This window comes from Perissodus microlepis, chromosome 2 (assembly GCF_051167445.1).
Source record: "Perissodus microlepis isolate ML-2025 ecotype Zambia chromosome 2, ASM5116744v1, whole genome shotgun sequence".
Classification (NCBI taxonomy): Eukaryota; Metazoa; Chordata; class Actinopteri; order Cichliformes; family Cichlidae; genus Perissodus; species Perissodus microlepis.
The window spans coordinates 27,284,490-27,356,578 of record NC_140462.1 but is presented as its reverse complement, the minus strand read 5'-3'; the positions used below and the strand labels follow the sequence as shown (position 1 = coordinate 27,356,578).

Genomic DNA, 72,089 nt, shown 5'->3' with positions numbered 1-72,089 from the left:
TCCTCAAGGCAAATAGGTCCTGGATGCAGGGGCAGACTAAGAACAATTCTGGACACTGCTATAAAGATTACAAAAGCAAGGGGGCCCCACCCTGGAGCCAAAACTGAGAGAGAGGCTCAAGGGCGAGCACCTGGTGGCTGAGCCTTAGCCCATTTAGGCCATGGAGACATGGACTACCACCCACAGGAGGGACAGTGTCCTTCCCCACCAGAGAGGTGAGGGAGGAGCAATCTCTCTAATGCATGAAGTTGAGAGGTACTAGTTAAATATAGTCAGGCTCACCTCAAAGCACAGCTCAGGTTCTGCAACCAGACTCTACTCCACTCTGGAGTTGCCTTCAGTCAGAGGCAGCAGGCAGGGTTGGTTTACTTTTGTCTCCCTGGCCCACTGCCTGTATCTTGGGGTTTTCCCCAGTGGATGAAAAGTTGGTATCTGAGTACCTTTAGTTCAGGAAGCAATCCTGACCATCACTTGTACTTATGCACTGAACGTCAATCTAGAGTACCTGGCCTTGCTGGAGTCCCCAGAGTCTCAACCGGAGTTGTGTTCTATTATTGGACTTCTGTGCCCACTACAGTTTGCCCATGGACATTTATGTGTTCAAAAGTGCACTTGGTACCGCCTAGGTGGCAGTTTGACGATCAAATTTGCAAAGGTGTCATCAGATAATGATGTTGCTAAGAAATGGTGAACAGATGTTTAACAGATATTACTAACAATTAAAATCTTACTTATAGTTCTCACCAAAAAATAGACAGTGGATGTCAACTGCTTTTGTTTTTGCAGGTATCGCTAACATTAAGGAAATTTGTTTCACTGCACTTTTAATTTTAAACATCTTCACCTCTATGATAATATGCAAGGAGGTGCTTTTCTCCATCTGTGATGATGACCTTGATGATAATATTTAGTGTGTATGTTTTTTAAGCTTTTACTATATGCATGTTTGAGATCTGCAAGAAAAATGGAGAATTCTCCTCAGTGTGTGATGCAACCCAATTACAAAAACGGTTAGTATTTTAAGACTCATGAAGCACTTTAAAGATAAGGTGAGAAGCTCAGGACTCATTTGGAAGGTGTCACTGCTCCTTCATAACAAAATAGCCAGTTGAGGCGGTTCAGTTATCTGTCTATGGTGATTCCTGGATGCCTCCTAGGTGAGAGAATTCAGGCATTTCAAATTGGGAGAAGATGCCAGGGGCAGACTTAGGATACGCTGGAGAGATTATGTCTCTCAGCTGATTTGGAAATGTCTCAGTAGCTCTCTGGGAGAGCTAGAGGTGGCAGCTGCCCCTGCAAGCAGGATCCTGATAAACGTGGACGGATGGATAGTTTTGGTTTTGTTGTTGTGTTAAAGGTTATTTTGAGGTTATTTCACCAGTTTTTATTTAATTTTTGGGCTGATTCTTTATCCTTTTGTCATTTTACGTTACTCCCATGTCATTAATTAACTTGTTAACTTTTGTCTGTTTTCGTTTTATACCTTGTGAAGCACTTTGTGATTTTTTTTATCTAGAAATGTGCTATATAAATAAAACTTTACTTTACTTTTACTATTAGTCTGCAGTAATTTCTGATTTGTTAATCACTCGTGAAGAACTTTGAATTCCATTTTGCAAAACAAGCTAAAGGCAAGTAAACAAAATGAAATTAAACAACTAAAGCTCCTCTAATAAATTGTGCACAACTAATTCAGTTAGCATTTAAGTGAGTGTATTTCTCCTTTTTTTTAAAAAAACATTCGAACACAAGAAAAACAACAGTAGCACACACAAGTCACGTTGTATGATCGCATGATGCTCCTACACTGAGGACAGGGGTGTCCAGTAAAGACTTCCTGTGGTATCACAAGGCCTGCTGGATGTCTTTGGTGTCTCAAAGGATGTAGTATAACCTACTCATCTCTGTGTACATTGTGACCCATATTCTCTCGCACAGGCTACTGCCGAGTTCCCTCATGGCAGGAGGACATTCGGCGGTAAAGGTGCAATGAATCACACAAGGACACATTGTGTGGCAGACATGAAGCTCCTGCACAGTTCCCTGGGTTGAATAAATGAGATGAGTGAATGAGCAATCCCGGTCCAGTGGGTTTTCTGTGGACAGCTAAAAGTTTCTTACATGCTTCATGCAGATGCAGATGAACTGCTTTTTTTGTACCATTTTTCTGTTTTTGAAGTACACTTGTTTAGCAGTTGAAATACTAGATAATTTATCTATCTGTCATTTCTTTAGGTGCCAGAGTGTCGTTATAGTATTACCAATAAGACAAAAGTTTTCTTTTTTTTGTTGTCATTTCAAGTTCACAATTTCCCTTTGAAGTTGTAAAGCCTGAATTTTTGGTTGCATTCTAAAGCATTTTCTCAGTGCTTTGTCCAGTTCTGACATTTCATTGACCCATGTCTCATTAAAAATCCTCGTCTTTCACCATTTTTCACCCTCAGTGCAGGCCAAGCAGTAAATTTCTGCAGGGGTGTTAATGTGCAAGAAGAGCTGGCTGTCTTAATGGGTGATATGAGTGGGTGGTCTGCGCTCTGAGGGCCTTCTGCAGCCCCTTACCTTGCTGTAATGAGTCATTCAGTTCAGTCATTCTGCTCTTTGCTTGATTTGCATGGCATTGAAACATGCTGTACAATTCCAAAATGGGCTTTCAGTGTCCTTTCTGTACCGATTATCATGACCTGAAAAGTCCTCATTAACCAGCCAGGATTGCTTTTATCCATAAATGGTCTTGTACTGTTTTGGAGAAGCATTATACCTGATTTTTAAATCTGTAAGACGTGGTTTTCTTAGTGGTTATCGGCATTTAATATAAGCGCACTTCACTAGAAGGCCGGGAGGGTGAAGGTGTTTTATTTACTCACCGTCTGTTGTAGCCAGTGTGTCTATAACTACAACTGTAAAAATAAAAGTATTATCTGTCAGCTGTACTTGTGTTGCTGGTGCCTTTTGGAACACTTTATCGAATCCATCAAACAAATAGCATAGCTTACTGCATGGTTAATTGCATTAATAGTTTGTTTAACAAGTCTGTGCCCCAGTTTTAATGAGCGAATTTCTAATATTTTTATGTTTCTTGGGACTGATTAACAGATATCTGTGTACATATAATACACCGATAGTTTTCAGTGTTGTGAAAAAGTCTTTGCCCCCTTCCACACATCAAATGTTAATATTGGACAAACATAACATGAGTAAATAATTTTATCATTTTAATTATTGTGTGTGTGTGTGTGTGTGTGTGTGTGTGTGTGTGTGTGTGTGTGTGTGTGTGTGTGTGTGGGAGGGCTACCATTAATTAACAAACTGCATTTTGTATTTACTCAGGTTACCTGTCTAGTATTAAACTTTGATTGATTATCTGAAATGTGCAAATCAGTAAAAAAGACTTTTTTCACAGCTCCGTATCAGTGCAACTTGTAAGTTAAGTTGGTACTCACTCCTTCAATTCAAATATTGTGACTTCTGGGCTACAAAAGTTAAGATTACGATGGCCATCATACTAAACTTGAGGCTATAACAGGACCAAATCATGGATTTGCGGAAGGTGAAGTAAATTGTGTTAGTATTCCTGAGGCTGTCCTTCACCACAAAACAATACAAATAAATGCACATAAAATGTTTGCTGGTGTTGTCACCTTCAGACTGGGGTGAACTTGGCAAGCTGGGAACCAAGAAAATTAAGCTTTATAACCTATGGTTAACTTTATAAAAGGGTCCATTTTAACAGTAATCAAGTGGTTTTGGTGCCTAAACCTAACCAACCACTGAGTGAAAAGGGAAGAAAAAAATCTAGTAAAAATGTAAAAATACTTCCAGACAAGACTCTTTGTCCAAAGGCAGGTGTCTTTGTGCCACAGGCAAATTTGAAATGCTTACATGGTTCAAGTCACATGACCATTTGGTATTTCCACATTTGTGTTTGTGGGAGGTAAGACGAATCTAAGCCAACACTTTTGGTTTTAAAAAAGCATGGCACTTAGTGAAGCACTTAGTGAGTTACATGAATATGGTTAGTGAAGTGCAATAGTCATGGGTAGAATCAAGAAACCTTCGTGGTTAGAAAAAAAAAATCCACGCTGACTGTTGATAGAAGACAGGACACAAAATGTGGTCTTCAGTATCAAAAATGACACATTTATCCAGTCACCTCAACCTCCTCTCAAACTCAAACTATGTGACAATCCTCGTGCTGTTTCCAAATCCAGAGTGCTGTCATTATTCACATGGCCACAAGAGGTTTCTTGTCAGGAGGCATAAACACAGCCCATACCACCGCTCCAAACGGCTGCTTCGGCGCTTACTTATCAACTGACTTTTCGTCTTGTTTCAGCACTTGTGTAAACTGACATTTCAACAGTCAACAAGGTTTTAACAAAACATCACAGTTGTTTTCAGTGATTATACGTCACTGCTTTCTCCTAGTCTGGATTTAGAACTATATGTTTTGGACCTTTCCTGGCTGCTCAGTTTAACTGATGGTGTAACTACCTTAAAAGGCACGTTCCTGTGATTTAAGTTGTAACGGATTAACAGACACACACCTCGTTGTGAAGTCATATTCAAGCTGCTTTAAGCACTTAATTTGCAGCCCAATAGAAACTCTCTTATGTGCACAAATTTGACGTTTTAAGACATTTTAAGTAGCTTAAGCTGTCTGCACTTGCAACTTTGTGCATACTTGCTAGAATGCACATTTTATATTACATTGTCTGTCTTGTGTGTTTCATTGTCCTGCCTTTATGTGAGGTCACACTGTCCTTCAACTCAGTTGAGTGCTTTTTCTGTCACCATCACTTATGCTGATCAGTGTCTGCAGCAAGGCAAACAAGACCGACAAGTGTGTATTTATTACATTTTGTAAATAATGTGATCCTGATTGTGGATTAGAATAGAATCAGCTGAATACCCCGTATTTTACTTAACACATAACACAACACTGTTGCACTGTGCAGATCTGCTAAACACTGTTTACTTACACAAGTATACTGATGAAAATAGCAACAGCTCTTTTAGTGTAACATGCAATTATACAGAGATTTTGTTGGATATGCTGGTTGTTTACTGCACTGCATGTTTGAAGGCTACAACAAACAGAGGGCTTGGCAAGGCTTTGCAGCAAACCAGTTAAAGATTCGCTTTTTGTAGAAGAATAAAGGTTTATTAGTCTGAAAGCTGCTATGGAGGAAAACACATCAGGGTTGATTTGCATTGTTAAGTGTCAGTCCCTTATTTAATCTAAACGTTGTTGAAAATGTTTTTTAAAATGAGCAATATACCAATCATCCATTTTTTTTCTGTCTATTTCTGGGCACTGAGAAAATCAATTTGGAAAGAAGACATTTTTTCCATAAAGAGGAGATATAGATTTTAATATTTAATAACTTATTAAATAACTTTGTGGATGGGACACTTTTTTGAGACAGTGCAAATTTATCTCCTTGTCTTGCGTAATATCTCGAATGCCAAAACTGAATTTAATAAAGTAAATACCGCCAACAGTGTCAGCTTGTAGAGTATATTGAGAAATTATTCCTCAAGCTATTTGGGGAAGCCATGCACAGTATTAATTCTAGGTATTTTTCTCTCTCAAGAAAAGCTCAGAGGTACTGTTTAATAATTTGGCAAAAGCAGCGAAAGAGATTGTTCTTCTTCTTCTTCTGGACTTAGAGAAAAAACAAGAAATAATGAGTGAGGAACAGAATTATTTGTGTAACTGATGTGCTTTGCAATTTCAACTATCATGAGTTTACAAGTGGAAACATTTCAGGCCATCTATTTAGCGGATTCCCTGGTTTTAGGGCAATGTTTTCTACTATTAATGATACAGAGGTTTGACATCCACCTGACTTGTCTGCTCCAAGACTCTTTTGCTGCACATCATTCCCATAAACAGATAGGAAATGAAGGGCAGGATCTTGCCTGTAGTTTCATTTATATGTTAATCTATCTGTGGACCTTGGTTGGGATTTGAGTGATTCCAGCATAACGTTTGGTAATGTATTCAGCTGGACATATTCTGACAGCAGTGGAAAGCCTATACATCCTTGTAGTGCAGAAGCAATCTATCATTTGTGAGGTTTGGCTGCATGTCCGCCTTCCACTCTCCATAACTGTTCCACTAGCAATAAATTGCTAGTTGACTATTGAATAGTAAGGGAAGCTGAGGTTACCTTGTGTCATAAATCCAAAAGAAAAAGTAAGAGTTTGACTATGTATAATTCACAACACTTTCTTTCCATTCATTCCCATTGAAAACCATAAGTGCCAACTGTAGGCAGGAACGGAGGAACAATTTTTCATAGCCACTAATGCAAACACATGCCTGTTGAAAGTCATGGAAGTAGTCATATGATGGATGGACGCTATTGTCTGATGGGAAAAATAAAGGCTTTGGATTGAGCTGGTCACTCTTTGAAAAGGTTGCATATAAAAAAAATAAATAAAAAAGAAAGTCTCATCTGAAACACAAGGTAGAATCTGTCTGACGTGTGACATAATTTATGGTGGAGACTGTAGCATTATGATTTTAACGTGTTAGGATTTTGCAGTATTGCTTTACATCAAAGGTAATGCTTGATAAACCTACATAACAGTCCTTCTAGGTAACAATCCAGTTGATTAGTGCTGGGAGAAGTATATTTATTGTTATAAATATGAATACTTTGAATGGCTAAATTAATTGAAATATGGTTTTACTTTTTAGTCGCTGAACTCTTTGATGCATTGCATTGATACATACAGTTAGATCCATAACTTTGAGTAAGTTCAGACTTTTATCTTTAAGCCATTAGCCATTTTTATAAATCGAAGCTCAAAATTAACAATGAATTAACAAAAAAGAAAATCGACAGATTAGCAGTTAGGCCAGGTGAGGCCTGTTCCCTTGTGATTTCTTGACAAATGAGGCAAACCCAAAGTCTAAAGTAATTTTAAAGTTTTAAATTTGTATTTTGTAGTTTTTCACTGTAATTTAAATATGAGACACACAGAAGGGTTCATGCAATTAAAGAAGACCATTATTTTGGCTAAAAAAACTAACTTTAGGGGTGGCCAAATAAACAGTCTGATAAGAATGAATTGAATGGCTAATTCAGCAACACCAAAGTCCTAACGTGCATGATCGCAGAATTATTTTCATGGTTAAGAAAAACAACTTCACAACTTCTAACAAAGTCAGTATCACTTTTTGGGAGATGTATTATTGTCAAAAGCCTAGAGACACATTGTTAAAGGAAATAGAGAAGATTTCCAACAAAGTGCAAACCACTGGCTACACTCAAGTGAAAGGTGAACATGTACTAAAATGATCAGAAGAGAAAAGTACACATTTACACATGACACATCTGTCATCTGGAGACAGTGTTGTGGTGCAGGCAATAGTACAAAAATCACTGATGTTTTGTGATTTTGTGACTGCTGCTAGAAGTAGCAGGACAAAATGTACAGTGCTGTACTCTACTTAGATTCAACCAAATGCTGCAAAACTTACTGGACTGCACATCACAGTGCAAATGATCCAAAATATACTGCAAAAGCAACCCAAGAGCTTCCCATGTCAGAGAAATGGGATATTCTTCAATGGCGATGGCAGTCATATGATCTCAATCCAACAGAAGGCTTTTAAGTTATTAAATATAAATCTGAATGTTGAGACCCACAACCAAGAAGCAAGTGAAGGTGACTGCAGTAAAGCCCTAGCAGAGCATCTTGAGAGAGAAAACATAGCATATCATGATGTCCATGGGTTTTAGACTTCGGGCAGTCAATGACTGCAAAGGATTTTTATTCAGGTGTTTAAAATTATGGTAGTTTTTCCAGTTATACCTGAGCCTATAAAAATTACGTTTTTTTAGTATAATTATCTTACCATCTGATGGAAGTCATTGGCTGACTTAAATTTAATCATCTATAGTAGATGATGAAATTTCACAAGACAAACAGAAATTTTGACATACTTGATAAAAAGTCAGTGACTCTTGAATGCCTTTTTAAAAACTCTTCTAGGAACATTTGCACTAAACTGATCCTTTAGCTGAGATGTTTTACTGGATCATGCATTTCATCACTTTAACATGCATCACATCATCAGCTTTTGGTAAATTGCATATGTTTTAAGGAATACATAAATGGCATATGTGCAGTACAAATGAAAAAGGGAAGGGAAAGAATTCTTAGAAATATGGGATTATCATTAGCTTTACTGGAGAAACTCTTAGATCTCTTCCTGTTGCTCTATAAATGAGTCCATCCTGCACTCACACCAGTTCTTCTTGGTCATTCATCGACAGACTCTCTCTTGGCGAACCGCCATGGTTCCTAATGAGGTCAGACTCCTGCCTGCTCATCTGCCCTGATCTGCAATATGTGTGCCATTATGTGAGGGTGTATGGGAGAGAAAGCAAGTAGAAAGCCTTTTGTGTGTGTTTTTGTTTTGTGGCAGAGAAACCCTGGGATAAAGAATTTATGTAACTATGTATATCTGACACGGTGTGCTTTCTGTGCCATAGGTAATGACCTTGAATAGGGTTCGTGCTAATGAGGAGAGGGAGAGAGCGTCAGAGAAATGTGAGGGGAAGTTCAGGGTTGCCAGGTCAGTCCTGATTTGAAATGTCATGCACTGGTTGTGCTGAATAGAAGTTGCTTTCAAGGTCTGGTGTCACACACAAAAGCTTGGCCAGTGATTTGAAGGCGGTAAGTGAATGTCTAAGGGGAAGAACCCTAGCAGCTACCACAACTAAAGCTTGGACTGTAATGCACACACAGGCTGCTGTGAACACCAAGAAGAAGTAGTTTTTATTATATTATGTTCAAGTCTGATTGGAGGAAACAGCTGGTGCTCTTGTAGTGCAGGTATTACAGTAATAATAATAATAATGGATTGGATTTATATAGTGCTTTTCAAGACACCCAAAGTGCTTTACAATGCCACTATTCATTCACTCTCGCATTCACACACTGGTGGAGGCAAGCTACAGCTGCCCTGGGGCAGACTGACAGAAGCGAGGCTGCCATATCGCGCCATCAGCCCCTCTGGTCAACACCAGTAGGTGGGAGGGTAAAGTGTCTTGCCCAAGGACACAACAACCAGGACAGAGAGCCCGGGGATCGCGACCTTCCGGTTACAGATGCGCTTCCCAACCCCCTGAGCCACGGTCGCACCCCAGTGTCTCTCTAGAAGAATCTACACAGATACAACAAAATGCAGCATTTGTGTGTGCATCTTGACAACATGTTGCTATTACTGGATCCTTTTCACCAGGGATGCGTATTGTGTCAGTACTGATACTGCTTATTGATGCAAGACGTACTTTCCTATAATACTCTAACTGTTGGATGACATTTTTAATCTCACTGTCACAGTAAACAGCTGGTAACTTGAGCTAGCCACAAAACATTAGGCAAGTTTAGACGGTAGTGTCAGTGCTAACATAGCCAGTTTAAATATTGCATTAAAGGAGACTTGCAATAATCTTTCTTTTGGTACTTATTTTTTAAAAAAATCTATGGAGATTTTTGTGAAGAATGTTTAGGCAGTGGACAACAGCTTTGGTACCCAAAGCTTTCTGGTTTCCATTTTGAATCTGTTCAAAGTCGCAGTGCTATCGACTAATAAGCCTTTAGAAACACACATAAACAATGTGTTTGGAGTGTAAACAAAAATGATGTTTAAAATGCATTGGAAACCAACACTTCTCATATGAACACTGGGTCCATTAAGTCTAATGAACCTTCTTCTTCTTCTTACCTCTATTTTGACCCCTATCAAGTCTGAGGGGAGATTGCATAGGTGGATCATTAGTAACAAAATCCTTGACATTCATTGTTCACTACTTTACTCCAACATATTTCATCTAAATGCATCCCTAGACATTGAGGTACTTCCATCATAATTTGGGGAAAACGATAAATTGGCTCTCATTACTGTCCCAAGAGAAACAGATCTGGTATAGCTAATCACTGGTGTTACCATTTGGAACCGAAGAACAATAGCCATTCTAGAAACAGATATCCCCACTACAGAGTGACTTCTATTCATTTTGTTGCATTATTGCCATGACAGAAACACACCATTGACGTGTTTGTCCCAAAGATGCCAACAAGAAAATCACTTTCCTAATTTTTCACCTTTGTTTTGCTGTGTACACCGCAAAAAACACTATCCATCAAAGTCTTGAGACAGCTGATTAACATCTGCAGCAAAAGTCAAATCAGGTCAAATCTCCCTAGCACTCTTCACAAAACACATGTAAATCCTGGCAAAAGCGAGAGGGAGCAAACTGATCGTAAAATTGAAGCCATGAGTCCACGGCTGTGCCAGTTTTTTTTCATGTGTTCATGTGCAAAACATTGTTGAGCAGGAACCATTTTTGAAATCATGTGGCATTAGTGTCTTAGCCCATGTTGTCATTTCAATATTTCTCTCCTATACGCCAGTGAAACCCAGAGAATGTCTTTGTTTTACCGTCACTGTTCTCCATCTGTCCCCGGGCCCCGTTACACCCAAGACTTTGATTCAGTCGACAAACGGTGTGTATGTGCAGCAGCAGCAGAGCGGGGTTTTTTGTCCTGAGTTGAACTCTGCAGCAGCCGTGGTGAGGGCTGCTGCTGCTGACGGAGGGAAGAAACAGAGAGAGGGAGGGACGGAGGGAAGAGACAGAGGGAGGGAGAGCAAAAGACAGGGGAGGGTAAAAATCTGCCTGAAAGAAAAGAAGAGCGACACAGAAGGCGGACATGACAAATAAGAGAGAGAAGAAACGTCTACGAGAGCCAAAGACAGAAAAACCAAAAACAGAATAAACAGCACGTGAGTGAGTGACACGAGGGGAGAGAATGAGCCACGGAAAAGAAGAACAATGGAAAAATTGTATGTAGGCACAAAAACAAGACAGGAAAATGAGAAAAAGCAATGGGGCAAAGACAGGAGGAAGAAGAAAATACAGATAGGGACAGGCAAGAGAAAGGGGATGTTGCAAGCAAAGACATGAAAAATCTCAAAGGAGAATGGCCAAGACTAAGAAAGATAAAGCTAAACAAAAGGATGGGGATAGGGGAAATACAGTGGTCTGGGAGAGAATGGCAGAAGAAAATTCAAACCGAAAGCAAGTGAGCAAGGCATCAAAAACAGCAACAAAATAAATAAAAAAAATTAATAAAATAAAGGAAACAGAGCCAAAGAAGAGAGAGCCAGGTACCCAGAGGGAGAGAAAGAGAGAACCCTTGCCAACTGTGAAATTTCCTCAACTCCTGGCGATAATAGCTCTGCATAATAAGCCGATTTAGCAGCTCAGTACCAATAAAACACCCAGGTGGTGCTCACTTTTCTCAGCTTGACGGACAAATGCTGTGTTTCAAGCAAATCTGCTTCTCATTGTTCTATTCGTGCAATGCTCGTAATGTTCAGCTGCTGTAAAACTGAAGAAAAAGGCGCTTTAGTTTAGGGTCACATGGTGTCAGTGATTTTTGTAGAGTAGATAAAGATTACATTGTCGTGCTGCGTTTATTGGCCTGCGTGCTTGAAATAGGTAGGACACTGAGATGCTGGTTAGAATGGACTTTTAACATAAATTTATGTGGTACTTTTTAATGTCAGCAACTCTAAATCTCCTACTTTTATTCCATTAGCATTATCATTCATGGATGCTCATTTTTGTTTTTTCATGTATGGAAATCTTTCTGTATATGAACTGGATAAAACACCTTTTTGAGATTCTTAAAGATTTCACTTCTGTTGTAAGGAGAGGGGATAGCTAGACATGCATACAGTGACATGCTAATGTTTGGCAAGTATAATAGTTTTCATGTTAGTTTAGCATGCTAGCAAGCTAACATAATTGGGAAACAAACCATAGCTATTAGCTAATGATGGAGTCCGATGAAATGATAGTAATCATTTTTGAGATCAGCATGGACGTGTACTAATTTTCAGTGTTTTCCCATAATTGTTGAGACATTAAAATCTATAAATAGTTTTACTTTGTGGTTAGCCTAAATGAGGCAGACGATCACCAGTAACATTAAGACAGCAGTGAACTGATTGGAAAGCACTGATGTATGTGCACAGTATTGTGACACTGCACCTAGTTCATGCTTAATGGAAATAGAAATTTTGACTTACTGGTGGCAGGAGATAAAAAGTTATCAAGACATCAAGTTTTTTCTGAACAATTCATCCAACAGCTGCAGGCTCAGTAGAGGGTTAGAGTAAAAGTAGAACCGGATCCTGCTTGTAACTGGAAAAAATCCGAGTTTGCTTGGTGACGGCACTGAATTTATTTGGAGTCAGTGGTTGTAGGGACTACGTGGTTGCACAGAGGTTCAGTGTGCAATGCTCTCAACTTCTGGTGGGAGGCATCATATCTCCAAACAATCACAGTCTGACTGGGAATGACTGCAAATACTTTCAGATAGATCGTCAAAGGTCTACAAAGAATTGTCACCTAATTTTTAAACTTTATATAAATTTATAAGCAGACAGATTGTCGACACATTCAATCCGAGTCAGTCTGCGCTGATGAGCTCCGTTCTTCTCTTTGCAATAGCGGACTCAAGTCAATTAGTCGCCAAAGGCTTGTACTCTGGTTACATTTTTACAGATGAATTTCTATCCTGTAGCATCTACCTCACTATTTGGAGAGAATTTATTTTCTAATGTATGAGGTTCTGGAGTGAATGCAAGTAGTCATCACCATCAGGACTGGACTGGGACAACAAAACAACCCTGGCCAATATCATGCATACATGCATTATGTATATGTTTAATTTTGTTTGATTATTGATATTGAAACAGTTTTTCTTTTTAATCAGGTTGGTACAGTTGTTGTTAGGTTAGTTCTTAGTTGCACTGCACTACAGCGTGTGACAAATTACACTTTAGCTGTTAGGAGTGACCCGTGATCAAAGCAGCCATTTATTTTAATTTAATCATTGACTCTCTCGCTTCCTAATTATGTCCCTGTTTTTTCTTACCATGGTAATTTCACCTTCCGGTGTCTCTTCCCCGCTCTCTTGTTGGGACTGCGGTCCTTCCTCCTGCGCTTCTCCATGGCTGGCGCTACCAGCAGCCTCCTGTGACTCAGAGGGCTTGTTACTAGTTGTTGCTGATACTGCAGGTGACGGTGCAGCAGCAGCCCCAACAGCTAACATGTCAGTTAATTTGACACATCTGCTGCATTTATTTCTAGCTTCTTTTTCTGTCTCAGCTTTGCAGCTCCACCTTTTCACCACTTCTTCCACACTAAACTCTGTTCTACGAGGTGCATGAGTGCGCAGCAAACATAGGGGAAGACCCGTTGTGTTAAAGAGATTTGATTGGGCAATAGTAGATGTAATGAAAATGGGCCGGTGCACAGCGGCCCTTCTATTGACCCATCAGCCCAAAAGTGTGTCAGCCCACCTGGGAAATGCCCAGTATGCCAGATTAATAGTCCAGCCCTGATTACCATCATCACATTATAATCAGATTGCATGTAAATGTCAACTTGACCCCATTCAAATGCAAACTGATAGCAGACTGAATCCCATTTTATTGCCATCTTGAAATACCAAAGTTGCATTGAAGACAGCAACTGACAGACACAACAAGAAGAGGGTTGCAAAAAGTTCTCCAAACCCTGTTTTCTCTAGAGTAACTAACGTAACAGCAAAAATGTTCATTTTCTAAAGAAATAGGGAAAAAAAGTAAGAGGATCACCAGAGTTGTTAGGGTTCATCAAATGGGTACTATAAACTGTGGAAAATTTGAAACAATTGTAGACAACGATGATGCATCAGCTCATTGGCGCTGCCTTTTATAGAAAATCTTACTGTTAACATATGTAAAAAAAAAAAAAAATCATATTTCTTGCTGCAATCTTTATAAATATTCCTAAGAAAAACCTATTTACTGTACCTTGTTATAAAAATCAAATGTAATTCTGCTTAGCACTGCACACTCTGCCCTCGGAAAATAAGCCTTTAGTTACTTTGTCCCTTAGAAATGGAATAACAATCTGCAAACTGTTGAACTTGGCAAACTTGGTTTCTCACAGTTTGTCTCGACTAATGATAATAACTAATAATCTTCAGCCTCAAGCTAAATATGGCTGAATACATGTTTAAATCCCTGCTTTAGTTTCAACTTTTCCTTTTGATTGTTTAACATTTATACTGTATTCACTATTTACTTTGTAAATTTTTTTGTAGCTCTCATAACGACGCCTTGTTTTATTAAATATTGTTTCATATATTGTTTCACTGTGTCACAGGGTAGATATTTTGGTCTTACAATTCCCAGCTGTTTCTTACAGATTCCACATTCCCACATATCACCACTTCCTGATGCAAACCTCTTAACTCCAATAGGGATGAATTGTAACATTACATGCCCCGCGTGGCCTGGGAAAGTTCACCGACCTCCTGGGTTTATGAAACCCTCACAAAAGCACCAACTGTTCTCAAAAATGTCTCGTCTTCATGATGTAAACAATGTCATTTTTCCTACTTCCTCAAAAGCTGACATTTTGGAGATACACGGTTTGCGTCTGAAAGTGACTATGATGGAAAGAGACCACAGAGCTGTGAAATCCTGAGTTCTCTGCTTAACAGACAGCTGCTTTTGTCTCATACCTGAGTATCTCAGTCTGTGAAGCTATAGTCTTTTTATTATGTAGAGCTTGGGTCCATTTATTGTCCTTGGCTTCAACCATAATGATTAATGATGCTTAGTATGGTGGTGCACTATTGTAAACTCACCCAAGCTCAAAAGACAGGTTCTTTAGGGTTTTTGTGTCCTCACAGCCAGACATTTCAATTTTAGATTGTACCATCAGGTGTGTTACTTATCCTGTTCAGAGTTTAGTGAAAGTGGAACACCTGTGTTCACGCTGGACCAGTGGGTTGAGTTTCAAAGAAGAAAACAGGTTTTCCGGCGAGAGTTGATGAAAGCTTTTCATCCACGATCCTTGATGAGAGACTGTGGGGATTATGTAAACAGGCAACAAAGAGGAATACAGTATGTCAGTAATCTCTCATTCTGCAGCTTTGTTGGCCATGAGTTGGTGCATTGTTGTTGAGCGGAGGCTGCTTTGAAAGCTGCCTGTTTTTAAGCACAGGCTTTTATCTAAAATATGAATTCGACTTTTCGGTTGATACTGCGCTGTGACACATAAAGGAGCACACTTATTTTTTTCAAATAAACCCATTTTGAAATTGTACCTTGTATAAGACGTGCATTCATAAAAAATGCATTTAGTGCTTTGCTGGATCTGAGAGCTGTATACTGTATGCATGTTTTAAATGCCTCAGTTGTGAAAGCTTGATGAATGTATCCGTTGCCCACCTGCTGCTGGACTGTGCTGACACAAATCCAAACTGGAATGGTCTTTTTTTAACTGAAACTCTTCATGAATGAACTGTTGCCAGTAAACAGTATGAAATTCAGCAGGCTTCCTTGTCACAACAGCGTCCGAAACCGGCTTTGCGATTACTGTTTGTTAGCTTTGTGGGAGTATGAGTGAGATATTATACTAACATAGTAGTGCACAGTATGATCATAATGTACGTGCAGGGGGATGATGGGATTTTAGATCCATATCTCTGGCTCAAATACTACTTTCAGGGGTTTAGAGATGTCTGTCTTTCAAACCCACTTGTGGGGTTGTTGGAGCAAAAAATCTTGCAAATTTAAGTGTGCTTCTATGAATTATGGCTGATCACGTGATGTTTGTAGGAAAGAGGAGTGTGAAATGGGCTTACACAGCCTGTTGTTGAGTTTCCATTGCATACATGGCTGCCAGCAACTAGCCATTAAAGGATGGGTTCGGATGTGTTTTAGGTGTTTGTAGCACAGTAGTAATATGGCATTTTTATAATATGCAATGTATACAAGTTGAGTATTGGGATAATTTCACCTCTGCAGACTGGCTCTGACCTACAAAGAAGTATTAAGCTTGTTTGAGTTCAAATATTAAATCAAGAAGAATCTGCTTTCCAAAGTTATGGTCTATTTATCATGACATTCTCTATATTTGTTTCCATAGCCACTGCTGGCAATAACATGTAGGATTATTCATGTGATAAATTGTGGGATTAGAGCTAATGTTTCCCTGCCAAAAAAAAAGATACCCATTTGATCTGTCTAACGCAGCTCCCTTTGGGACTGAAATGACACATATAAACTAACGCTCACGTTTGCACAAGGATTTCATTATCTACTGCCCATCTGTGTGTTGCTATTCTTTGGTCTGCAACTGACCGAAAGGAAACTTTTTTTTGTAAATTAAATTTCATGCACTGTTGCTATGTCACATGATTATAATGTAGGTACAATAATGCAGTCATGACGTTTCTTGCAAAATTGGTCATTTGTTTATTTTATTAGCAAATCCTGTTGATTGCAGCCTGTTTGCCAATATAAGTAAGAATATTACACATAATATTAAAACAAAATTCACATAGAAACATCTGCAATCACTTTTTGGCACAAAACCTGCAATAAAATAGTTGGTGACAGGAAGTGGGCAGGTCCTGAGATGAACTCACTTTTGAGGCGAGCAATTGAAGTGATAACCAATGAGAGCGCAGGATAACAAGTGATACCGGTGACTAACATATGACAGGAAAGTAAATCTATTAGGGGTTATTTAGACTAGCGATCAGAGGTCAACTTCAAAGCAATTCATAGAGCAAATTACTTCCTGTGTGTATGCAGCTTAAAAAAAATTAGTTTACAATAGAACACTGAGTGTAAGATTTTATTGATGAGTCAATTATAACACATTTTTTCTTTGTATAGTGTCACTTTCAGGGCAAAGTTTTTTTTAAACAAACAAACAAAAAATCGTTTTAAAGCAGGATTTTGTAAAAATAAATAATAATAATTATTATTATTATTAATCAGTTAATTATTAATTAATAATTAATAAAAATCTTTCCCAGATAATCTAAAAATTAAACATACTATATGTAAAGAACAAGATCTACACAAACTTCTTCAGAACAACATAACACATAAATGTAGCAGTTAATGGATTTAAAGTCTCTCTCTCCAAACAAATTGCAGCCATTTCCTCTTCGCTGTGAGTTTGGAGAAATTCACCTTTATTTCAGGTCACAGTTTTAACAAAGCTCGCAGGCTAGTAGTTCCAGTCAATCTAATTTGAACGCCACTGAGATGAAGGGCTCTGCATGGCTGCACTCGTGTCATTATAAAACTGGACGGACATATTTAAATACCCCATTGTAAAATTTCTCCACAAGTCTGCCACTTGGCTGCTTCTTCACCAAATCATTTCTGGCACTCATCCCAAGATGCTGACTATTTATACTTGTACAGATGCCAGTTTCCCAGAACAACACTTAACATTTGGAGAATAAAACTGGTCTGACATGATGTAGAGTCATGCTTGAAGTCTGATTTAAATTGTTCAAATATAGGTTTGAACTTACACATTCTGTCCAAGAGTCAACGCAAATTCTTCGATGTGTTTACTCAAGGTAATTGATTAGTAAGAATGACTGTTTGGTGATGTTTACAAATTGTAATTTAGCATGTAATTAGTAATGTAATCCACGAAGCAAAATCTGGCACATACTCATTCATCTCTGCACAAAAAGAGGATTTGTTGAATGCATACAGTATTTTCTTTTCCAACAAAGCTTTGCTCTGGCTAAAGTCTCATAATCGAGAATACATCTGAAAATGCAGCCTTTATTTGTTTTATCTCACTAAGCTTCGATCAACTGAAAAGGCTTTATCTCGAAAACCCTCTTCAAAGTGTATATTTTTGAAAATTGTATGCAGAAGTTGGAAAATACAGAGATTAAAGCTCAACATATGTGATCACAGAGAAACTTGGAAGTAAGACACCAGCCACACACACACACACACCTGCCAAAAATAAATCTTTTCAGTGTTTGCATTCTTGTGAGGATTGCTGATCTCAAGACAAGCTGGGAAATATGTTCCCCACAAGGACACGAAAATTAACAGCATTTTGTGATTCGACAGTCACCTTGAGCCAGCTTAGATCGAAGTACACGCAGGTTTCTGTGAAGCCAAACAAGAAAGCTTGTAGCTAAAGTGCTAAACAGAGATCACATTTGCTTAAATGTGAATTCAGCACACACGTGGCTCTCAAAGGCATGCACTAGTTGAAGGCCATTGGGTTTAAAATACCTCTGGAACAAGCCAGCCACAACTGTCTCCATGTTGTGTATATTGTGAGGGAACTTGTTAGCGCTGTATCCAAAACAAGGGCATGGGTGGAGAGCAACCAGATGTGGCCACTGGCAGACGGTTCATGAGGAGATCCTCCAAGCTTGGACAGTGCACACTGCATGACATCAGTACCAGATGGTTTATTCATTAACACCCACCCTCTCAAAACATACAGAGAAGCCTGTGCTGAAGGTCCAAAAGTCTAAATGGCACTTGAACGGCTATTTGGTGCATTTTTTCATGACATTTTGGGTGGTGGCAGTTAAACCTAATTAGTCAATAGAACCACTTTGTTCAGATTTAACTCTTTGGTTCGAAGTTAAATCTTTTTGAAACACAGCTGAATGTTTTCACTGTATACTTTGCATCGATTCGGAATTTGAATAGGAGATAATTCATAATCACAGCCAAAATCCAGTAAAAGCACCCAGTTTCTTTATTGTGCAACTGCGTAAGATTAAATAAAAATGCTATTAAATCAAATATTTCAGCTACTTCTGTTAGAGCTCTCTTTCAGTTTGCTTTTAACTCAAATGAACGGAGTGAAATGCAGGAGAGGGGGAGGCCGCGATAGCACTTGGCACACTTGTCTGCTCCACTTCAGCGTGATCCATGTGTTGCGATGCCTGCAGTGTCCTGGTTTGGCCCTCTATATCAAATGACCAACAGTGAAGTAGGTATTAACAGCACATGCTGTAGTTTCACAGCTCCAATACAAGAGAGAGAGAGAAAGGGAGAGAGGAAAAAGCTGTCAAAAGAATACAAGTACAAAAATATAAGCATGGTGCAGATTTTTCAGTTTTTGGTACATCCCCATAAATCAAATCTTTCCTTTGGTGGCTTTTTTATTATCCATCTTGTTTTGGACCATTAACGGCCAACACAATCATTTCTGTCAGCATACTGGCCTCAACTATCTGGCACTTTTACTATAAAAGGATGTGAAATGAAATAAGCAAGCAAAAATGTCTGTTTCAGCAGTAAAGCAAATATGTTTATTAAGCACTTTAATATACATCAGAAAATTCCACTTCATAGAATACAGGAATTCTTTTTAAATGAAAGTTGAATGTACATGGTAAGCTATTTACAATCCAATCACTGACAGTCAAATCAAAGATGGCAGACAAAACACAGTCAAGACAAACAAGATAACTGCTTAATAAGACTATACAGTATGTTTTTCCAACACTGTTTCTAAACCCGGTCCTGCTTAGAATCCTTCTACCACCCCTTCATGGCATACGTTTGAGCTACTGTAGTACTGAAGAGCTGAGAGCTTTCACTAGGGCTTATAAGTGTTCGTGCATGCGATAGGCTTCTACTCCTCGATCCCAGTTCTTGGCAATATATATCTCACCGTTAACATTATGAAAAGCCTGCAAAAAAATATGACACAGCCTGTAAACACTAACGCAGCTCCACAGAATTCATAAGAAACAGATGTTTCAGTTCCCTCAGTGTCACAGCTGAGCACCTCCTCCCCTCAGTCTCCCACAGGGGTAAGTCGTGTCCAACTGATCCTCAGTGTCTCACAGGGAGGAGGCGGGTTAGAATATACCCATTCAACTTTGGCTTTACAACTTTGCATTACAGACAATGTCACTAACAGCTAGTAGTTGTCTTAATGGCTGAAGCCTTTCTGAGTCTGTGTCATGCTCCTGAAAAATCCAGCCAGGAATTAACTGAAAATGAACCACATGACGATACGGAAACAAAGCTTGGATTTTGTTTCTTGCGATGCAGTAGGTTATACATGTAACTGTGCTGACAAATGTATTTTTAATCACTTGACATTGCTGCTTTTAGCACCAAAATGGATTATTTAAATATTTTTTAATGCACACAAAACAGGACTCACAACAACAACAACAAAAAAAAAGAAAAAAAAAAAAAAAATCCCATAGGGACAAAATTATTATTTTTTTGTTTACATTTTCGATGAACCTCCCTCTTTCTTAGATATTTTAATAATGCACAAACTTACATAGCCAACAAATTGGGAGTTCAAAATGACTGCAGGCAACGTCTGAAAACACAGCACCATGATAGAATGTAATGCAAAACCAAAAAGTGGCTTTTTTTCCCCCAAAAATAAATACACTTTTATATACTTGTGATGAAAATAGCTATTGACATATCACACACAAAGTAAGTTTAACACGCTGCTCAAAGTTAACACAGATTATTTGGGGTCTCTAGAAAGGCAGACTATCAATGCGCTTACTTCATACCATGGCATCAGTTACTGTTATGTCCTCTGGTTTGTTACATTGACAACAATGTACTGCGAGTACAGTGTTTAAAAAGTAGAACAAACATTAATATAAAATAACAGGAAAAAGCATTGGTACGTTTTCTCAAACAGTTACTTAGATAAAACATGGATGGGATACGAGTGACTAGAACAAATGCATGTCTGTCATTTTACTCTTAAAAGTGCATACACTGTTTATTAAATAGCATTACATTAAATTAAGATGATAGTTTGCATGGATACATGGAGAAGGCTGTAACAGATGTAGGCACATTGAAGTATCAGTTCACATAAGCCTTAGGCAGAAAACAATCTTCCCTAGGTAACATTTTGAGGTCTCCCACTGATGAAAAGTTAAAAAAAAAGTGTTTTTTTTTTTTTTTTAAATGCAGATGAAAACAGTTGCTTTGGCACATTCCCTCCGCCGTCTGCATGACGAATGGCATTCAAGACATCTGAAATGGCACAGGAATGATTTGGGTTAATGTTTGGCTTGGGAGGCTTTCTTCATGCAAGTCTGATTACATCCAACTAATGGTGGTTCTATTCAGTGCATTCCAGTATCATCTATGTGCCCATTTTTTGCTCCTTTATTAGTCCTTAGACAAGCCAAAAGCATGTGTTGTTTGCTATGTGCCCTCGCCTTTTCTTGATTTCAACATATAAACACATGGTTGCTGTATTACATTAAAATCACATGCTGGAATATTTAAAAAAAAACAAACAAACAAACTCTCTCTTACCAGCTATAATGGAGTCTCCTTTTTGTAGTTAAACCCATGGTCTGATCCTTCAATCTGCAGTTTCAGGGCTTGTTTAAGGCTTAGCTCCGTTTCCGCTATGGGATAGTTCTCTAGAACATCCTGGTGGCCCCTGTTTTGAACAGTCCGTGGAACTGATACCCTACCCAAGAAAACCTGATTACCCTGTAGATGATAGTTTGGGTTTGTCATTATCCCATTCCTCTTCTTCTCAGAACAGCTTTGCTGCTGTATGAAAAACTGATCCTGGCACTGTCCCCTTTCCTGCTGAACTGAACCACCAATCATGATCTTACAATGAGGATCTTTCACTGCAATGTTAGCTACCGATTTATTAATGGCAATTCTCTTGTCAAACTGGGTCATCTCATACTCCAGAACCTGACCTTGGGTTGAGCCACTGTTCTTGATTTTCTTCTTGTCTCCCAGTGTTGTTTTGCTGTTTGCTGTGCTATTTCCAGTTTTAGTTCCCTTTGTTGATTTAAGACCGGATTTCAGCTGAGACCAGTCAAAGTCACTGGATGGAGATGATGGCTGCTGACTAATGGACTTTGTCGTAGAGGACGGAGATACAATAGACTGTCTGCTCCGGCTGCGGGGCAGTGAGTGCTGCTGAATCTGTTCTGTAAATGTCAGTCCGTGAAAACTGTCAATGGGCACTGTCTGTGCTGTGGCTGTAGATGATGTGGTTCTCAAAGAGGAGTTTTTTGAACTCTTGAGAGAATTATTTGACAGGGAGGATTTCTGTCTATCTACAGTGGAATCAGGAGACTCTGACGGTGAACTGAAGGCATGAACAGGCCCGTTCTGTAGACCTCGTCCAGATGACTGCACGTCTCCTGCCCCAGTGCTGCCAGAACTACTTGATTTGATGGTGAGGGACTGCATTTTACCAGTCACTGCCAATGGTGTTTTTTCTTCCATGGTATGCACTGGGGAGGGGTTGCAGCCATTTAGAGTTGTAGCTCCATATTTTTCTAGAAGTTTTATAATCATTGAATGGCCACCTTTTGCTGCTACTCTCATTGCCGTTCTTCCAAACTGATCAGCGTGGTTGGGGTCAGCACCGTTTTCAAGAAGTATTTGTACAACATCGATGTGACCCTCCTGGGCAGCTATGCCTAGTGCCGTTGCTCCCTGATTGCATGTGTGATCTACATGTGTGCCATTCTCTATCAAAAACTGCACGACTTTTGTATGGCCTTGCCATGCAGCAGACTGGAGGGCAGATCTTTTTTCATTGTCACAGGCATTCACATCAGCATGGTAGTTAATCAGCAGCCTCACCATTTCAATATGCCCTTGCCAGCAGGATACATGCAGGGCCGTTCTGCCCTCAGTGTCACAAGCTTCCACATTTGCGCCATTTTCAAGGAAATATTCTGTCATGGCCAGCTGATTTTCAAGTGCTAGTATGTAAAGCGTCGGGCGTCCGTCTGCATCTTTGTAATCTATATCAGCACCGTGGCTCAGCAGCAGTTCAACAATCTCCCTGTGACCTTCTAATGCAGCTACCCTGAGAGCATTCCTCCCATCATATCCCCTCTGGTCACTGCATGACTTGTGTTCCAGAAGAATTTGCACACAGTCATAATGTCCCTCTTGTGCAGCTAATATCAGCGGTATTCGACCATCATTATCTACCTCTGTGCAACGAGCACCTTGTTCAATAAGGGCATCGCAAACTTGCCGGTGGCCCTCAAATGAAGCCATGTGTAGCGGGGTCCAGCCTGCATCATCCCTGTGATTCTCATCAAGACCTCTGTCCAGCAGAGTTCTGACCACCTCCACATTACCCTGAGCAGATGCAATGCTCAGCACAGTCCTTCCCTCACTGTCAATACTATCAACAGCAGCCCCCCAAAAAAGTAGTGTGTTGACTACAGATGCATGGCCCATTGATGCAGCAGCCAGAAGAGGGGTGCGACCATTGTTGTCTGTATGATCCACATCAGCCCCGCCTTCTAAAAGCAAGTCAACTACATCTACATGTCCTTCATAGCCAGCCACGAGGAGAGGAGTCATGCAGTCTTTGTCACAGTGGTCGACCTCTGCACCCCTGTCGATCAAAAGGCTCACAACAGATGCATGGCCTTTACTTGCAGGAACACAGAGAGCAGCGACTGAAAGGGCAGTCCTTCCATCAACGTCTTCATGATTAACTTCGGCTCCATGGTCCAACAGGTGTTCGACAATTTCTCTGTGTCCCATATAGGCTGCAGCAATAAGAGCCGTTCTTCCTTCATTGTCTGCTTTGTTGACCTCAGCGCCATGTTGAAGAAGGTTCAACACAATGTCTTCATGACCTCCCCAAGCAGCAGCTCTTAAAGCAGTTCTGCCATCGGCATCAGCACAGTCCACTTTGGCACCAGCATAAAGCAGAGCAGACACAACTTCTGAATGTCCACCCCATGCTGCTGAACGGAGAGCAGTCCACCCATCGTGATCTGTATGGTTTATGTTGGCCTCACAGCCAATAAGGCAGTTGACCACTTTAGTATGGCCCTGCCTTGCAGCAAGGGTAAGTGCCGTCTGTCCATTGTTATCTTCTAGCTCCATGTTTGCCCCTCTAGATATAAGCAAGTTGACAACATCAAGGTTTCCACTGTATGCAGCATTACTCAGCAGAGTTTTTCCACCGGAGTCACACTGGTTTACAGATGCCCCATTGTCAAGTAGTGTCCTTATCGAATCCTCTCTTTCTAGGGCCTGTTGTACAATACATGAAGCATGATCATCCTCATTGTTTACGTGTGCACCAGCTTTGACCAGTAGCTGCAGAACCTCCTGTTCCCTTGGTATGGAGGTGCTCAAAGAGTCTTTAGCAGGAGTTCCATTCCAAACCATCCAAAGAGCCAGATTAAATGCTTCAATCTGCAGATTGGAGTTCACAAGATGCAATGCAAATTCCTGCACCTCAAGCGGTTTGAGCTGCTTTGCCCGGCAAGTATAACTCATTGCCAACATCCTATGTCCCTCTGCTGCATTGCACAAGTACTTTTGGGTGCAGTGCTTAACATCTAGTAGCCACTCTGCAAAACTGTAGTGAAAGAGGATTTTAGTGCTCCCAAGGCCATCGACCAATAATTTGGAGAGAATGTCCATCTTTTTCTGAAACTCTTCCATGGTCAGTGTCATGTTTTTGGTCCAGACTGCATGGTACAGTTCTTTGACTGTGAGTGGCCTACAAGTTGCAAGGATTACATTAAGAATTGGTTGTACTTTGGCAAACTGTTTTCTGACAAACAGTCTCTGGCAGAGCCACAGGTAGAGGCCATTAAGAGTGCCCGGGATGTCGCGGATCTCACGAAGCATGATAAAGTTTTCCACCACACCATCCAGGACACGTTCCAGGTAAAGGAAACAACCACTGCTCTTGATGTGAAGTTGGTTAAGCATCTCAGCTGTCTCCTTGGTTAGATGCTGCCTCAGGGCCTCCTCCTGATCCAGCCTGTGAAGGATGTACTGTTGCACGTCCTTGACGATGTAGGCCTTACGCAGATCATCAAGGCTGATTTTGCGGAATCCTGAAACAGAAGGGAAGGACATAAGATGAGACTGATGGCAAATTGAGCTAATAACTTACTCAGTATATTAAAAGATCCAAAAGATTAATTCAAGAATGACCGTTGCTGCATTATTTGCTAATGATGAGTAGAGTTACTCTCCCCACACTGGTCATGTCTGACCTTGAGATCCTGCCCTGTACTTATTCACTGATCATGTACCTTTGGATAATTAGGTTAAGTCAATCTTATTTCCCAAGGTTCTTAAGATAATTAATAGTAAAGCCAGGTTGTTAAAGAAAATCCTTTCAGAGGAATTGAGAGCATAACCCCTCTAACTGCTGGAAACGGAGACAATCAGTGAGTGTCCACTCTCAGCTTAGCCCATGAAATACCAACAAAAACAAAATCATGTCAATTAGTGGCTTTAGTGTATTGGCTAAAACAGCTATTTCAGCTTAGATAGAGAGTGCCAGCATTAGGGAAAAATGTATAATAATTTAAGTATAAACATGGCTGAAACAATGAATACAGCGTAATAATAATAATAAAAAAAAACAAGCTAGAAAGCCTTGAAGTAACAATGCAGATAACCATTTAAGAAACAAATCTCACACCCTGAGAGAAAACATCATTTATTTCAACACTGGAATCCACTACATTGGTGATTCAGCCCATTCATTAATTGCAGAGACTAATCAGCTAAAGCATATCTGCTGTAAAATGGAAGAGAGCAAGGGACACGTTATTTGCATGACTGTAACACATCAATGGTCTGTAAAACATTTCTCCAATGCCTTACTTATCATGCAACATGCTCCCACATTGACCTTTAGAAATCCTACTGGGGGGAAAAATAATCACAATCACTTAATGAATGATCTTTAATGGGAAATCCTCTCTGAGACGTGGAAAAATGGCTCCATAATGGTCTCTGCTAATGGGCATAAAGTGAACTTTCCTTCACGCTTAAACAATCTGTTCATGGTCTGTGTAGTCTGCAGCCTTGAGGGCAGTAGGAGCATTTTTGCATACTTTTATTTACAGTTCCCATGCTTCTCAGGGTTACTAGGACAGGAAAAAAAGTCACCAGAGTCTCACTCAGTGTTGTTGACATACTGTTTTTTCCCCAACATCTAACAAGCCTCCTACTAGGGGAACAACTATCTGGCACTTTTGCTCCCTAAACTGATGTGCTTCTTTGCCAGCCTGAGCATCAATTCATTAAAATAAAGATATTTTATCTTCAGACAAAACAGCTTAAAAGAAGAGAGCATTTAGAAAGGTTTACTAACAAGTTCAAAACTTTTATTCTCCATAGTGAAATGTGATTGCTTTGGTTATACAACATCTCTCCCCAGTATGAATCAGATTCTGTCACCAGGCCTGGAGCAGTCCTCTCTTCATCCGACTGCTATTGTGTGGGTAGAAAAGACAGTGAAATCTTATTCCACATAGGCCCAACGGTAACCACACACTTCCAGGCCAAATAGCAAACCTAATGACTTTAACAAGAATTCCCAAGCAGGCACTGACAGTTTGGACAACAGATCCTGGTAAACAGAAGGAGCAACAGGTTCCCTTTATCGCTGGCTTCTGTGTTTGTTTAAGATAAGCAGGTTCCTTCAATTAGTATCTCACAATAATTCCCTTTTACTCTGTCCTTGAGGACACATTTCAGCCTGTGAAAAACTGGTTACTTGGTGAGATTAAAGCACTCACGCTTCGGATAATGGTTACACTTTATTGTAAGGTCTTTACTGTACAACCTAAAGCCCACTGAGAAGAATGTTTTAATCAGTACTGTATAAATAAAACTGAATGAAAGAATTTAATCTGTGATACAAGACAAATATTTACTTTGTATTTACTTTTTAAAAGGCACTACTTAAGTGTCATGAAACATCTTATGACTGAGATGCTAAGGAGTGAACAGTTACTGGGATTAAGACAGGACAGGATGAAAGAGGATTCATGTAAGATTTCACCCAGAGATCTATTATACAAAATCACGTTCCATTGTTCTTTACATTTGTCTGTATCGTTTTATTTCTTTAGTGATGTGGTGGCCTGTGGTAGATCTAAATGAAAAAGAGGAGACTAAGAATGCTTCTTAACTACAACAAAAAAATATATACATCTAAGAGACTCAAGAGCCAATCACAGTCCGTGCACTCCCCACATCTGTCTGCATACAGCATTGTGTAGTATTAAGTCTACAATCTGGGACAGAATGAAAACCTGAGTAGGGAAAAAACCAAACTCCCATATAAAAAAATAATAAATATTATGAAAATATTAAATATGAACATGTAAACACAGGTTTATGTATGGGGCGGTTATGGGAATTCTTTACACTTTAACAAGCTTTAAAGTAATATTCCCCATCATTATAGCCACTGAAAGGCCCTAACCCACTTCTAGTATGCCACTGTTTTCAGTTACTGTGCACATTTTCCACACTCCCTTCAGCCTCTTCTCTCCAGCTCCATGACCTCCCGTATCAACTCCCACTACTTCAGTCCTGGAGGAGTCACTGACATTACAAGAGCCAAATTCATGGCAAGCATGTTATGTAGCCATGTAAAAATCACTTCTGTTTCTGAGTACTTAGAGCAGTTGTGATGTCTTTATTTCATTCTTTGTTTACAAACCTTGGCTAAGTACTCATTTAAAAAGCATCCAGCAAAAAGCCCTTTGTTATCATGACTCTGGGGTTACTTCAGGGTTTATATCAAAAAGATACAGACTTGACTGAAGGCACCACACGATCCTAATTCGCATTCCTGGTCTCTCTGTATGCTCACAACTCCCCTGGCTGAAACTTCAAGCAGTAAAGATCAAATTTCAGCCCATCATGTTATCATCAGAGGATCTCTCACTCATCCTTATATCTCATTTTGTCTAGCCTCTTGTTTCATGTCAGGTGTCCAGTGTGTGGGGGGTTTGTTTTCTTTTTCCTTTTTCCCTCAGCTTGAAAGCTAATCTAACTGGTGTACATGCTTCCTTTCTCTTCTACTGTTCTGCTTTGCAGGCCAGTGCACAATCACAAGTGCTCCACTTGACACAAGCACACAGTTTCAAATTTACATTTACAGTCTCTCTCGCTAACGACAGAGAGCTTATGTCTGGTGCGACTTTCTGATGCTCAGATGTCAGTGATGGGTCCTCCTACTTCTTCTGGACCAAATCCTTCTTTGGGCATTCTGGGTTTGCTCCAGCTGGAACAGGAAACCCACTAGCTTGGAAGGGGGAAAGAGGCCATGAAAGGGAAAAATCCGGACAAAAAAGGCTTCGCGCTTTAAGAGACCATAAAATGCATTTGGGGTTTTTTTTTTTATATTATATATATATATATATATATATATATATATATATATATATATATAATTTTTTTTCCTCCCCTCCACCCAGCCACTGATGTTAGCAAAGTATGACAACTAATATTTTGTCATGTGATGATTTCTTCTATTCACAGTGGGACTAAGAAAAACATTCCGTATGCATTACAGCCCAATTCTGGAGATGCTGCTCTATCATGAATATTTTCTCTGGGGAACAGAAGAAAAATGCTTCTGTGCCGTAGTTTATGATAAACTGTTTCTTCTACATTCCACGGTCGCTGACACACCAATTATGAAGATACAGTGAATAGGAAAGCTGGAGGAGGGAAGAGATCGACTGCAGCCACCATGAAAATAAAGCACTTGCTCAGATAAGACAAAAAAACCTACAACAAGAAATAAAACAATAGACCTACTCAAGTGCCTTTGCTCACCAAAATTACATCTCCCTTCAGTCACATACTGAAAGATAGCCTACAGTTTCTACTTAAGTCATCAGCAGACATCACTTCACTGGATATCAACTGTGAAGTCATGGCAATATTATTGCCCTACTCCTGCCGATAAAGCAATAAAACAACCGCAGGGGGAATGTCCAACCTGCATTTGATGACTGCGGTGTAACAGGAACTACTATTAAGTACTACACAAGAATGCATGAACTCTCATTGGCTACAAATACCCAGACGCCTTCCAAGAACCATTTTCTTTCTTTCCAAAACCCAGCAGTCATGAAGGCCTAGATTTTGCACCATTTTAAGTAGGTTACACAAACTGTAGCTGAGCATTGTGTGTGTGTGGATGGTTCAGACCCAGAACAAAAGCGACTGCTAAACAAGCAACAAATGACACATTCATCAGGGTGAGGGATGCAGCTCCTGAGTGCAGGCCTCTGAGCCAGCTGCTGCTCGTTACAGAGCTGGATACCAGCCACAAGAGACAGGGTCTTGCGTACAAAAGGGTGACTGTTTGCTTTCTAGATTAATTTTTCAAATGACGAATGAGCCAGCGTGTGTGCGCGCATGTCTGTCAAAAAAAACTTGAGGTCTAAGCTCGTCAACTGGGACTGTGGAATGGCAGCTTCTCAGATTCAGCACGATCTTTCGCGAGAGACCATCTTAAGTCACTGGATCCATAAAGAAAACAGAAATCCAAGCCTCACTGCCCTCTCCTCAGGCTCTCCAGTAAACTCGCGCTCAACCAAACGTCTGTTCGACAGCTGCAGCGTTCCCAGCTCCAAAAAACACGAGAGAGCCAACCTCCTAAACACAAGTATGTGGAAGAGAGTGAGCTCCAACGGTCTGCAAACTCAAGTCCTGTGCAAGTGTGCTACTCTTCAATCTTTGAAAAATACTGCTGAATTCTTTGTTTGATTGTTTACAGACTCCAATATGGAGTTTAACAGTCAAAAGGCAACAACTCTTTCTGTTTTATTTTGGATAAATGTGGCTTATTCACAAGTGAGAACAGACTGAGGAGCTGAGATCTGAGAGGTTTCGGCTCAAATCTGGAGCTGATTTAACAGCGCAAAGATGCAAACAGTTGCCATGCTACGCGACCACCAGGCGAGACGCAGAAATGATTACACTTAACAATTAATTTAGGTTTGCTTGAGGCGAGGCACATGAAAACACTGCCGCCCAAACATGCCTCTGCTGACTTTCAAACGGGATGTGAAAGAGTTCCAGTCAAACCTGTTGTAGGGCAGCTGAAGAGAGCTGATGTGTTGGGGGTTGGGTTAACAGGAACATATTCACAACAAGGCCACCTGTGCAAAGGATACTACATCAATCATATAAAAACCTATGCAAAACACAGTAGAAATACTAGGTTTTTTTTCCACTAACCCACAAAGAGCTTAGTTATTATTTTGAATGGCAGAAGCTCATTAAGATGGTGACAAGAGGCTGACTCAAAGCAGAGCACCTGTCTACCCCATATGAGATATCTACTCTAAGAGACTTGTCACTGCTATTACAGCTAGCTTCTTGCAGCTGCACAGATGGCTGCAAATTTCATTCATGCCAAAGATTCTAACAGAAACCCCAAACAACAGACATAAATCATAAAAAGTAGCATGACATTTGTTCCAAGTGCACATTTATCCATTACTCCATTAAATGTTCAGACTGTCACAGTGTCCACTGTGAGTCAAATGCTAGTGTTTTCGAGTTTTAGGGAATAGGGTGATGACATCAGACAATATGAGCGAGGTGTAAACTAACTGTGGGAATTCTTTACTAGTTTACCAGTTTTGGATGTCATACAATTCTCTCAAATATTTAAAAATGTTAAAATAAGTTGCCAAGTATACATTGGCGGTTATGAATATACCTTGGCCCCCAACCTAAATAAGGGCTGTTTGGAAGTGGATATGGAATTCCCATGGAATCTGTTCCAGACTAACTGTCACTGAATCATCAAATAGAACTGATTCTTTCTGAAGATGCAACGTTGTAGCTTTGCAATAGTGGTAAGCTTCTGCAACACACCTTCTGACCATGTTTTTGTTCATCATTACACGGGTTGACCTATGAGTAACCTCATTTGGCTCTACCGCCACATGTTTCCATTCACCTGCATAAAAAAACCACTGCTCAGACTAGCTTGACAGCAATCAAGTCAAATAATCCATTATCTACGATCAACAAGTGTTGCCAGGTAGGCCTGGAAGCATTTTGGGAAGACTTCGCATGTACAGATTACAAATTCAGCATGAGGGAAGCTTTGACGGCTTGCTGCGGAATCAGGCACTTGCAAAGTCATTCTTGGCAGACAAGTGAAGAGACAGTGTGGTATATTTAAAAGATAAAATATGTCTTTAGTTGCAGCAACCAACTGAAAACCATCCCAGGAATTCTTGAAGGGTATTTTAATTAAGGCTTAATGTAAAAACCCTTCAATTAAATCAAAAACCAACAAGTCTTGCTCTGTGCCACCAAAAGAAATGTGAAAAAATAAAATAAAATCACAGGTTCATTAAAATCTGGCAGAGGCATGCCACATACCAAAGGGCATCACCTCAGGTAGGAAGAGGCCAGGTAGTTTTGTTCGCCGTGCTCACAGTCATGTGACTGCACTGCAGCACCCAAGGTGTTATAGATACAGACATGGTAGACCTGTAATTTGCCCGGCTGTCAGACGGCATGGTGGTAAAATTACAGTATTCAACAGGGATTATGGTCTCCAGCTCATCCAAAGTGAGGCTCAACATGCAGCCTCACAGACGACAACTTATACATGAATATGGACATAAATCAGTTTGTCCGTGTAAGCCAACTGAAGAAGAAGAAGAAGAAAGAAAAAAAAAAAAAAGAGGGGTAAGCTTATTAATAGCATCTTGCTTGCTTTTGTTAGCCATGGTGACACAGAATCTATAACGAAAACTAAAAAGAGAACAGAGTGAACTTTGTGTTTTAATAGCAGGAGGCATTTGTTGAACGTGATTTTGGTTTAGTGTTGAGCAATTTAGTCTCTTTGGTGAAGGCCGCAGCATGACCAAAATATGTTGGAATCAATTATTAAATTCTTTTGACTATTAACTGTGGAAGTGCTTCTTCTTTCACTGCTGAAAAATCTTGGCATTGTTAAGCTCCAAATTCATCAGTTGTTTGTGCAACCATATATCCAGTTGTCCAAACTGTGCCACAAAATGGCATTTTACTGTGGAGTCAGTAAGCAAAGCAGTTTTTGCCTCTCTTCGGGGGGCATTCCACAGCAGAAAAGAAATAAACTGTCCTTGCTACTTTATGACTGTGCTTGTCTTGTCAGTTGGCCAGTAAGATCTTGCGGTCCCTCCAGAGAGGTCTTACATTTGACCAAAAAGAAACCTTACCAAAAAACACATCTAGTGCGATGTTAAGAGTTTTGCTGACCTTTCTGTGAAGGGATTCAACCATAGGCCTCCAGACAAAGGGCTTGTTGAAGAAGTGCATGCACTTTAAAACAGAGCTGCTCTTTTCTTTTGTGGTCACTAGTGGTAAATTAGTTCAGCTTCTTGGCATGTTGGGTTAAGAAAGCTCCATTCATGGTGGACAGAACGAAGGTGGAAGATGTGGTTCAAGCCCTTGCTAGGGTGGTCTACCCTCACCCGAAAAAGACACAAATACAGGAAACAGAAACACAGTCCCACCCCAGAGTAGCACAATTTCCTGAAACTGTAGCTTTTACTACACAATAGCTGTGAAATCTAATGACTTATCTATATGCAAGCAGTCCTGCAAATTACTCTTGGTTTTTTTAAAGCAAAAATCCTCACGAGCATGAGCAAATATGTCACGTTGGGAAGGAAATGAGTAAACCCGCCATCAAAATGTCTCAAAGGATGAGTGTCTTTTTAAAGCAGCCACACACTCCTGTAACATTCCTAAGACTAAGCTGGGGTATAACCGTATTAATTAAAGCTGTGATTCATAACCAAGACAAGCTTTTATGTGAGGTTTTGTGGTGGCTACTTTCCAAGTTTTGACTGGTAGGCCCCCCTTAACGCTGGCAACGTTGCTCCTTTTCACCCACTTGAAGAAGTAAAATCGGGAAAGGAGTTAAAATAATTATGTATTTTATTACAGTGGAAATCAATCTAATTGAAGTTGCTGTAACACTCCTGAGCAGGAATGTGCTTCTTTAAGGGGAGTCATTATGTTTCACAGCTTCAGGAGCACACTGATACTATTATTATAACTACTGGCACTCCATGCCTTCTCCATCCTTCCTCATCCCTCGCTCATGTTGGCTTTTCACTCAAAATCCTAAATACAGCTTGCACGAGGTTTTGTTTTGCGTTTCCTTTAAAACAGGCTCTATCACGGTTACCTTCCTCCTCCTGTACTCGAGGATTAGTCAGAAGATGCTTGCAGACAGAAGAAAAGATTTCGGTAGCAATTCTCTCCTCACTCTGATTATCTCAGATCTTAAAAACACATGCCTTGAGCTCTCCATAAGGTTGGCTGTTAGCCGGTAATACTTGAATTAAATAAAAAAAATAAGCTAAAATATGGACATTAGGTAGGAGTTATGATTTTTGAGTGCAGATGCTTCAGCAGTAATCATCAGCAAATGAAATATTCAGCGTACAGCTCGAACATTGCACAGCGCTTTCTGGATGCTAACTGGTGGAGAGGTTTGCCTCACTGTTCCAGTGGAAGTCTTGCAGGACAGCAAGACTTCCATCCACAAGTACTGCCCATATATGTTTGTGCCAAGGTTGGCAAAAGAAAGGTAAACAGAGTGAATTTAAGTGACAGTATACAGGACCCAGATACACATGTATCTGAGACGCTGTGGCCTGTTAATCTTAAAATTTTATGGTTGGTTCTTAACCAAAAATGTTTTATCTACATTTTTTAAAGTTATTAGCAAAAAGTTAATGATGCAGTTCATTTCTGATAAATTATAAAACATAATTTTAAGCACTTTGTACCTAGAGAACAAACCAAGACTTTAGATTATCAGACTGAGGCAAAGTGTCTGCTAAAAATACCCTCGATATCGTTTACAAGTAAGAGATGGCAGTGATTATTACCTTAGTCCAGTTGTATATATTTTTTCTATTTATAGCACCAGACTGGATTTACACTTTGATCTGATGAGTCAACCCTGTCTGCATTTTTGTGTCACTGTCAGTAATGTCGTCACCGTGCTACAACTGTGACCTTAAATGACTTGTTGGCTGGATGTCACACTTTCTGACTGGGAAGAAGAAGGCCATTTTTACTTAAAGAAATGAAAAATGAAGCCTTGCTTTTCCAGAAGTAAATGTCAATATGAGCCATCCCCTTATAAAAAAATATTCATCAGCTGATCAGACACCTTCATGTAGTCCGTGCAGTACTCTCTCAAGCCCCCACACATACATGCCTGTTGAGAAACAGTGACTTTAACAAGTATGAATCAAACAGTATTGTTCAGATAGGAGCCCTTACAGTCCAGTGATGCTTTCATGTGACAGATGGAAAAATCACATGAGTCTGATTCAAATGCTATGTTGGAACTATGATTTAAAAATGGGCTGTAAGTATTTCGATGAGACCAATAGCAAAGTAGGAAGAAAAAAGAAAAAAAGATGGCAAGAGATTGAGGTTTGAGCTGAAAAAAATAAATATACACACACACACTCTCTCTCTCACACACACACACACACACACACACACACACGGGGCTGTTTTTATTTAAACACCCAACCCCCACCTTGCACCTTCATACAGCCCTCTTTTCTCTGTCCCTGCTCCACCTTCTGCTGGAGGCCTTGATAAATTGGCACAGATTCTACCCGGCTCCCAACCAAAATCGCTGCCTAAGTGTTTCCACTGCGCTACCACTACAATGCCCTTACAGTAGCACAGCTCAAAGAAAAGGTAAAGTCAGAAAAAGCAGGATTTTTTTTCGCTACAATTTGCATCTCAAGAGTGAAATTTTAGTCCAAGTCAAAGGTAAAAAGTCCGAAGCTTATTCGAATCTGAATGATCACATAACACGGGTCTGCCAGAGGGATACTGTGCAAAATTCTTGTACTCCTCACAAACTGACCACTCTTTGTTTGTGAGGCATTAGCCAAGCGGATGTGAGTGAGGCATTCTGCAGCAGAAGTCAGTATGCCTCCTTCCTGTTCGGTCTCTGAGGTGCTGAAAACTTCCCAAAGCACATTCCACTCAGAGATAGACACAAGGAATAACAGTTGAGCAAGAGACAAGGAACTCTGAGTTTTGCTCCTGGGGAATAAAGTCATCTCCTTAAAAAAAATTAAATGAGAAATTCCAGCTGAATGCACTTGCTGTGAGTCAGACTGAAGCAAATTTTGCAAAAATCAAAGGTAACAGAAAGCTTTGAGTTACTCACATAAAAGGAGTCTGAATTCTTTTAGTCATTTTAGAAGTACAGGACCAAAATTCAGGTCCAGTGAGCTCCCTTCAAAACCTTGTGGTTAAAGGTCATTCCTCAAACTTTATCAGCACTGTATTTACAAAACCACAAAGTTCGCATTACCACAAACCAGAGTATACTGGGAAACTGACAACCTCCACTGCGACTAAAACGGACGCTCATATAAAATAGTAGTTTGCTTTGCAGCGAGCATGAAAGTGAACGCTTTTGGCAGGTCACTGCCATCTCTAAATTGTAAACAATATGCAAGATATTTTTAGGGGACACTTGGCCTCAGTCTGATACTCTGAAGTTCTTTGGTCTATTTTCAGTCCACTGCTGCATGAATAAGGAGCATTCATAGTGCCATATTAATAATAAGGTACAAAAGGCAATAGAATACACTGTGAGTGAGTGAGGGAGTGTGTGTGTGCGCAAGTCCACATCCGCCTATGTGTGATGGGAAAAAAAAGAAAAAGTAAGTCTTGTAGAAGAATTTCCAGCACTGGACTAAAAGCAGAAGACTGGATCCAGACAAAACAAAGACACTGCTAAAAGCATTAGATCAAGGCTTACTGTAGTTCTGCAGGAGGATTTCAGTGCATAGACTAGATAAAGAACTGAAATAAAAGGTATTAACTGTGGAATATGTTCATAGAAATAAAAAGACATCAGCAAGTCTAAACGGAAAGGAAAAACAAAACCAAATATGTCCTTCACTCCCTTCAAGTAGGGACATCACATCTCATATGTGAGGCTGGCACTCTTTTCAAAAGTAGATTAATCTTTTTGAACCAATTGCTTGGCAATTGGAGTAAGAGCTCAACAAAAGCTTGGCCATCATCAAAGAGGCAGTAAAGAGAGAATGAGCTTCAAAAACGGAGAAAAAGAAGATAACTGCCACTTATCAGATTGTTCCACGATGAAACTCACCTCAAACCATATATAAAAAAAAAAAAAACTAAAAACAAAAAACAACAGACAAGTACAAACAAAAGAGGCGCAACAAGCAGAAACAGAACTAACATGTTCAAAAAAAAAAACAAAAAACATTTTCGTCTTTGGTATATGTCCCCCTGCTGAGTCCGCTCTGAACATGAAGTGCACACCAGATAAAATCTCACTATTGAAATTAATGATTTGGGCCAGACACAAACTGCTGCCGAAAGAAAATCAAATATAAAACTTCTTCCATCTGTGTTGTCTGTGGACACAAAGTTTTGGAAAACGCTTTAAACTAAACTGATACCAATCCACACGGGTTCCTACACAGAACCTTTTAAGTTAGAGGAAAGCGTGGGTGGGCGTGTCTTTGAAATTATGAAGTGGGCAGCCTGCATCACGGTTGGTTTGTTGGATTACACGCACGATGCCCACGAACGACTCAAAGTGAGACTCTAGTGTCCTGAATTCCTGTTTCCACTCTTATACAAACAATGACTAAGAAACAAACTCACAATGGAGAAACTAGACCCACGGAGTGGCTGGAACTTTTGCACAGAAATAATGATCAAAATAGCTGACAATTCATTTTCTTGCAGGAGACCTACAGCGGGTTAAATAAGTACTAAATGTGTTACCAGTTTTCTAAGTTAATACAAAATGTGCTATTGAGATGAAATTCTCACCAGATGTCCCATCCAATCCACACAAGCAAAGAAATCAAACCATAGATGTCCATAAAATTAAGTGTAATAATGAGAAATGACACAGTATTGAACACACTTACTGAAATGTATTTAATACTTTGTACAGAAGCCTTTGGTGATGCCTCCTGTATAGAGAAATTCTTCTCATGCATTGCTCAGGGGTGATTTTGGCCCATTCTTACACACATACCTGAAGGTTTCCTTGACCCCTTCTATGAACTTTTGTTCTTTCCATAGATTTTCAATTGGATTGAGAGCAGGTGATTGACTTGGCCATTCTAGCAGCTTTATTGTCTTTCTCTGAAACCAACAGTTTCCTCAGCTGTGTTTGGGATCATTGTTTTGGTGAAACATCCATCCTCGTTTAGTCTTCATCCTCCTGACGGCAGCAGTTTTCTATTAGGAATGTCTCTGTATATGTTTTCTATTTATCCTTCCTTTAATTATACGAAGCATGCCATTGTCGTATGCTGGAAAACAGCCCCACACCATGATGGTCCCACCTCCAAACTTATTTACTTTTGGGATGTTATGCAGTGCCTTTTGAGCTTCTCAGCAAACTTTAAACTTGCTCCAACATGCTTTTTCTTTAGCAACAAAGTCTTGTGTAGCGAGCGTGCATACAGGCCATGGTGGTTGACTGCATTTCTTATTGTTTTCTTTAAAACAATTGTTCCTGCTGATTCCAACTCTTTGTGTAGCTCTCCACAAGTGGTCCTTGGCTCCTGGAAAGCTAATCTGATAATTCTTTTCACTCCTCTGTCTGAAATCGTGCTGGGAGAACCTGGTCGTGGCCAGTTTATGGTGAAATGATATTCTTTCCACTCCTGGATTATGGCTCCAGCAGCACTTACTGGAATCTTCAAGTGGTTTTGAAATTCTTCTGCAACCAATGCCATCAGTATCTGTTGCAAAAATAAGGTTGCAAGGTCTTGCAAGAGCTCACTGGTTTTACCCATCATGGGTTGTATCTTTGGTAATGAGATACCTTTTCATAGGGACTGAACCAGCTGTTATTCATTAGCATTAAGTGGCAGGATTGCTTTCTAATTACTGATAGATTTCAGCTGCTGTCATGACTTTCTAGGTCTTTTTGCACCTCCATTTCTTCATGTGTTCAACAGCTTTTCCCTGTGTCATGTCTCATTATTGCAAACAACTTAAAATATGGACAGTTATAGTTTGATTACTTTGCATGTGTGAATTGGATTGAGGGGTTACCAACATCTGGTGAAAATTTCATGTCAATAGCACCTTTAGAAATATAGTTACTAAGAAAACTGGTGACGCGTTCATGATTTACTTTACCTGCTGTATATATGGAAAGCATATTTTAAGAGTCCTGAAAACAACTTTGAGCGTGACCTCTTAATTCTAATTACACTGTTGCATTTAATTTGGAATATATATACAGGAATACTATTTGTATTATCTAAAATGATAAGAGGCAAGCAACATAATCCACTGAAGACAAGCCAGAACATGAACAGACTGCCAAGCAAATTAATTTGCTGCTGGTGCTAGATAAAGAAGGATGCTTGTTACCTGTCCTATTAATTCTATAGGATTTTAGGCGCACATTATTTTTTTACCATGCATTTCTGTACATACTATGCACAGAGACCTAATCGCGATCATACCCGATTGTGAGAGCTCATCATGAAGAAATAACAGAACCAATGCGGGATTTAAAAGCTGGAGCACACAGAATCTGACATTTTTTTGTTGACCGTCCAGGATTCCAATATAAAATTAATAGAAATATCAGCACTACAAATAGAACTGCTTTTGGAGAATTAGATCATACAAACATAGGCATTTCATAATTTATGCAGGAACAAAAGGAAGAACACATGTAGCTTGTTCATCCCCAAACCTGACTGCAAGCACCTCCTGAGGAGGGAGCAGCACAACTATTCAGACTGCTGGGATGTTGTGTAACAGTAAAAAAGGTAAGGTGAGGGCACTAGAAGCTCCCACATTCAATGGCTTTGTAAAGTTAGACGGGGGACACGCAGCAATGTGAGTCTGCAGAAGCAACTTCCTCCCACACAGTTAGGTTTTTGATTAATATTATGCCAGCTCATTGCCACAGAGTAGGCTGCTGGCCTGACAAGGAGATAATAGCAGTGGGTATGGTACAGTGTCACAAGACAAGGAAAAGCTGCATCTCTTACAGAAGTCTGCAGTGGTGACTAATCCCTTCAGGCATGTCATAATGTTAGAAAGCATTCGAAGCAGTGACCAAAAAAAAAAAAGAATGATGCTGCAGGCTTTGTTTGTAACTGCTGTATTTTTTTTTCAAAATGTGTATTATTAAATCTGAAAAATGGTTGCCATCAAGCGGAACAAGCATACAGCAGTACTGACAATTGCAAGTACTTTCTCATACATCAAACTGTCTCTTTTCAACAGCTCAGCTCAGTTGTAATAATGGTATCACAGTGATTTTGACAATGATGTATTGATTTTTAAAAAACTACATGTAACACCCTAAAGCTTTTGGAAAATTGCCTCTACACTTGGAGAACAGTTATCTTAACTGAGCAACGAGAAAAGTTGAACCATTTACCTGTGAATAGTTTGGTAATGGCTTTGTTCTGTCGTCGTGCGGAGCAGATGAGCAGCAGCCAAGGAGGCAGAAACTCGTGGTGACTGGCCAGGAGCTCTGCAATGGTCCTGGGAGAACCTGGGGAGGACCTCTGTTCCCCCTCACCCAGCTGACTGCCTTCATCAATGGAGTCCACAAGCAGGAAGAGTGCCTGCTGAGGAGGCTTCACACTCAAGAGAGGCATGAGTACACACCTGATGAAAAAGGATGAGACATGGAAGGAGAAAGAAAAAAAAAACTGTTACAATGTTTTCATTTTTTTGATTTTGTTTAATTGATGACATAAATCATCTTCTTTCAGGGGTTGCCACTGCAGATTCTGGTCTCTAGCATACTCATCTGCATGTTCCCTTTCACTACTTCCATGAATCTTCTAATTTTCTGCTTCTTCTCCTGCCTAGCAGCTTCATATCAAACAGCCTTGGTACTCTACATATGTCCAAACCATGTTAAGCTTTACCAGCTCCACCTGTGGTGTCCCTCCAATGTACACTAATCTAATGTTGTTGGCCACTCGCAGTAAAAATCTTAAAATCTTCAGTTCTGCCACCTCCAGTTCGGCCTCCTGTCTTTTTGTAGCATGTATTTAAAGTCATGTACCTCCACTCTTTGCATCTTCCCTGTTACAACTGTCTCCCTCTCATTCACACACACATATTCTGTCTTGCCTCCACCGGCTTTCATTCCACTTCTCACTAGAGCATACCTCCAACACTCCAGACCATCTTCCATCTGCTCCCTACTCTGACTGCAGATCAGGGTCATCTACAAACATCCTAATCCATGTAGACTCTGTCCTGACATCATCTGTCAACCTATCTTGACATAAAGAGTAAAAAAAAAAAAAAAAAAAAAAAAAAAAAAAAAAAACCTACCTAAACCTTGATAGGTCAGTGCATTGTCAGTTTAATTTTTTTATGTTGGTTTAGCTAGCTAAATTCTATATTCACTCTTATTTACCCAGAAAGTGATGCATGTTTTTATTTCCCCTTCTAATGAGCTCAGATATTCATGCTTATGAAATAAAAACTGTTAGTAATAGTAATAAACATTCTATTGACATTCTCTGCACAACAAGTGCTTCGCTTCAAGATGAATACAAACAGTTGGTCTAATACAGTGAAACAGTGGCTTTACAAGGACACAAGAGTCACAACACAACCAATTTCAGTTAAACTGTTTAAATAGGGAGAGCAAAGGTGTTTAACTACATCTCCATCCAGCTCAAATTGGATCCATTAACAGGCCTGCTACCGATGATCTGCGCTCAAAGAGAGATTTACAGATGATACAATCACTATAATTCGTCCGCCTACCACTCCCCCCCCCCAGCGAAAAAACTTTGCCCGACAACTAGATTTTCAGCTTTGAGATTATGCCAAAGATGCGGAAGGAGAAAAGTGTTTTGCAACTTTAATCACAACTAAACATGGATATTTTCTTCAAGTCGAATCTCAACTGATCTCCCAATAACATTCAAATTGATGCCTGAACATTAACATCCATTAAAAAACAAACTGTAGCATTCAGTAAGAAAGCAAATGTGTATTTTAAGCATATGCCACATTAACCGTTTATGAAAGTCCAAATGTAAGTGAGGCATGATTCTGCTTCAAGGCTAATATGCAGATCACACGTAAATGTACACTGAACTAATTTTTGTTCGCAGGACTTCTGTTCCACTGTGACTGCAACTAGTTTGAATCCCCCATAAGATGTCTGCCTGGGGAAAATGTCATCTCCTAATACTCACAAAATTGCTTCCAGCTCAGCTGGCTGTGATAAAGGATCTGAGGATTTCATATTAGTGACATTTTACTCTGGGTCTAGGTTAATTAAACATTTAAAGGAGGTTGAACAAATCGATCACTCAACATAAAAACTTGACTCAAGAGTAGACGTGGCTGCGGGGCATTTGAGGATCTTTTAGGGTAGCTGCCGCGCAGATAAAAATCAGTCACCTTCCGGATGATGGGATGGTCTCTTTAACTACCACTCTTCTTTAATGGAACTGACATTGCTTGTAAGCGTCGTCATAAAACACTAAGACGCAGTTTTAACAAGATGTTTTTTTGGATGTTCAACAGCCTGTCACTAACCCTGCGGCTGCAAAGACATTCCCTTTTTGAGGTTCTACCATTCAAGACCTAAATTTTAGTTCAATTTATTGTCCAAAATGAACATGGGTGCAGGAAAAGCCATGTTATTTGGGATGCAATTTCAGTCTAAAATACAAAAGACGCCACTTCTACAATTAATTCTTCTTGAATACTGAAAGAACTTTGACTAAATCTCCAAATTTTCCCACATAAAAAAAAAATCCCCAAAACTTTGATAGAATAAAAGAAAGACTTTTATGTTATGCAGAAATCCGACAATATGGGACTCGTATAACACCCCAACTTCTAGTATTCAGGAAATTAAAAGCAAATCCAATGTCTATTCTATTGTTGTTTCGATAGCCTAAGGCAATCTCTTCAAAATATGTTTTTTTTTTCTAAACAGACATAACCTCCAAATTACTGATGTTATAATTGGAAAAGTAGCAATCAATCATAATTAAAAAGCTGGAATTAAAAGTTTGTTCTCTTTTAATTGGTCATTTCAGTACCAGATTAAATCCATCCAAAGTCAACAATCAATACTTATACATGTTTCTGTGAAGCTTCAACTTTTGTTGAAGACTTTACAGAGAAATCTGAACTCTCAACAGCAAAAAACAAACAAACAAAAAAAAAAACAGAGTTATGGTTTTATAACCTTCACACTCCGCCTTTGAGAAACACAGTCAATCACTCCTTCTTATGGTCGCAGCCCGCACAGAACCTGCAGTGCCATCTGGGAGCCCTGCCAAAAGGAATGTCCATCCACAGGGGTGACTGTGTGTGTGAGTGTGTGAATAGTCATGTTTGAGGCCATGTTGCCTACTGAGACAATCAAATCCACAGCGACAGCAAGCGGTCGAAACAAAGAGCCATTCTTCTCTCACTATTCAGCTACTTTCGGGCTGTCAAAGAGTCAAAAGACAAGGACTGCAGACAAAGGAAACTTAGCGGGATGTGGGACATGGAGAGAAAATGAGCTCAGGAAAAGCTGATTTAGTTTGCCAGACAAACCTGCAGCATACCTGGACCAGAAAACCAAAAGTATTTAAGCTTCACATGGTGGTCTCTGACTTTTGTACCAACCTTTTAGTTCTTGTTCAAATCCTTAAGATATGCCCAACCCAATGCCAATTGCCATTTAAGTCTAGAGCAAAAAGGAAAAGAAAAAGTAGAAGAGGGGGATGTGAAATGCACCTAACGCAGTCACCATCTGTCATGTTGTATTCGCGACCGCGGCAGCCGTCACTCCCACCACAATGGTCAAAGCGAAGCTTCCAGTGAAACGTTCAGTGAAGACGTCTGGGGCGACAAGGCAGCGCTGGGCACCGAGCCAGTGCCTTGTAAATTTACGCAGCTCATTTTAGAGAGCTAGCCCATACCCGCACACTGTATGCACACCAAAACTATGATTAGAAAACAGCAAAAATAAGATCCATTCATGGCCTTGACACTGCTCTGTTAATTGAAGAATAACCAGCAGGTGAGTTTAGCTCTTAGCTTCAGACAGATCACAACACGGAGAGATACCGACAAAGCTTTCCTCCATAATGGCTTAAAAAGACACAAAAGTTGAAGCGAGGTCTTTGCTTTTAAAAAACAAAGCAAAAAAACCCTCTCTCTATTCATTTAGTATTGAGTCAATTTGGAGGAAGCCTGCTCAGCATCTTTGCAAAGTCAAGACAATTTAATACCACAGAGCTCAATGACAACAGCTGACTCATACACCGGCTCATCCAAACTGAAAGGGACGACTATCTTGCAGATCGTTTGCTCACAGTTTCCTTTGCGATCCGTACATTATGAATTATATTACTGCAATCATCCCGTCGAAAGTAATCACACTGACAAGAACAATAAGAGGGACTGGTGCTGTGGGCAAAATGTTCTGAACAAAGAGGCTCACACACTTTAACTGTATTCTTCCCATTATGTTGGGATCGACCATATGGTCTTGTTTCCTGCTCAATCTGTTATCATCCAACTCCAGTTTCATCTGATTGGACATAAATTGCAATTCTATGGGTTTATTACAGACTTGGGGAAAACATTTATGCACTGAAAAAAGCTGGACTTTTAAGCTTTAACAAAAACAAAAAAACGTGGTCTGATCCAGAGTGGTTACACAGGAGCAGAACAGCACTTATGTAAGCTTTGGACAGGCATATTTACATTAATTTGAGTTGAGTTATTAGACAGATAATCCTCTGAGGATGTCAACCTTGCAGCAGAAAATGAGTTGCTTTTCAAAAATACTGAAATGGGCATGATAATCATTTGTTCAAAATGACTGAGCGGAGAATTAGGTGATGTTAAAAAAAATCCCTATTAAACTCAAACAACTGTATTTTGTTGAAGTGGAATATGAGCTTAAAACATGTCATGACATTTTTCTGATTAACGGCACCATTTTATTAACATCCCCCCTGACATAAAGCTACTCTGCACACACTTCTCGCTCTCTATGTGAGCTTGTAAGAAGTAAGTACGGCCCATGATTCAATAGCTTGCAGAACCTCATTTCGCATCAATAACTTATTCTCCTCATTTTCTGAATGACTTATCAGTCTCTTATGTCGTGGTGGATGAATTCTCTTCATTACAACATTACTTCTGTCCGTTGAGGTTCACAGGCATTTAATCATAGTTCTTTTTAGCTACGAGACAGTTCATGATCAACTCCGCAAAAAAAGCCCATCACCAATTTCGCTGCCCCTCGGCCACCATGCTTGACAGGTGGTATGAGAAGTTTAAGCCAAGAATGATGACATGAGATAGCCTTTGTCAGTTGCAGTTGCCAACAACCGAGATGACAGTAAGCGTTTGGTTTTTGCCAAAGTGGTGCTTTGCCTTAAATTCAGACATCTCCACTTTGGTCTCATCTCTCCAAAGGACACAGCGGTGTATTAGGTCTGTGAAGGTTCTCAGTCATCCAGGTCATCGTAGTCAAAGGAGCTTGTAAAGAAAAGCGTCTGGACTTCTGTAAGTTACTTGAAGACGTTTCACCTTAAGGCGTCTGGGAAGGGATCTCAAAACTGCAGTTTTGAGATCCCTTCCCAGACGCCTTAACGCCCACTCACATCCTGGGCCATCTGACCTCAGGAATTCGCATGATAAGGTGGGGCCAGGTTTCACAATGAACACACCCGAAACTCTGGCTGATTGGGACCCACACCCAGTTTCACACCTTGGCTCAGGCGATTAGAGGATCATCAGGGGGTCCTTTTGTCCCTCTGTGGGGGGATACTCCCACTAGGTTTATATCTGGGACTCTCCACCATTTGACCTTAGAACTGAAGAAGCTTCTCGGATGAGAGGTGAAACGTCTTCAAGTAACTTAAAGAAGTCCAGACGCTTTTCTTTACAAGCTCCTTTGACAGCGGTGTATTAGTTTGTTCAGATCCAGCTTTGCAAGCCTTAACTGTGCTGCTATGCTGTTTTTTGAGAAAAGAGGCCTTCGCTTGACAACCTTTACAAGCAAGCCATTCTTGTTGACTCAATTTCTAATCATGCCGTGATGAACTTCAACATTTAATATGCCAATTGAGGCCTGTAGTCTGTGAGACCCAATGCTTTTGGGGTTTACCTAAAGTTTGGACTGCATAGTCCAACCTTTAGATAAATCTGTTGGGGACATCCCCTCCTGGGAAGATTGTGGCATTGTGTTAAGACACATCTGAACACCCTGACCTGTAAATGGCACAACATCACACACGCTGATGACCAAGTAATCAAGTCCATTTGATTATCAGCACATGGCTACTACTTACTGATTCTATAGGAATTAAGAGAGTAAGGATATATTTAGTTTTCACAAGACTCTTCAGGACTGTATGTTGTTTCCTGGACAGGGCTGAATTATAATAGATTTATAATTTCAATAAAAAAAAAATATGACAATTTATTATTTATCCCACCACTTTGCTCCTGACTTGGGTATTTAAATTACTTCTCGATGGATTGCCATTCCAGGTCCCCAAAGGACACAGTCTGTTGACTTCGGTGATCCCTTCACTTTTACTCCAACACCACTTTGAGGTTGACATTTCCCGTTTGGAGTAAAAAGCCAACTAAGATGGCTGCTATTAACTTCGGTGATCCTTTGACTTTTCAAATAATGTCATCGTGAACCACATTAGCACACCCACACAAACATTTTGCTTAAAACGCACCACTCTGTTCATGTCTAGCCTGACAAAGCCACCAGTATGTTGTACTAAGTGCACCAGTATGGTACATTTAGTGCTGCCTAATCAGCAAACAGACATTCGAGTTGTCTCTTAGAAAAAACAGTAAACGTGTAATCTAAATAGAGATACCCGACTGTAAAGCCTCTAAGATTGTGTTTACATCCTGTAAATATATTAAACAGATTTCTTACAAATTATCAATGTGTTCAGGACTAATTTATCTAAAATAGAAAAAAATACCACAACATAACAGAAACTGAAATTTTACACTCATCAGCCATAGCAAATAAACCACTGTCAAGAAAAGCAAACAACCTTATCGCCTCACAATCCAATATTCAGCTAGAAAACCTTGACATTCATGTGAATTCACTCATCCCAACAAATTCTTAGTGAGCATTCAATTTCCAGTGTTACTTTCAGAAGGAAAAAGGTGAGAGTTCAACAGCCTTTCAGAAGAGAGACATTATTTTTGTCAGGTGGAGGAATGGGCTAACTGTGGAAGTGTGACCTTGTCTAAATCTAAGGGTAACTAGCATCTTAACTGAAAACCCCAATCCACAAAGGCTCCAACCATCACAACTAAAAGGGATCAACTGCTGACAAATATTTCCACCCACAACCAGACAGACATATGACTACTGCCAGAACTGCAGGTGGACCTGGGGCTGGGTGACCAAATAATTTAAGTATCAGTTCTGCTTTGAATGATTATGGAAGTGGGAATAATGCGAAAATTATTACTGTCTTGCATTCGATTTTGCTATGAAGCACTTGCAGCAAATCAAGCGCACACCTTTCCTTTACAGCAGAGAAATTTAAACCCACACTAAACTCACTTGCTGCTTAGAGCAGCGTCAGCCAGGATGACGGAGAGCCTTCGGTCAACAAGACGCATCTACAGGACGTAAATCTCTCAAAGTTTCACAGTTAAAGCTGTAGGTGGGTTATTGGTTCCTTAGTGTCTCCAAACTGTTCAGGGTCTCTTACCCAATCCAACTTTCAAATGTCTGCACCAGCTCTCTAATATTCACCCACTGGCTGCTGAGCATGTCTCAAGCAGGCATCTGAGTCCACTGCCGCCTGGGGCTCTCTCTTCGCCTCATCTGCCCCCGCAGACATCCCCGGGTGGAAGCAGACTGCCAACGACCGGCGGCTGCCCTTGCGAGGCAGACTTTAGAGTCAAAGCAAAGCCTAGTTAAGGCCCAACTCCTCTACTTGATGAACTTGTGTCCACCACCACCACCACCCTTTACATCTTAATTTATTAATTTTTCAATTGAATTATATATTTTTAAAAGACTCCCTATAAAAAAGACTTTTAAAGGCAGTTTATGGAAAACCATAAAACAATAACAGAAAAAGTATGACAAAATATGTGAGTATCATTTTTGACAGCTTAATGACAACTCTAAGACTGTAGCTGATCTGGTGTATTTCTTCTTTTATTTAGAGTAATTTGAGACAGCATTATTTTTTGAACATTGTATAGTGTTTACCACATTTGCAATAGGTGGGGGTTTATGTCAGGCTATAATGTGGGCATACAGCATGAAAAGCTGCACCTGCTTGTGCCATTGGTAGAAAAATTAATTACTATATTGACGTCTTAAGTATCCCAGGATTTGGGAAAAGGGCTGTGACATCTCAGCCACGCTCCACTTCAGGCCACGCTTTAGCCTGTGGCATCAAAACAGGTGTATAAACCTTGTATCGAAGGCAGATTATCTGACATAACACAAAAGTAACAAAACAAAAATCATTTTAGAAAAGCCCTGTAAGTATTTAAAAAGTGTTTTCTTCAGCTGTTCTTTAAACCTGCTGGACAATGCAAGAATCTGATCTCGTCTTAATGGATTTGCACGATCAATTCTGCGCTGAATCCCTCAGCAGACAAATGCCTCCTGCTTGACCGAGAAATGGTGTGTTGGAGACTGCTTGGTCAGGGGGAAGTGAGAAGCATATGAAAAGAGATCCAAGTTGCTTTCATGCAAAAACAGCTACAGCTTTCAAAGGCAAGTCTGAAAATAATCTTCTTAATAGACCATTGCTAAAGTGATACATTTTAGTTAATCTAATCTTTGAGTATTATGACTTTTTTTATTTTTTATTTGAAAGCATCTCACGAGACTGATCACACACAATGACTACACTGTGTTCACTGTGTGAGAGTATTATAGTCAACTTATTACCCAAAGTAATTCCAATTGTAGTTGTTCAAAATGGACCAATTTCTTGGTAAATTATAATAAAACAGGATCTCCTCATTCAACGTTATGCATCTATATAATGATGCTGTTTAATGATTTGACAAAGTGTAAACACACTTCTTTCATTGCCACCATGCATACCTCATACCATAACTATTCCAAATCCCCCCGAGCTCTTCCCAACCCAGACGAGGTGTGCATTCCTGGCCAGCTATCCAATACCGTCAAAGGAATCTGAAATTTTATCCTTTTTGGGCCCCCTCCCCTCCCCTCCCTCCCCTCCCTCCCTCTTGTCCTCATCCAGTACTCTGCTGTGCTCCTGCTCTCCTCACACACAGATGTACACAGACCCACAGCTGGGTCCATGCAGCTTAAGCACACAAATACACACAATGGGAAGGATTTCAGCACTGACAGGTAAACCTTCAAGCAGAGGTTTTACCTGGATTCACAGATTTCTGGTAACAAAGGGCAGCAGAGTGATGCTGAAGCTTTCTGCTTTCTAAAAATAATCTCAATATTCGATTAAAGCCCCCGAGAAGTGCTCCAATGAGCAAAATTTGTCTTTGTTTTTGGTCCTTAGTTGTTTCGATGGGTTTAAAGTGGGTGTGTCCATCAAAGTCATCGTAGGCTAAGGAGCTTGGAAAGACAAGCATCTGGACTTCTTTTAAGTTTCTTGAAGACACTCCAATAGAATAGAATAGAATAGAATAGAATAATCCTTTAATTGTCCCACAAGGGGAAATTTGGTTGTAACAGCAGCCAAAAAGACACATATACAACAAACAGTACACAGGACACGGAACAGAAACATACACAATTTTTCTTACATATTTACATTAAGGACAATGGTTACTATATACAGAGAGTACTGTACAGTTATTAAATTAAATAAAGATAACTACAGATAAGAGGCAAACCAGGTTGTAGTGCGAATCGGTTAATTAAATTATTGCAGTTACAGCGCAGATGTAAACATCTACGTTTGTTGGGAGCAGTTCTGATTGTACAGTCTGACAGCTGCAGGGAGGAAGGACCTGCGGAAACACTCCTTCATGCATCGAGGATGCAGCAGTCTGTCACTGAAGCAGCTCTGCAGTTCAGCAACATTTACATGCATGGGGTGGGAGACTCTGTCCATCAGAGATGTTATTTTGGCCAGAGTCCTTCTGTCTCCCACCACCTGCACTGGGTCCAGGGTGCATCCCAGAACAGAGCTGGCCTTCCTGATGAGTTTATCCAACCTCTTCCTCTCAGCTGCCGATAAACCGCTGCTCCAACATACAGCACTGTAAAAAATGACAGATGCCACCATAAAGTCATAGAAGGTCTTTAAAAGCGCTCCCTGGACTGCAAATGACCTCAGCCGCCTCAGCAGGTAGAGTCTGCTCTGACCCTTCCTCTAAAGAGCCTCAGTGTTGTGGCTCCAGTCCAGTTTATTATTCAGGTGAACACCCAGGTACCTATAAGAGTCCACTATCTCAATGTCCACTCCCAGGATGTTTACCGGTGTCCTCACCTGTGATGAGGCCGACTATGGCAGAGTCGTCAGAGAACTTCTGTAGGTGGCAGCGTGGGGAGTTGATGGAGGAGAAGTCTGCAGTGTAGAGGGTGAAGAGGAACGGTGCCAGCACTGTTCCCTGTGGGGCCCCCGTACTGCAGACCAGTGTGTCAGAGACACAGCCCTGTGTCCTCACATACTGTGAACGTTCTGTGAGGTAGTCCAGTATCCACTGGGACATGTGGTGGTCCCACATGTGGTAGGGCTTAAAAACTGGGACTCTCCACCAACTGCTCTTAGAACTGAAGAAGCTTCTCGGATGAGAGGTGAAACATCTTCAAGGAGACTTAAAGAAGTCCAGACACTTTTCTTCCAAGCTCCTTAGAATTCAAGTGGGTGGGACTCTGCTGGAAAAAGGTGATCTCATATTCATCTCTACCAATCAGGGTTCTGCAGCAAAATGTGATGACAGTTGTGGGATTGTTTACTTAGGTTTCCAGACCATTATCAATCAAACGGGTTTAAAACACACCCACACAATCCGGATGAGCCACAGAAGACTAGTCCAGTTTTTTTTAACCCTTTTCTTTAAACCATTCAAACACTAGAAAGTCTTAGAAGTTTGCTTGTATTTAATTTGAAAGTTTCAAATTGTAACTGATTCATCAACTTTTCATCAAGTTTTCAGGGGCTTTAACCATTTAAGTAATATGTCAGGCAAACATTCAGCAAGTCTAGCTTTGCAAAAAGCTAGGATTTGCTGCTTTCCTCTGTTCCAAGCCCTAATAAATTAGAGACTTTTATTTAGACTGTGAGATCATATGGAGATTTAATCTTGGGTTCTACAAACATGATTTACATTTTCCACAATTATCCAATATTCTGTAGACTAAATGAACAATCAGAAAGGAGCTCCACTTCATGAATGAGTATAAACTTGCAGCAATGCTGACTGTGAGTGTGTGAGGGTAACAATTACATGAATCAGTTTTGTATATCCACATGCAGCACGTAGGCAGACATACCCACAAACAAATAAGCTCTAACAAAAAGTACACACATAGCTGGTGGTGTGGAGACAGACGTTGGCATTAGATTGCTGAGTCATCGGTGCAGCCACACCAGTGCTGCCATTTCTCCTCATCTGCTCTACTGGAGCTGATGCGTCACACTGGGAGTCTTTTTTTGGTTTCTAAAATGTGGGCCTAATCTGCAGCGAGTTTTCCACAGCCGTGCACCACATGAAAGCCAGCGAGCTGCTTTCATTTAAGGTCCCTTAACCCCAATAAGCACGGCCGCCCAACGTGCAACAGTCAAAAAGTCAACACAAAGAGAAAAAAAACACCGCAGAGCTCCCGCTTGGTTAGTTTTACTTCAGACTCGGGCAACCAATATGGGTGAGGTCACAGTTTTATGTTAATTTTATATTATTTAAAGCGTTCTCTTGTTTAGGTAACAATCAGATCAGAGGCCTTCGCAAACGTCACTACATTTATCTCTCTGGCATAATCGGTCACATGTCAAGATGCTTAAAAAGGAAATCCCATTGTTGCAATACTGTCTAGAAAAATTACTAGGGGAAAAAAAAGGTTTAACAATATTCATGATCTCACCGGAGGCAAGAACAGCTGATCTAATCTTTCTTTAGCTTTGACTGATGTGACTATTTTTCCGGAGTATCAACAGTTGTTTGGAACAAAGCAACAAGCAAATTTTTTTACAAAGAACCGTCTGATGAAGCTGCCAGAAAATCAACATTTCTAACCATCTTTTAGGAAAATCTCAAAACTGCATCATCAATTTCTTCCACAGACAATTCTTGAGGGAATAAAACATTGCCAAGAAAGTTCAAATCTTTTTCACCAGTTAAAGCCACAGTCATTCATCATTTCTGAAGTCTGTGCCCTTTCTATAAAAATAGAAACTCATCCAGCTGCAATTCAAACTTAACTCCTGCTTACTGGAGAATAGCCTTACAACAGATCCACATATAAGTCACACCTACACTAAAAGCCTGCTTTGTCCCATCAGGGGGAAAAAAAAAAAAAAAAGCAACTGTTGCCTGTCATTTGACCAACGCGACTGAGTTAATTCCACCTATTCGAAGCCAGCTCTTTTGCCCTGAAGGGAGAAAGTGACGCATGTCGGATGACAGGAGGCTGACTGGTTGTTTAAAAATCACAAACTGATTCAAACGGGAGGACTCCAGTCAAAACATGGCAGTGGCCTTTGATAGCGCTAAGACACAGACTACAGAAGAAGCGATAAAGACAGAGGAATGTGCTTTGGCTTTGTCTGTAAGTCGAATCTTTGATGATACACTGCAACTCAAGTGTCAAAGCCTTTAGATAGCTCTGACGGAAAGCAGTGAATGTACCAAAGTTTATTTTATTAAGTTTATTGTCTGAACAAGACACACGCTGGCACTGGCAGACTTGAAGCACACAAAGGGCAAATTAAAAGGTGAAACTGCCTTTTGATGCCAGCATGAATTAAAAAAGACTTTATAGAAAGTCTGGCTAAAAGAACTAAAGTCATGATCACAATCTAATAAAGGATTTTTTTGTTAATGTTACGATTAAGGCCACAGATTTTTCTTTTTTTTTTTTTACTGACCTTCGGGTTATTTCCTTTCTATTATTTTAGGCCAAAAAAACTCAGAAAAAGCATTTCAGATGTTTTTGTCTATCCAACATACAAAAAATTTAAAATAAAAAAAAAACAGGATCTGAGAAACTTGAAAGCATAAATTCCCATGTAGATTTCTGAATTATTGCTTTTCTGTGCCTCTTTCCCGTATTGCCTCCACTGCTCTCTGTTTCACCACTTGCTCCTTTGCAAACTTTACAGAGCAGTTGACAGACAGGTTAAGATGGAAATTCATCCGATTGAGCAAATTGGACTTAAGAGCGAGGGAAACAAGGAAAACCTCCATCGACTGCTCTTTTCCGTCATCGTCGAATCACCGTTTGCTGTTGAATCGGTAAAGTTACAAACAACTGCAAAGAAATGAACAAAACTTGTTGTGTGCCAGCGTGAAATGCCTCCAAAGTCCTGACCTTTCGTCATTAGCACTCTCCGTGCTCCACACGCAGGTTTACGGATGCACTGCTGACATCTGATCTAGTAAACATGAACTAACATCAAAACTGAACTGATCTGTCCTTTAGCAGAGATACTGGACCGACAGATAGGTATCCAATCAATGAATCAGTAGATAATCAGGTAAATTTTAAGAACTTGCTTTAATTCTGTTTATTCACTTGATTGCCATTTATTGTTAATTTAATCATCATGTCCACAGGACACATCTTAAAATGCAAAATTGTTCTAGTGATACTTAAAAATTAACTCTACTTTGAAGATATTCTTCATTTAAATAGTACATTTGCTTCTTATTATTAAAGTCACTGCTCATGCTACATTTGTTTGTAACCTGACAGCAATAAAACACTGAAATTAAGGATTTCAACATGGGGGGAAACTTCAGGTTCATAAAAAATGTGCAGGGATTTATTAAAATGTCCAAATTTTGGTTAGTTGTGGTATTGGAGTGGAAGTAAGTGGACGTAAACCCATGTAAACCCATTGTATTAACACAGTGCTGGTGATTACTACCAACAAACTGACTTGTTTGTCTTTGACTAGGCCAAAGAATTTTGCAGGGCCTCTTGCACTCACTCACTAGGTAATGTTTAAAAATCACAGCTGGAAGGCACGGGAGGAGGAGGAGGGGGTCAACAGCTCCTCAAAAAAAAAAACCTGTGTTAAACAAGACCCTTAACTAAATGAAACTTTTATTGCAATAAATGTGAACCCAAAGGTAGTTGAATCAAAACAAGACGTGAATCCCTGTGTAAACGTTAGTCCTGATGTAAATTACTACTCATTGAACTTTTCTAAATGCCACTGCCAGATGCAATCTTGACTTCCTGAATCCAGAGAGCATCTCGATCAGCAGGGGATCTGTTCAGATTTTTGTGTACAACAGCGCCTGGGATGCTTTTACACCTGAGATGGCGATAAGGCATTTACTCAACTGTTTATGTGGCTGACGAACACAACAGGCAGAGATAATAAGCCTTGTGTCTTTGTTGTCTGCAGATTTAAAGCCTGAGGTCTCGAGTGTTACAGAATATTTGCTTAACGAGGCTGGGTTCAGTGAAGTGCAAGTGTCCGCAAAAGGCCCTCAACATTCAGAGTGACACAGAGCGTGAAAAATCTGTCCCTGTTGGGTTCAGTCTATTTTTCAGTGTTCCTATGATAACCTGTGTTTTACCTCAGAGGGGCAAACTGAAGTCTGAATCATTGGTGGAAGCCTCGTGATTACAAGACGATGACAAGACAAGCATTCCCTTAGGAATGAGTGGGTTTTTAAAAAAAAAAAAAAAAAAAAAAAAAAAGTGGGTTAGGTTGGCTCTGGTGAGTAATTGAAAAATGATTTACCTTACTGAACATTTGACCTACTTTTCTTCCTCTGTGATGCTGAGATGGTACAATAAGCATCACCAGATGGCCAGATGAGAAACGTGAGCGTGTGTGTACAGTGCTGCATTCCAGCCTGTGTTGCATAGACGGCCTGACCTATACTGTGTAGACAAGTCGTGCAAGTAACGCACACACGCAGCTCTGTTTAAAGCCCCCGTCTGCAATAACAGTCCATCTTGATCGTGTTACATGTCCGGGCAGGGTGCTCGAATCCCACAAGCCTACTGTACTTCAGCCTTACATGTGCACTTCATCATCTTGCACAGTGTTGGACTGACCCAGGTGAACCTAACAATCACAGTTCAGTGCACCCAGGTCAGTGAGTCAGTGGTACTTCAAAGCTTCTTTCTCATGAGTCTCTCACCTCGTGAGCTAAGCTACAACTTAAAAATATCTGACCTTTCCTGAATCCGAAGCCAAGCAGGGACAGTCCCACCCAGCATGTCGCACTGGGGGGGGACAGACAAAACCATGACAAGAAATAACTGGAGAGGCTGCTGGGGCGGAGCTATGTGATGAGTGTGTGCAGGGAAAAAAAATAAACGGGGGGGAGGTGCATCAGGGTCAGGAGGTGGAGAGGGTAGGTTTGGGGGGGGATGGGCTGACTGCACTTTACATTTCTAGTCAAACCAAATTCCTAGATTTCCGTTACTACCTGAAACACCGTTTTTTACTATTTCTTTTTTTAACTTAAAGTTGCAAGAAGATATGAAGAAACACTTAATAGGCAGATTTATATTTTCCAAAAAGGAATCATAATTCAGGTAATTTTGTGCAGTGCTGCAATAGGTAGCTGTTTCAATAAGATATATAACTGCATCAGTTTATTTTTTTTAATGAATCAACAGGAAAAAACTGATAGAGACTGAAAAACAGGATGGTGGTGTACATGTCTAATCATCCAGTATTTAACAATGAGATAAAAGCTGACAAAAACACATAATAGTCACATTAGGCAAGCTGCAAATGGCAACTATTTGCTTTTAGATGTTGACTAATTGATTAAGCAAAGAATGAGGTCCTGTCGACATGGATTAGTTATCCGTCTCACTGTAAAGAGGTGCTAATCTGTGAAATCATCTGCTTGCAGTCATACTTTAACTGTGTGAGTGTGTGTGTCTTTACCTCTTGAAAGCCTCTGTGGGGTTCCTCTCGCACTCTCCAGGCTGCAAAGTGTTCTGCACAGCCGGATCGCGCACCTTTTCCTCATATCCTGGCAGTAGCCCACTGCGGCAAATCTGAGCCACCAGACCTCGGATGAAACCGCCGACGCACAGCGTGTCCGAGTCATCTGCCCGGCAGAAGTGGAAAGCCAGGCTTTGCTGGTGTAGACCGCGGTGGGTTCCCTGGGCTGATGTGGGCCATAACAGCTCTGTACACAGTGCAGTTTTCCCACTCCCTGGCCCTCCCACCAGCAACACACCCCAGGAGCTACCCGACTTTGCAGATCCTGCTGTGAGGGTGCCAGGGTTGGACGCACTACCACCAGGTGCCAACGGGGGCTGTTTACTGGGAGTGCTGATTACTCCACTGAGGTTGTTGGTTTTCTCCTGGAGGCAATGCTGGATCTTATGGAACACCCACTCCCGGCAGTAAAAGCGCTTCCCTTTCAGCAAACTGGTTTGGGCCATTTTGATCTAGTGCTGCTGTTCCACCTATTCCTCCTCTTCAGGTTCCCTTCATTACGCCCCTTCACATTTTCATCTCCAACAAAGGCTGGCTTTAAATTCGAACATCCATTTTGTCAGGTGCAAAAGAAGGATGCACTTTAGCTGTCCTTGGTTTTAAGAAGCAGCGAGAGTGAAGGCAAGCTGGGTGAAAAGTAGAGAAAAAAGCAGAGTCGCTGTGGATGGCAGGAAAAGCAACTGAGCTATGGAGCGTTAGAGAAAATGTAGGTCAAAATGAAAAAAGGAAGTTTAAAATTGAGGTTTAAACCATAGATTTTCCACCAACTTTTTCCATAGCTTCCCCACTGGTTGAACTAAGTGCTCCTTGTTATTATGAATGTGTTGCCTTAGCATGGCGCTGGGCATGGCAGGGCACTCGGCTCTTGAGTGCATCCACTGGCAAACTCAAGCCACCGCTGCTTGATAGAATTAGCCATGGAAGTTACTGATATATTTCCACTGATGCATTTCAGATGCCACCGACCAAAAGGGTGTTTCCATTACATTAACATGGAATAGACTGCCAGTGCTGAATGGCTTTCTCCAATAACACACTAAGCCTGCCTCCTTCCCTGGAAAACAGAAACAAAATGAGAAGACACAAATTAAAAAAAATCATCAATATGTCCTAATTAGTCAAGTAAGCAGTTGATGTGACATATTTTACTCTCCTAGAAGCAGACAGTAGAAAACACAAGTGCGTAATTTATTTACACATCTACTGCCCTAAAGAGTCTCCATATAAGCTGAAGCAGTTTGACACCATTTATATTCATGCACAGTACTTTTACAGATATTTTCCAGCCTACAAAGAAGAGTGAACTCTATTTAGTGAGCTACAAGAGGTGGGCAAGCTGGTTTTTCGGTGCTTTCATCCTCCACATCCCACATCACTGCCTGCCTGCCCTGCAACTAAATTCTTGGCAGGGGTTCGTCCAGTTTCTCTAGTCTATCCACTGATCCCCTCTTCCTTCCTATGTGGCTTTAAATCCCAAACAGTCCACATCCGTCCTGAACTGTGAGGGGGAATAAAGTCCAAGTAACAGGACCCCCTTTCCTGCACGTACAAAGGTCGTTAACATGGGCGTAAATGTAACATAACAGCTTTTTTCTAAGGTTTTGCAGCAATGATTAAACTTTAGAGGGCAAAAAGGCCCATTGAAGCTCTCACCGAGAAGATTCTGGCGCTTTGGTGGTCAGCTGCACTTTAACCATCTTCCTGTTTAGTTGTTCATCATCGCTGTTGTTTCTATACTGGAGCAAATGCAAATATTCCCCAGTCTCCCCAGCCAAGAAATCACACGCTTACACACACCCAGAAGCTTACACGCACACGTGCGCGCGCACACACGTAGTCTTGCTGGTTACTTTGTAACACTGCCAAATAACAAGGGTTTACACGGGCTGCTATGCATTTCCACATTTCTGTTTTTCTAAGGCGCTCCCCGCCGTCAACACAAAGCCTTCCAAATAAGTGTTCAATACATCAAACCTTAGCTGTCTTAAGACGGAAGGCGACCAAACAAACAAACAAAAAAAATACATCCATCAGAGAAAACGACATAAATTCACTTCAGCTGACTGGAAAGGAAGCGCAAGTCTTTTGTATGGCAGACAAACCTCACCCATTTCTAATGGGATACAATTTACACCCATGGGGGCTTTTTTAAAAATGACTAGAACGGCGAACAACTGCATTTATTAAGAAGGAAAAAAAATCATATAAAGGCTAACTGAAGCCGGTCATGTTCCTGCAGCCCACCAGAACTGTTCCTTCAACTTCAATTGAGCCAATTGTGGAGCGTTTCTCTGTCTTCGCTAGTTTTAAATGTCTCACAGTCCCAAACGGTTTTCCTCTCACCTCTTTCCGATTCCTCTCGCTGTTTTAGGGGGGGTAAAGGGGATTGCCGTGTCCGTAGTCTACACCCTTTCTGTCCAAACCAAAGGCTCCGGATAAACCACACGACCGTTCCTCCCGGCGTAATTCAAAGCCCAATTTTGTGCATTTGAGCAACGTTCACGTCTTTCTTTGAATCGCTCCTTTCTGTCGGTGTCGGCTCCTCCTGCTGCCCCTACACAGCTCCACAGTGAGCAGACTGACTCTCCGCCTCCTAACACTCTACATTTCTCCCCACTGCATGCAGAACACACGCTAATGAGTGGCGCAAAGCTTTTTGGGATTTGTAGTTTTCAACCTTTGGTCGCTATTCATTGTGTACAAACAGGTGGTTCAATATAAAAGCGGAATAACAACTGCAGATGAATTATTTTCTCATGGAACAGTTATTTCGCTTTAAAGCCAGGGTGTCAAACATGTGGCCCGGGGGCCAAAACGAACGGTACAAACCGGTCCAATAATGTCATTACAAAGACTGGTTCTGCTTATATCCAATCCAGTTTTTCAATATAATGTACTTCCTGTTATGGAGATGCTAATTATACTAGACAGGTGTGAAAACTTTCATTTTATGACAGGTGAGCACACCTGTCAGGTTGAGATCCCAATGTTTTTCTTTGATTTATAGTTTATATCTTATTTGTTCATGCAATCTGCACTTATCTCTTCTCTTACACAATGTCAGTCTTACATTTACTGTTTTTAACTAACTTCAGTGTTTACTTTTATTTGTTTTTTATCATTGTTTTAAATATATATATATAAAAAAAATCTCTCACATTGTATAAGGCCCTCACCGAGTGCCTGTGGTACTTTTATTTAACTGTGTTGATCACCAAGTTGTTTGAATTATAAAGAGATAAAATATGCACCTTACTTGAAAAAACTGAATTTTGTTGATAGATAGATAGATAGATAGATAGATAGATAGATAGATAGATAGATAGCAAAGTTGTACATGCACATGATGATGTCTGAAAATATTTCATTACTTGAACATGAGAAAAATGACCCTGCTTTGATTCTGCCTAAGGCTTTTTAATTAAAGACACTGCAACATTTGCACACTTTTTATGAATGAAGTGCAGCCACTGATGCTGAGCAGAAGATTAGCTATGAACTCACAGTAAATCAACGATGCCTTATACCTGGCTGAATTATGGCTCCAAGGTCTTTATCTGGGGAGTATATGAGAATGTCTTTATAATTACATTATACCGTCTATATATAATCAATCTCAGGTTTTTCCTTTCATTAGAAAGCTATTAACTGTGATGTACTTCCTGCTTCATGGCTGACACACCAGATGCTGTCATTGTTAGAGAGCAGAAGGCAGGTGCGTGCTTTAGAATTAGGTCTTCCTTTTGACTCTGATGAGGCTTCTAAATTTGGCAGCACCAGAGTAATGACAGGAAAAAAGGCTGAGTGTGCTCACACCAAAAACAAAATATGCAGTCACTGCATGTGACAAAATGGAAAAGGGCTACACAATAAACAATTTAATGACTGAATTCTCCAATGATTAAATTGTAGTTCACCTGTGTGCAGACCTTCCCCGTTTTAGTCTCTGAGTGATTGTTTTTGATTTGTGAACAAACCAACTAAATGGCTGCATGTGTTTTATAATTCAAGAGAAATTCACTGATGAGCAACACCAGCTGATTTGTGTGTGTTTCGACCAAAGCTGCACAAAGAAATTCTGTTTGTTACATAAGCCACTTTAGAAATGAAATCTGTAAGCAATCAAGATGCAGCAGAAATGAGTTTCCCAAAAGTTTTTTTCTTCCTTCCAGCAGGGATGCACACGGGGCTTTCACGCTGATACTTTTTGATCTAACTGGAGGCTGCTGATCTCACAACTTATTTATCACTCCCTGAAGAATAACTTCAGGGACTTTTACTGTGAGGTGTAGCTGCAGTAGGTTGTAATAGCTGACAGCGTGTTGCCGGCTGAAGCTGACTGTGCTCAAATGAAGATAATTCAGTCTTGTGCTAAAGTGAAGTTCCACTTCAGATCTAATTTTCTATAGTCGCATAACAGCCTTTTTCTTCATGGTAAGGTATTACAGAAATGATTGCTTGGGGATAGGCTCAAGGCTGGGTTCAAGACAGACAGGAAGAAAAAGGCAGGAGCTAGGATTGGTGGTTAAAATAAGGCAAAACAAGACATGATATAGATTCAGACACAAAACAAGTAAAAATCAAAAAAGTCTGAGGATACGCAATAATAGAAAAAGTTTGAAAGGTGTAACCTCTAAACTATCCCACACCTTATATAATTAAATTATGCAAAGTGTGATGATGTGGGTGGCACAGCAGCACAGTGGTATGGTGGTCACCAGTGTTATCTCGCAGCAAGAAGTTCCTGGGTTTAAATCCATCTGCCTGTGTGGAGTTAGCATGTTCTTCCTGTGCAGTTTCTCTCCGGAAATGCTGGTTTCCTCCTGCAGTCCAAAGACGTGCATTTTGGCTGACTTCTAGTGAATTAGCCATAAGGCGACCTGTCTAAGGTATGCGCTGCCCAGTGGCAGCTAACATAGGCTCCAGCACCCCTGCAACCCTGAACCAGATAAGCAGAAGAGGACTGATGATTGGTGTGATGATGTCAAAACTGTAGACTCAGTATGATGGGAAACTCCAAACGATGTTGGGGCAATCAAGTCAGGACATTGTTCACACTTGACAGTTTTCAAATGATGCGCAAAATAGGTAATAATTCAATTGTCACTACTGGAAATACTGTACTCTCTAGTGAATGCAGGAGGCATGACATTGTGAATCCACTGAGTATACCTGTGCTATTCTCACAGTGACACCGCTTGGGCTTTGCAGGTTCAAGGCTTTAATGTCTTAACAATTGCTTTCTCCCAACAAAAACCAAAAAAGTGAATGAAGTAATGATTAATCTGAACAGACTACATTGCACACAAACAGAGTGATGAGATCATGATGCCATATGGATAGCCTCTTAGAAGGTATACTATTAAAGAATAACTAAAAACATTAATAGGCTTAACTCTGAAAAGGTTCTCTAAAACTACAAAGCACAAAGTTCCACAAATACATTAGCTGTATCCATTGGAATATTGTTGGAAAATGATCTTTGTCATAGCTTTATCTCTTACACAAAATGATTATTCCATCCAGATAAAGGCAGTTTTGGAAAAAATACTTAACAAGTATAGGAAATATCCCATCTTTAGAGAAACAAAACGCTTTCTCTACATCTACCAGCTGCTTCAGTTTTTTGTTCTTTCAGATAGCCTGTTGTTGGTGTTACCACCCAGACCAGGAAACATGGACGTGCCCCCTGTGGATGCAGAGAGGAGATAAGCAAATCCATATATTGAACTCCCCTCCAGAGTAATCACAAACACTCATCTACCTTACATGATACTCAGTCTGCTAATGCTGCCCCTCAGCAAATAAACAAGAAGAAGACAGGAGGCAGATAAATGACTCAGGTTTTCCATTTTACATCTTACTTTGGGCGATTATAGGGCTGAAACTAATGATGCTTTCCATTAATCTATAAACAACTTTTCTGAAAAAAAAATTGTTCATCACTGTCCAAAATTCAAAGGTAGTCACTTCAAACACAGTAATTAAATAAATATTTCATCAGAATTGTTCAGCACAACGGCTATAATCCATAATAAAGACCTTTTTTGTTGTTGCATAACAGAAAAGCTGTATTTTTTTCTGAACTCTGGCCCATTTATCTTTTAAGTCTTTTTGTTCACCGCTTCTTTTAAGTTGTTAATTCCAAGGAAAAATCATTTAATGGACCGAAAAAGCAAAGCAAAACAAAGAAACAGCGCTCAGTAAATCTCTGCTTTGGTTTTAATAACACTGCATGTGGTTGCATTATAATGTACATGCAAAACTCTTGCATGACAATAATCAGCAGTTTAGCATGATTATAAAAAGTTTAATTACACACACTAAAGTAGGTCAAAGACATATCTTATATTTATGTATACTGAAGCACCAAATGTGCTTTAAAGCAACATTTGTCATATTCTTTAAGGTCACTTATATATTAAATGGATTCTTGTATAAAATACTGTACAGCAAAAGCAGGTAAACTGGATATTGTGAAACACCCTGTAGATTATAAAGCTGCAAATAAAGCCAAGCTGCCTGGGACGTGTTCCACATCAACTCCTGTAATGTCATACTGAAAGATCTGATTCATTTCAGCTTGAGAGTGACAGTGGACAGGGGGCTCCTCTACGAGTCTGAAAAAACCAAGAAAAAAAACACAGCTTGGAAGAATAAAGTATATGAACAACTTGATGCCCTGAGAAAAACACAAAAGTACAATAGGTGCCAATTGTGCACAATCTACGCCTTTAATACTTTGACAGAATGATGAAGCCAACAATATCATGTTAGATAGTGACAATGGTTAACATTATGCACTAAATATCAACAGGACATTGTCATTGTGAATATTTTAGCATGCTAACTTTAGGATGTACCTCAAAGCTGGAGACTTGTTTGTGTCAAAATTTGGAATGCAAATTGTCACCTGGCACTAGAATTTGTTACATCTTAGTTACACACCTTAGATATTACAAAGTAAACCTTAGGCCTGAAGTAGCTTAGACATATTTTCTCATGCACAGTGAGTGTCAGGATAATGTGTGTAGTTCTAAGGGAGTGCAAAACACTAGTACTCTCCAATCTGCCTGCCATTCCAGTATCAACAGGAGCCAAGTTACAAGCTCACTCGTCCCCTTAGGAAAACTGCAAAGCTGCATGCCGTTTATTCAGTTTTTTTTTCACACTGTGCTCCTATCCACACTCCCCAATCTGCCAAATTCAGATAATTACGGCTATTTTTTGTCTTTCTGTCAACTAAATATCAACCAGTCCAAGTCATAGTCCTCAGGAGGCCAGACCAACTTGAGCTGCTATAATTGTTCCCACTTTTGTGTATACTCACGATTATTCTCCACCTTGTTATTAAGAACACGATGACGCATGTTTGGTGATTGGGGCTTGGCTAGAGAGCGTTAGGTTTGCTTTAGAAAATTGAGTTGGAGTGGTCTGTTGATTTTCTGTTTTTGTGTCTTTTCCTCTCTGGAGAAACAGCTTATCTATAAATTCTGGTTATTGTGCTGTTTTGCATGTTTGACCGAAATGGTGTCAGGGGGAGGATGTCAGGAGAATCTGGCCTAGATATTGTCAGAACCTGTCCTTTCTCATATGTGGTACACAACAGGAGATTATCCAATTCAAATGGGTTCTCACTAATGGAAATAGCAATGCTCTCTTTGGTTTAACTGCTCACTAGCCCTGAATACACACAATTAGATTCTATACTAGGGAACAGGCAGGTTAAAGGCTATTTAATGATTCTTTAAACTCCACCAGATGTGCCTGAAAATGTAAGCATCACAATTACAAAATGTCTGCAGTGTAAAATATTTAAATACATCAGTACTACAGCAGAAAATGCGAATGTGTGTGTGCATACATATGAGAGATAAATGTGTGTGCCCTGGCAGGGTATTTTGTTTGCTGAATTATGACTGACACCACAATGAGGACAATAGGAATTACTACTGGGGCAGGGGGCCCTTTTTAAAATTTCAGCCACCACCTCTCAAAATGCCCGTACACGTCCCTGCAGAACAAATACTGTGTAATATTTATGGCCATGATTTCTACACAATGACAAGCAAAATCAATACTTCACCACCCAGAATGATAATGTGGCAATAATGAACAATGAGGATGCTGACCGTGATAACTCATGCAACAGCACTCCACTCAGTCTCTGAATAGAGGCTGAGTAAAACATAATTGGCAATCATGGAACCCGAAGCTACAGGCCTGTAAGCGCTAATTTGCAATCACAGGATGGGGCAACGCTAGAACTCCAAGAGTATGCGGGGTGTGTGCGTTTGTGTGTGTGTGTGTGCTCGTGAGTCACAAACTGCTGAAATAATTTGAATGCATGATCAATTTCTGTTACTTTGAGCGATAATAAGCTGTACGAGGAAAGATTAAACCTGGCATGTACCTTGGTAGCATTCGCAGCCAATTAGTGTGTCCATTTATTTATATAATAATATTTCATTTAAATGATTGGTGGTGGCACACACTCGATTCATAAAAGAGTGTTCATCTTTCCTTTTATACAATACGTCTTTGTGTAGCACCAGACAAGAAAATTCAGTGGGAAAAATCAATCTAACTTAAACCATTTTTGTTGGTAATACGAGTCCCTAAAATGGCTTATCAATAAAGAGTGAAAAGAAGAAAAGAAACAGCATTATTCTCAGCTCGCCTCAACTTTGACAAAAAAAGAATCCTTTGTCAGTCTTTGATATCGGTCCTCAGTGGCAATTTTATTTTTATAGTTCACATAAACTGAATGTGCTTAACTTAAAAGATAAAAACATAAAAATGTGACTTAAATTAATATGAAGTACAAGATTAATTTGTACAAATAAAAAAGTTAAGATACATACACACTAACAGGGCTATTAAGTGTAAGACTGTCGGTACAAAAAGGTTTTAGAATTGTTTTTGAATATAGACTTGCCTTACTGACCTCAGATCAGCAGGCTGTTTAAGGAGGAGAAATATAAATTCATCATACATTCACTGAAATGTGTTCTAAATGCATTTTGCAATTATTGTATGTCGGATTCTGTTTTTCACAAAGCTCCAGCATTGTGTTACATCTGGTTTGTGTTACATCCAAAAGTTGTTTCAACATGTGTTCACTGGATTGTTTTGCCAATTCCTGTTGATATCTTGTTTAATTTGAGAAGATCACTCATTTGCTTGAAAATTCATCCAAAACACACCAAACTTTGGAAAAGATGGTGGAGTCCAAAGTTATCAGATAAACTGCTAGCGCTAACTAGCAGGGACAGTCCCTGCTAGTTAGCGCCAAGCATAATGCTACAGATACAAAATACTACAGATACAAAATATTACAGATACAAAATATTACACCAAGCTAAAAAAAAACAAATGATACTCTTCAAAATGCAGCTCTCAGAATAAAAAACTGCACAGTAACCTGTGTTATTTGTCAAATAATGTTATTACAAATGCTGTACCAACATCACAATTGGGTTGAGAGGTTTATTTCAGTCACTTGAATTACCTGATGCAGCATCTAGCAAACAGCATTTGATATCAGCCTGTTACCATCTTCCCTCTGCAGGTCAAAGACAAGGAAGATCCTTCAAAGCTGGAAAATGAAGCTGACACATATGTGAAAATACCTGCAGTTCCTCTAATGTACACTTGGGTTGGCTCCAAAAGTGAATCAGTCCACATAGACTCCTTGTCAACCCTTTCACACACTATTCAAAAGCTGTTTTCTTGTATTTGTGTCAGTGTTGCACATAAACCACTACACTGGACACTGATGTGTCACTCCATACCCTGCCACCCACTGGTCAGCCAGCTGTCCACCTAAGTGGACATGTAAAAAAACTCTTTGAAAAGTACATGTTTTAAAAGTTCAAATGTTTTTTTTCATGCTAAAGATGAATAAAAACACTTGAGAAAAAACCCAGATTTAGGTTGTCATAATTCATGCATGAAAGGGTTAAAATACCAAGTCTATGTAATTAAAAAGTATATATAAACCCTGTGACAAAATGGTTTGGTCTCTATAGATAGTTTCCCTCTTCATAACAACTCTGAATGTGATGTTTGTTTAACTCATCCACCTGGCCAATTGAGGTATTATTATTATTATTATTATTGTTATTGTTATTGTTCCATCCCTTTCCTTCCGTTTATCTAGGGCTGTGTCGTGGAGACAGCAGCTTAAGCCCAGACCTCCCTCTCCCCAGCCACCTCCTCCAGATTGTCTGGGGGTGAGACATTCCCGGACACCTTACCCAGGAGGCACTGTGCAGGCATACTTGTGAGATGCCCAAACAACCTCAAGTGGCTCATCAACTGGCAATGTGGAGCAGTAGCAGCTCTACTCTGAGCTGGTCCTGGATGGAACAACTCCTCACCTTATCTATAAGGGAAAGGCCAACCACCCTTCGGAGAAAGCTTGTTTCTTTTGCTTGTACCCGCGATCTCGTTCTTTCGTTCACTACCGAAAACTCGTGACAATAGCTCAGGGTAGGGACATAGATCGACCAGTAAATCGACAGCTGTGGTTTTACGCTCAGCTCTCTCTTCACCACAACGGACTGTTACAACGTCCGGCATCACTGCAGCAGCAGCAGCAACAATCCATCTGTTGATCTCCCCTCTCCCCTCACTCATGAACAAGACCCAGAGATACTTAGACTCTTCCACTCCGTCACTTGGCTACGCCCAGAAATTCTATCCATAAAAATTATGAACAGAATCGGAAAACATATTTAGGCTTCCTGTGTGTCTGTGCACAAAAAAACATCAATAATGTTCATATCTCCACTCGTCAGAAGTGATGTACAAAGCCACAATTTTCTGGCACACAAAGTGAAAACAAACAGCTATCTGCACATTGTCGAGATAACTGAAGAACCATTGTAAGAACTAAGAGCATAACTGTGACTGTAATGAAATAACTGACTTTAATACAGTACATTACTGCAGTACTGAAAAATGTAATGTTATTACATTAATAGTAACCACCAGCACAGGTGTGCTGCTACATCCACTTTGCAAGAAATAAATCCAAAAGGTGAGTTTCCCTGAAAGGCCCTGAATAATCTCACAATAGACAAGAAATCTGACACCGACAGGTAACGTTAGTACAGAAGAGCTTAACATGGATATCCGTTTGTAAGGTCTGAATGATGTTGATAATTAGCAGCTTGAGTGATATAGCAAACACAGACTGGAAATATGCTTATGCATTATCACCAAATCTGATACTGTTGATGTTTATTGTTTCCAGAAAATGCATAAGATGTAATAACTCTTTTTTCTTTTAGTTTTGCTGCTTTTAGCCTCCAAAAAAAAGTTTTTTATCAGACTACTTTCTTGCTTTCAAATAATGGATTCACACTGAAAAAAGAAATTGGGTGGTTGTTACATTTACAAAAGTCTAACTTGTAATTTGAACAAAATAATTTCACGTTTCTATTGTGAACGTAATTAAATCATGTAGGATCTGTATGAAATTCAACAACTTAATTTGTTCTTGTTGAGATGACATAATAGGATCTAGTAAGAGTGGTTAGTTGCCTGGACTCACGAAATTTACACAATCACACGAGATTTCAAACTGTAGGAAAATCACTTAGTTATAAGAGGCAGACAACTACACACACAGCAACAAAGTCCTGGGTTCAAATCCACAATCTGGCTAGTTTGCAGTGGGTTCCCCTGAGTACTCTGGTTTCCTTCTACAGTTAAAAGTCATGCAGTTATTAAAGTTAGGTTAATTGGTGACTCTAAATTACCCATAAGTGTAAATGGTTGTTTGTCTCTATGTGATAGACTGGTGAGCTGTCCAGGGTGTACCCTGCTTCTTACCCTATCACTTCTTGGTTATGCCCCAGCCCCCCTGCAACCTAGATAAAAATATGAGGATGGAAGTTGTTGTAAATCCATTCAATTTTTATGTTAACCAGACTCTAGACTTGTTGAACATTATGTAATATGTAGACAACATGTAGTATTTAAGTGACCAAGTAGTTTTGGGGTAAAAGTTATTGAATAGTGTTGGACTAAAGTGACACAATCGTGAAGGACTAAAATATTCCAAGATTCCAACTTACTTCATCTAAACATGTTTCAATCATATTTTATTGACATAAAATGCACAGGTTTATTGAATATGAATAAGTTGTATTGATTTAACTCAGTTGTTTAATTTCCTGCCAAAGCAAAACAATTGTGTGCACCACTGTCCACTATTGATTTAAGTAAATCCAACATGTTCTTTTTTTCAGTGCATCGAGGAATGTGTCTTGCTTTGGTTGCTGCAAACATGGTGAAGATGGTACATTACAAAAAGAAGAGCCCAAAACTTTTTGGGGTGATTATAGTTTTTCTTTTTTCTCTGTCAGATTGGACAAGTCTTCCATGCTCACTGTCCTCAGGCTTATACACAAACAGCTGACAGGCAAACTGCATGATTCAGATGAGTGAACCCTCAGAAAACGAGGGAGCACACATGGCAGTTTCAAGGCTACTGAGCTGCATGACATTTGAAAGCGGAAAATTATGTTATGTTTCACAGCACAGCGTTCCTCAGATCAGAGGGATATGGTGATAAATATGTCAGTAGCTTGGTAGCATACTTAGGTATTTTTTTGAGGTGGAAATTGCGCTATGTCTGCTAAGAAGAGGAGGTCGAAATTAAAATGTCATCTTTTGAATCTTTTCCAGTTGTAATGCTTTAGGGCTTGCAGATTGCATTGCAGAAACATCCATCTTACATTTATTAAGCTCATCTTAAAATCTTTCTTGTTCTTCGCATTAAATTTTTGACATTTTGTGGAAAGTTTTTTAACTTCAGTTTATATTCACACCATACAATGATGAGAAGGATATGCTTTTATAAGAAAAAAACCCCAAGATAAAATAATTACTGCAAAATGTATTTAAGTAAAGGACAGACTGAGCTGAATAATTACTGAAGCTGTTGTGACTGAACATCTGGCATCTTCACCAAGCTAATGAAGCTAATTGATTTAATTGGAGTCAAAGGTCAAACTGAAGCAGAGCTGAGAAAAATCTACCTTCAGCACAGAAGATAGCAAAAGGAAAAGTTGGCACGTAAAGAAACCAACCTGTCCTGATATATTAAGCTTTCGTGTTTATTTTCTAAATTTTAATATTACACCAAAAGACTTCCCTTTGATGCAAGAAAACATAAAATCATTAAGCCAGATTGGTTTTATCGACTTTATTTCATCTATATGGGTCATGAACTCGTGTGCATCTACTCTGGTTTATGCTCCTTTGCTACGGGCTTGTCCAGCCCAGCAGACTGAAACTAACAACAACTCTCTGAAATATTTATGTCTCCAGAGACCATCTAAGGGTGTGTGTGTGTCTGTGTGGGTCTGTGTGTGTGTGTGTGTGTGTTTAGAAGTGGCACAATAAACTTCCCAGCTCTGTGTACCCTGCATAAAAGAAAAGGTTTTTCCTTGTTTTTTCCCTTTGCCTGCAGGCTGTTTCCTTCTTTGTTACTGTCAGCATTACCTCAAATTCACACAATTATTAAGGTTGTCAGGTACATAAATCAGTCCTTATACCATTTTGTCACAGGCATTCAAAAAAAACCTTTAGAGTTTGTAGTTTAGGGGTTATTTTAAATAAGAAAAACAAAATGCATTCGGAAGTTTTTTCTTTTGTTACTTTTTTTTTTTTTAGATATTTCCATATTACTATATAATTTTCATCAAATTCTCCAGAATGATGGCTGCTATCTGAACACAGTAGCTTCTTCAACAATGCTTCACAGTTGACCTAGAAACACAAGCAGTTTGGCTCAGATTACCAGATCCACTTTGTAAGAATTAAAGGCCCTGAAAAATCCCACAATAGACAAGAAATCTGACACGACAGGTGATGTTAGTACAGAAAGAGCTTAACATGGATATCAATTTGTAAGGTCTGAATGATGCTTATAATTAGCAGCTCGAGTGATTCAGTAAACACAGACTGGAAATATACATTAGCGCCAAATCTGATTCTGTTGATGTTTATTGTTTCCAGAAAATGCACAAGCTGTAATAACTCTGTTGATCCCCTAATTGCCAGCAGGCTAAAATCTTTGATTCATTGAAAACTATCTGATTTCTTTAATGGATTGGAGAATTTGTTAGTATGAAAGCTAAGAAATTGAGCTTTCTAACACTGGTTTTAACATTTCAAAAGGGGGAATTTCATTCCAAACCATGACCTTTTGAAGCTTTAAATGGAAAACAATGGTGTGGTGACACATTAAATGTGAGTAATTACCATGATAAACATTAGAGGTGTTTAACATTGCCACTGGAAGCATGTTAGCATGCTAGCATAATAGCAGCTAAGAGCACCATGCAATGCTTCCTTATAAAGTCATCTCTAAAGTTGTGTTTGTTATGCCTTATTGTGACTATTTGGGATGATGCTAGCAAATAATTAAACAAAACAACTAAATGACGAAGCCAATCAATTTAATTATGTAAAGAAGGAGGGTGCTAATCAAAACGAATAAATTAATTTAACCGCCGTCTTCACCAACCTGCCAAAAGGACCTCGGCTGCTCTGAGGTGATGATATTACTGCAGTTTCCGTTTCATTGTAAATTCATAACTCCTCATTCTTAATTTATTCAAAAACAACAGGAATACGTACCTACGTGTCATTTCCTGAAATCTGGGACATGGAAATCGACTTGCGAACACCGTAAAACAGCTCATACAGTTTGTGCATCATTAATGACAAATATGATGAAGGAGACGATAGAGGTGGGTGAGCTGTGTGATGTTTGTTTCTCTACCTCTGCACAGGACTGGGTTTAAAAATATCATCTGGTTGTGCTTCTGTTACATAACCACCACCACCACCACAGCTACAGCCATCCTTTTTTTTCCCTCCTCAGTTCTGAATTCTGAGGCGTTAGCTCTAAATATGACCGCCGAGCACTCGGTGAAATAAAGACGGTTATTAAATGATTCATTTAATAATAAATGTTTTTTATGTACAAAATATGAGTAGCAAATAGAATAAATGACTCAAATATACTGAAGACATTGAAGTCATTCCATCGTTTCTTCACTGCATATTTAGTGGAGTCATGCTGCTTGAGATTGCATTCCTCTAGAATGGCAGTTTTCTCCCTGAAGATGGAACAGGAGGCATTCAAATTAAACTCCATAGTGTCTACCCAGTCCTTAAGGAGAGCTCGGTGCAATGTGGTCTCAGAAGTGTCATTGCTGTAGTGTTTATGTTGACAAGTAGCTGAATCCAATGCAGCCCTGAGTAATGAAATGCCTATTTGTTTCCTCTTTTTGCAGTCATGCCAGGAAAAACAAAAGAAGACTTCAAATTAAGAGGCTGCGTAAAAAATAAAAATGGTGGAAATGTAAAATGTTAATTTCAAAAGCTTACTTTTGATATTTGATATTTATTTCAGTGGTGGTTAGAATACCAACATGTTTACAAAAAGGGGAAACCTAGTGAAGCACAGAGGCTCTACAGCAGCAAAACTGAACAGTTTTAACAGAAAATCGCGTTGTTGGATGTTTCCTGCAGCTTTCTTCAATGCCATTAGGTGCAGTCTTGGAGAGCAGTTGCGAGTCGGACAAATACACGAGCCAGGTTTGTGCAATGGGCACTTTACTCCCAAATCTGTGCGCAAACTGTATTCCTTTGTAAGTAAATGCAAACAGACAGCGCAGTTTGTTTGTTTGTGACTGTCAGTTGGGAAAAAAAAGCTTAATTAAAAAGGATTTTGTGAAATTAAAGAAATTAAACAAAGTTTGCCTTGGATTTGTTGACTTTCACTCAGAGTTTCCTTCTGTATTTAGAGAGGAGCTGTGCTGTGGGATTTTATGACCCTAACAGTGGTTGTTCAAACTGCAGTTTATGTTTGCAGACGCCATAAAGACAATTACAGCAAAGTTTCTCTAGGCTTTCCTCTTTACACTTTCCTGTTTGTCTGCTCTTTTACATAACTGCAGAACACATCTTTAAATAGATGAATCTAAAGTGGAGAGGGGTGTGACACAGGAATATGAAAACTGTGACTAGGATGTCGGTCACAGAGGCCTAGAGACCAGTCCTGCAATGTAAGGACAGGACACTAAAAACCAAAACAAAACACATTTTTAAGGTTGTGTGACTACAAATGTGGCCATTTTGATAAGATTAAAAGGGATTATTTGATTTCTACAACAAACTGTAGGTAAGTGTATTTGTAAAAGTAACATTTCCTATATTTATTTCTTATAATAAATATATATCTAGCTATAGTGGGTTTTCTTCCAGAAAACAGTGGAGAGTCTATATGTCATCAAATACAAAACAGAGTAAGGTAAAATAGGAATTTTACCCTTGAATTTTGAGGTTTTACTGCTTCCTCATTTATTAAAATTGAATGAAAAGCATTCGTGGTGTCACAGTGGTTAGCACTGTTGTCTCACAGCCAGACGGTCCTGGGCCTGCGGTCAAAGGTATGCATGTTAGGCCAAATGATAATTCTAAGTTGACAATAAATCTTTCACTACAAATATAAAACATCTGTGTTGTTCCAAAAATTTTTTTACTCTGTGTCAAAGATGAAAAATAACTTAAACAAATGATTTTTGTACACATGCCATCAAACCCTGGCTTGGTTGCTTTGGTCATGGCTACAAATAACACATGGTTGTTTTTTTCTGGTGGGAGGGGCATATGCTCTGCAGTGACCTTGCAACAAATGGCTCAATTATCCAAGGTACCAGCAGACTTCATGCATTCTCTGGTTAACCCCGCGCTGTCACACACAGTCACACTCACTCAAGTGTGCAATGGCTAAGGTTCAAAGGTCACTGCACTCTGAGCAGAGGCTCTGAACTTTTCTTCTCTCTCTTCCACATGGACTAATTTGGTGACTTAATGACCAGTGCCTTGCAGAAAGAGTTGACTTGCATAAAGTTAAAAGTGGTGCTGCAGTAAAACTTCTCATAAATGAACAAGTGTATAGAAGCCATAAAATGCATCATAAATGCTCACCGCTTGAAAAAAAAAATAGAAAAGAAAGCTTGGGTGAAACGAGGACTTCTTTATATGGAAGCTGGTCTTGGTTCTGTGACAGTCAGGGACAGTGACGACTGTCATCAAACTGTGGGTAAACCAAATTCTCTTTCAAAAGTCCTGCAAGAAGAGAGTGTGAGATGGAACGTGAAATGAAAATCAATCACAAATGCAGTTGCTGTTAAAAA

General features: G+C 39.9%; 1 protein-coding gene across 1 annotated transcript; it reads right to left on the bottom strand.

The window, feature by feature from the left end:
* Positions 1-19,167: 19,167 nt before the first annotated feature.
* ankrd50 (ankyrin repeat domain 50) lies at positions 19,168-57,480 on the bottom strand. The gene is made up of 5 exons (XM_084954018.1): positions 57,205-57,480; positions 54,802-55,915; positions 39,147-39,379; positions 21,200-24,744; positions 19,168-20,911 (listed from the first exon to the last, which is right to left on the bottom strand). The coding sequence occupies exons 2-4, from the start codon at positions 55,305-55,307 to the stop codon at positions 21,203-21,205; spliced, it is 4,281 nt and encodes a 1,426-aa protein (XP_084810144.1). The 5' UTR covers positions 55,308-55,915; positions 57,205-57,480; the 3' UTR covers positions 19,168-20,911; positions 21,200-21,202.
* Positions 57,481-72,089: the final 14,609 nt, after the last annotated feature.

Excerpts from the sequence above, each read along its gene's own strand:
- ankrd50 (XM_084954018.1), bottom strand. The coding sequence starts at position 55,307 with ATGGCCCAAACCAGTTTGCTGAAAGGGAAGCGCTTTTACTGCCGGGAG. Across the intron at positions 39,380-54,801 it reads CCCACAGAGGCTTTCAAGAG|GTGTGTACTCATGCCTCTCT; the intron begins GTAAAGACACAC and ends CTTTTTCATCAG. Across the intron at positions 24,745-39,146 it reads CATTACCAAACTATTCACAG|GATTCCGCAAAATCAGCCTT; the intron begins GTAAATGGTTCA and ends CTTCTGTTTCAG.